The sequence below is a fragment of the Phaethon aethereus genome, assembly GCF_964289735.1.
Source record: "Phaethon aethereus genome assembly, chromosome: W".
In the NCBI taxonomy this organism is placed as follows: Eukaryota; Metazoa; Chordata; class Aves; order Phaethontiformes; family Phaethontidae; genus Phaethon; species Phaethon aethereus.
The window spans coordinates 31,125,641-31,197,729 of record NC_138581.1 but is presented as its reverse complement, the minus strand read 5'-3'; positions in this window follow the sequence as shown (position 1 = coordinate 31,197,729).

The following is a 72,089-nucleotide window of genomic DNA, read 5'->3' as shown; positions in this document are numbered from 1 at the left end:
ATGAGGGGATCGAGTGCTTCCTGAGTAAGCTTTTAGTTGACACCGAATTGGGCGGGAGTGTTGATCTGCTCGAGGGTAGGAAAGCTCTGCAGAGGGCTCTGGACAGGCTGGATTGATGGGCTGAGGTTGACTGTACGGGGTTGTGGAGTAATCGCTGAGGGGTACTTTGGAAATTTACCCTCTAAGAACAGCCTTGAAACCAGGTGGAACGTAGCACTCATGTACAACAGGTCTGTGCCATGGAGACTCCCTGAACAGCCTTGGATGTTGGCAACATCAGGGGCGCCTGGTGTGCTGACTCTGGGAGAGATTACATGGAGGGTGGAGCGGAGTGGAGACCTCGCGGCCACGCTCTGTGAACAGGGGAGTTTAGGGATGCACAGGATGTACATTGATAAGCTGCGCTTACAATGTCCTGGGCCAAAGACCTGTCAACTTTGATGAAGTGCTGTACTTAGAGTGAACTTTGCTAATTATAATATCATTATAATACTAAAACGCACACCCCTCTCAAAAGCTACCACCCCCCCAAGGTGCGACCCCTCCTCAATGAGTGTGCGCACTGAATTTTTCCTAGTCTGTACCTTTAAACACGAAGCGAGAGAATTCTGCACCAATCCTGATAAAGGTATGTATGACTAGAGCCACTCAAGCTCCACCTGCGAAGTAAAACACTATAAAATAATGTTTTAAGAGCTGGATGTTAGGGAAGATACCATCGTCATGTACCACTCTAACTTCTGGGATCAGTCGACGGGCTGAGCCTCTCTTCCCCCCCATCGGGACGCCGTTGGGTAAGATTCGAACCCTTGGTCATACCAAGTGCCTCCCCGGGAAACTTAGAAATCTCTATATAGAGTCACTTTACATCTTTTAACGCGTTTATAGCCAAGTAGTGTCCCTCGTAGTTTTAGCATTTGCACGTGCTTTATAGGTAGTGAATTTATCACCGGCAATCCAAAGAACCTGTATATCTGTTGCTTCAATAAATCGCACTATTGATTGACTCAGCCGTGTGTGGTCCCTGAACGCGACCGTACCTCTGAGTGCGGCCGTGTTAGTTCAGGAGGTGTCCGGCTGAGCAGGTAGTGTGATGTTAGTAGTGCATCCGGACCCGTGATAGTCCAACAAAGGTGTTGGGCGTGACCGGACTACTAACGCTGACTTTGGGCATCACTCAGAACCTAAGCTCAGCCGCCCCCAGTCCCTCTGATATCTGAGGATCGACTGGAAAGCAAGGGGGTTTAGTTTCTGCCAAATTGCTCTGCCTCTTAACGCAACAGAAAAAATTGGCATCATGGACAGGATTGCCATGGATAAATTGCTGCAAAACCACAAATGTGCCCCTTCCCAGGCTGGGAAGGAGTGGGCTCAAAAGTTTTGGAAAGATGAAAAGAAAGTGGTAGAACGTATTGAGCAGTGTCAGGCTGCGCAAAAGACTGGAGCAAAAAAGGGTAAAGATGTGATTTGTGCGGTGTTGGGAGCCTGTTTGTCTTGTGCTCAGCAAGAAGCTAAAGAAACTCCTGCTCCCAAACTAGTTTCCGATGCAGAATATGCTGCCTTAAAATCGGAAAATGAGGTGTTAAAGTCATCATTAGCCTTTGAGAGGGAGAAAGGAAAAAAACTGGGAATCAGAGTTGATAAACTTGTAAGTGAGAACGATCATCTAAAACAAATGCTAGAAATTAAAGAACAATTGCTGGAAAGGGTTAATCGTCTGTTAGATAAAATGCAGCCTTCTGCTCCAGTTAGGCAGGTTCGTAGATTAATGCGTAGTACAAACCCTGAAAATTGGGATGGCGATATTAGGTTTGATAGTGATGATGACGAGGAGGAAGAGACCTCCGATTCTGAATCTCATTTGATTTCTTTGAGACCTTTGGTCAAAACTGAGACTGTTGTTGATGACAATGACGAAGTCCGCACTACTGTGCGAATGATCCCGTGGTCACCAGCAGAACTGATAAAAATACAAGAGAAATTCTCGAGGCGGTCAGGAGACTCAGAAGTCGAGTATGTGTGGCGAGTTTCTCTTGAAGGAGGAGACCGAATTATGTTAAGTGAGGAAGAAGCAGGAGGCTTTTGGGGACCAGGAGTATTTTTAACTGTTAAGCCAGGAGACCATAGTTACTCCTTAACTGCACGAGCTGCATACCGGGCAGGTGGCATAGATCCCCAGGAGAGAGGAGAACCACTGGAAATTAAAACCACCAGCTATTCCGATCTGGCCACAGCAGTACAGAAAGCAGCCTGCATTCAGGCAATATATGAGAGAGATGAATTAAGGAAATCCCCGATGCTAGTCCCTATTGATCCAGCCCGATTAACCTCTCTTATTCGTGGCCTCCCTGATTGTCTCAAGATGTTTGTAGCAAATACCCAGGATCGCATACAAGCTGCTAGTATAAAGGCTAATCACGGTCATGGACGAAATCGGCACACCCCCATACCCACCTGGAGTGAATTTGTACAAGACATAGACAGGTACGGACGCCGAATGGGCTGGGTCGGTTCGTCCAGTACAAAGTCTGAGGACAGATCATGCCCGGCGAGTTCGCCAAGTCCACATTCAAAACCCCAAATACCCTAAATTCAATGAGAGATTTAAATCTAGTAAAGAACGGGGTGAATTGTGGTGTAAAGCCATAGATTTGGGTGTACCCCAACAAATCTTGCGGGGTGCCTGGTTAAGAGGAATAACCCAACAGGGGAGAAATGGCTCGCTGGGAAACCCCCAAACCATAAAGAAAGTGTACCTTCTGCACCAGTATGTAATCCAACTGACAGGGCAGAAGTCCAGCAAAAAAACTTCTATCCCCGGGGAGGGCAGTGAGCCACCCTGCTCGGCGGGTCTTAGCAATTCAATGGCTCTCTAATGAACACTCTGACCCTATAATTGCCATTCCCGTTGGACCCCGGAAAATATTGGTAAACTTTCTCATTGACACCGGGGCCCAAATGTCAGTAATCACCCATGAAACAGCACAAACCCTGGGCATAAAACCTGGACGACGCAGGGTTAAATTCACCGGAATCGATGGTGTGGAAAAGGAGGGCCCCACTGCGAGAATTTCACTCTGGCTGCCAGAGGAACGTAAATTAACTCGGGCAGAAGTACTAGTTGGTGCTGCATACACTAATATTTTAGGATTTGACATATTGCGTGGGCGGATGTGGAAACTCCCAGATGGGACTGTGTGGAGTTTTGCAAGAAATAAAAAGGATCCCGGCACTGTGAAACTGAGCCTGTTACAAACATCTATACCCTTACCCCCCTCTAAAATCACTAATGTTCGGCAATATCCTTTGCCAGCAGCAGCACTTATGGGAATTGACGGGGTGGTAACAGAATTAGAAGAAAGAGGCATTATTAAACAAACTCATTCGCCATACAATTCACCGGTGTGGCCAGTAAAGAAACCGACCGGGCAGTGGTGTTTTACGGTAGATTACCACCAGTTAAATGCTAATACGGCACCTTTGACTGCTGCAGTTCCTAACATGGCAGAAATAGTGACACTGATACAAGGCGCTGCCCATCCTTGGATGGCTGCCTTGGATGTCAAAGATATGTTTTTCATGATCCCTCTCCTTGAACAGGACAAAACACAGTTTGCTTTCACGTGGAAAGGGATCCAATACACTTTTAACAGGCTTCCACAAGGATACAAACATTCCCCCACAATTGCTGATAGGGGGAAAAAGCCAAGAGAGTGTAAGAGACACCATGGAAATCATTCGGAAAACACTGCTTGATTTAGGATTAGAAATTCCAGATGCAAAGTGTCAGGGACCTGCACAGGAAGTTAAATTCCTGGGAGTCTGGTGGGTTAATGGAGCTGCTTCTATTCCTCAGGATACCCTGGAAAAAATAGAGCATGGACAAAGGCCATCTAGCGTAAAGGAATTACAACAAGTTTTGGGAACCCTAAGTTATTGGCGCAAACACATTCCAGGTTTTGCTATTATTGCGCGTCCTTTATATAGTTTGCTCAAAAAAGGAAAATCATGGGAATGGACTGAACAACATACGAGTGCATTAGAGTTGCTAATTAAGGAGCTGAGGTTATTCCAACAACTTGGTCCCATACATCCAACTGACCCTATTTATGTGGAATGGGGGTTCAGTGAACATGGCTCTCATTGTAACCTATGGCAAAAGGGGCCAGAAGGACCGGAAAGGCCACTTAGAATTTACATCTCACTCTTTCAGCGATACTGAAAGGAGATATTCAGATCTTGAGAAGGGTTTACTGTCGCTAGTGCGAGCAGTGAAACAAACAGAACAAATAAGGAGAGAACAAAGCGTGATTATTCGAGGACCCTTCCGCCTCCTGGACATAGTACGTAAAGGGACAATACCACCTGCTGGTATTGCTCAGAAACCCACAGTTCATAAATGGTATGCATACCTAGAGGGCATTAATGAAATTATGCCAATTACTGAAGGTAATATTAAAATATCTAAACTACAAAAAGACATAGATAGTACCCTGTTGTTCCAGGCTCCGCCAAACAAACCATCCCTATGCATGGGAAGCCAAAGATTGCTCAGGAAAAGTACACCGGATTAGCACCCGGTGGATCTCACCCTCTTTCTAACCTTGCCGGTTGAATACAACCGAGCACGTTTATTTCTTTTTGTGTTCACGGGAATCCAGGAAAAGAAGGCTCTGAATTGAGGCAGATGTCTGTGGTTGCAAAGTGAACCACTTTGGTGAAAAATGTGGTGCTTAGTTCTGACTTTAATACAACTTCCTTTGATGTATAGCTGGAAAGATCCAGGATGGCCGTGGTCCCAAGCCTATATCGGACACACTGGAGTCATAGGAACACGTGCCGTCAAAGAAAAATTAAACTTAGCTACTGTGGTTATGCATGGGGCCGAGGTGTTTTCAAGACATGAGTGGAGCTGGGATAACGGATGGCTTCCAATCCTGAAGGGAAAAGCAGGAGAAGGAATCCAGATAGGGTGTAGGATGATTAACGGATCAACCCATGAGAAAGCCACATTAATGGCAATATATGGAAACCCAGTAGCCTCAAAGTTTTGTGTCTCTGACAAATGGGATTGTTGGTATAACTTTACCCTGGTGGAACCCACTATTGTGACTTGTAAGTGGCAACAACACTGTACAGGTTTAGGGCCATCACAACCACATTGTACAGGGTTGTTGTTTCGGTTCAAAATAGACATAATTGAACCTAACCCAGATACACCACCAGGCCTAACTCCATACATCCTATTTGACACCCTGAAATATGGAGCTAGGAACATACCCATTGTCACTATGACATCTCGTAATGACCCTTGGGACCATGCATTGTCACGATATAGTGGAAGTGTTGGAACACCACAAAACAAAAGGAACTTAAATCTCTCTACTCTAGTTATACATGGAGATGAAGTGTTTTTGAAGGATGAATGGAGTTGGAATGACTCTCTTCAGATGGCTGAACTTCAAGCCATTTCAGGACAGGCAATACAAATCAGCTGCCGAGTAACTAACGGACCTAATTGCCATAGGCCAACCGAAATCAAAGCATATCATACCGACTCTACCAGACCAAAGAACTACAACACTGAGTATTACAAAATAACCGAACCAAATTCGGATTGTTGGTACAATTTTACTCTGACCAAACCCATAATTGTATACTGCCTTTGGGGTTCCGAAGGCACGGAATTAATATTTGAATTTATGATTGATACAGCAACATCAAAGGATAAGAAACCTTTACCCCTGCAAACATCTAAAAATGTACCAACTCGGCCTCCCATTGGTCTAACTCCCTTCATCTTCAACACAGGCCCTTACATAATCAAATATACAGGTCAGCAACAAGTGCTGTTTAATCCGTCATACTCCCTCAAACAGGTGGAGATGTTGATGCAAATTAACATCTCTACGATTAAACCAACCTGTTCACCATTCCTAAATATATCCCATGCAGGATGGTTAGCCTGGTTACATGGGCGAACCCTCGTCTCTTCAAGACGGACAAGGAGAGACGCAACCGGTATTATAGGGACAGGATTGGGAGTCTTAAACAGTATAGATGCTGAAGTATTCATAAATAAACTGAGCACAACAACAAGTGATTTAAGCAAATTAGGACACCCATTGCGGTCTTCTCTAGTAGCACTGGGAACTAACCAATGGCTTGTGTCAGATTTGTTACCTCAGTGGGGAGAAACAAACGAAAAGGATCACCAATTGATTGTGGATGCACTTGGTGCAGCCCAAAATAATATTTCTCTAGCTCTCAGTTGCATTCAAGCTCAACTATGGATGCAATCTGTGGTGGCAGCAATTATAAGAGAAGGTGAAGAGGGCATCTTACCCTCTGAAATTCGAAAGGTAGTTTGGGATAATGCAACTACATTTGAGAGAAAATGCCAATCATGGTGGTATTTGGTCAATTTTACCTACAACCCTACTGATGGCAAAGCCACTGCTTTTGTCTTAACAATACGCAATGCTTCGGTATATACCATATACCCAATCATTGCGTTAGGATTAAATCACAACGGAACTATACTCTATCCTATAGAGCATAGAGTATGGGCCCAACGAAATGAAAACAGATGGCAAACTATTGACGTTGCTGCATGTGTGGTACGGGGACAACAGGGATTCATTTGTGAAAGTAACATCATCAAAGGCCAAGACATTTGTCTTGACACTGAACGAAACATTTGTCATTTTGAAATACATCCCAATGAAACCCTTGAAACTGTGCTTGTATATATTGGAAAAGGGTGTGCTTGTATGAGAACCCCTTGTGATTTTGTGTTTGTAGATAATGTTACTGTGGACACTAACAATCGCTCAAATATTTGTGTTTGTAACTTTAATAAAATTGTAGGATGTGACTTTATCTATTCAGCTCCTGTTACATCTTACCAACTAGTACAATCAAATTATATTCTATTTCGAGATCTGCTACCTGTCCCTGTAGGAATGAATCTTACCCTGGTGAGAAAACTATTACAACATGAAGACCTGAAGCGGTTGTTGAAACAAGTTCGGGAAAATGGACAAAAGACTCTGATTACTGTCCATCATGATGTAGAGAGAATACATCAAGTGTTGGAAAGAGTAAGAAGGGATGGAGGACACCACTGGTGGGACACTTTGTTTGGATGGTCACCTACCACAACAGGAATCTTCAACGAGATGCTTCACCCTGTTGTTGTCTTATTAATGCTCACCGCATTTTAGACTTTGGATTATGTTGAAACGTTTGTCCATATCCCCAGAAAATATCTATGCGCTCGATGATCCTCATAGCAAGAGTGTATGTGACACTTCCCATCTATTCTAAAAGAAAAGAATCGTGAAGCTTGAGTGACTATAGTCACGGGGTGGATAATGTGGAGTAATCGCTGAGGGGTACGTTGGAAATTTACCCTCTAAGAACAGCCTTGAAACCAGGTGGAACGTAGCACTCATGTACAACAGGTCTGTGCCATGGAGACTCCCTGAACAGCCTTGGATGTTGGCAACATCAGGGGCGCCTGGTGTGCTGACTCTGGGAGAGATTACATGGAGGGTGGAGCGGAGTGGAGACCTCGCGGCCACGCTCTGTGAACAGGGGAGTTTAGGGATGCACAGGATGTACATTGATAAGCTGCGCTTACAATGTCCTGGGCCAAAGACCTGTCAACTTTGATGAAGTGCTGTACTTAGAGTGAACTTTGCTAATTATAATATCATTATAATACTAAAACGCACACCCCTCTCAAAAGCTACCACCCCCCCAAGGTGCGACCCCTCCTCAATGAGTGTGCGCACTGAATTTTTCCTAGTCTGTACCTTTAAACACGAAGCGAGAGAATTCTGCACCAATCCTGATAAAGGTATGTATGACTAGAGCCACTCAAGCTCCACCTGCGAAGTAAAACACTATAAAATAATGTTTTAAGAGCTGGATGTTAGGGAAGATACCATCGTCATGTACCACTCTAACTTCTGGGATCAGTCGACGGGCTGAGCCTCTCTTCCCCCCCATCGGGACGCCGTTGGGTAAGATTCGAACCCTTGGTCATACCAAGTGCCTCCCCGGGAAACTTAGAAATCTCTATATAGAGTCACTTTACATCTTTTAACGCGTTTATAGCCAAGTAGTGTCCCTCGTAGTTTTAGCATTTGCACGTGCTTTATAGGTAGTGAATTTATCACCGGCAATCCAAAGAACCTGTATATCTGTTGCTTCAATAAATCGCACTATTGATTGACTCAGCCGTGTGTTCAATAAATCGCACTATTGATTGACTCAGCCGTGTGTGGTCCCTGAACGCGACCGTACCTCTGAGTGCGGCCGTGTTAGTTCAGGAGGTGTCCGGCTGAGCAGGTAGTGTGATGTTAGTAGTGCATCCGGACCCGTGATAGTCCAACAAAGGTGTTGGGCGCGACCGGACTACTAACGCTGACTTTGGGCATCACTCAGAACCTAAGCTCAGCTGCCCCCAGTCCCTCTGATATCTGAGGATCGACTGGAAAGCAAGGGGGTTTAGTTTCTGCCAAATTGCTCTGCCTCTTAACGCAACAGGGGTTTAATAAGGCCAAGTGCCGGGTCCTGCACTTGGGTCACAACAACCCCATGCAACGCTACAGTCTTGGGGAGGAGTGGCTGGAGAGCTGCCTGGTGGAAAAGGACCTGGGGGTGCTGGTTGACAGCCAGCTGAACATGAGCCAACAGTGTGCCCAGGTGGCCAAGGTGGCCAACAGCATCCTGGCCTGTATCAGAAAGTGTGGCCAGCAGGAGTAGGGAAGTGATCGTGCCCCTGTACTAGGCACTGGTGAGGCCACACCTCGAATACTGTGTTCACTTTTGGGCCCCTTGCTAAAAGAAGGTCATTGAGTTGCATTTGTTTTTTCCTTCACCTATTGAACTGTCTTTATCTTGACCCATGAGTTTTTTTGCTTTTGCTCTTCCTATTCTCTCCCCATCCCACTGGAGGGGGTGGAGGGAGTGAGTGAGCAGGTGCGTGCTCGACTGCTGGCCATGGTCAACCCACAACAAGCAAATAAAATGGTTCTTAGATTTCCTCAAAACAATCATAGTCTCTTATAATTGCTTTGCATTGTTTGTGGCAGTCTGGAATAGACTACTTGTTTCCCTGAAGACCTGCTGAATCCAGGGCACTCCTATTTATATTATACAATATCATTTGCCAGACAATGTGCCAGCTATTTGTAGGTGTTATGATTCGTGTGGAATTGCCCTGGTGTGATAGCCATTCTCCAGTCACTTCGGCTTTCAAAATTAGCAATAAAAAACTAGCAATAAAGGGAGATTGCACCAGAGATATTGGAAGAGCTCTCCCTGGATTTCCCTGTGGCCGTGAAAGGAACAGGCAGGAGAGGACATATACCTCAAGAACTGGAACAGGGGCGTAAGGCTTGCATTGCTGGGTCAGAGATGCAACAGAAAGTTCTATGTGTATACTCTATGTTGTCGCGGCCCGAAAGGAGTCGTTTAGGATGACCTCCTTCCCCGTGAGACCAACAACCAAGTTCGTGATCCCCCTGGACTGAATTAAGGTGAAACGACACCAGCCAACCAATTTAACAATTTAATAATACAAAATGCAAGGCATGAGGTTACATAAATGATTCAGTGGCAACTATTCTAACTAAATAATTCAACTAAACAAACAAGTCCCCTACAGCACATCTTTTACACTTTGACAAAGAGAGGAGAGAGAGAAAGAGAGAGAGAGAGAGAGCGCGAAGAGAGAGAGAAAGACAGCAAAGAAGATATCACCACCCGTGGATCCAGCGGCGTCCCGTTGGTCCTCTTGGTGCTCCTTGGTGGTGAGGGTCCCCCTTTTTGCTTCTGATGATGTCCTTTTTATACAGTCCGAGTCCCACAATCTCCGTCTGCATGCATATACAACAGGCTGCATGCATATGCAACAGGCTGATTCAATCAGGCAATGGCACCTCTTGGTGTCTCCTCCCAGTCATTGTGCAGGCTGATTCAATCAGGGAACGGCACCTCATCTCGGTCTTTTCTGGGGTCCGCTCCGTATCGAGGCATGTTCAAACTTTTGTACCAAAAAAAAAGGTGTGGGTTCCTCGGAACTGTGAAATGTTTAAGACAGAAACCGCATATTGGTCCGCCACATATGTGTGTCGTTGCAGAAAGGAACAGTGGTGCGCAAAGGCTGGGTTGACTGCAAGGGACTTGGCTCAGGAGGGGGCTGAAGGCACGGCTGGGGTTTAAATGGAGATGTTGAGAAAGGAGCACTGGCTTTGTGACCAGACACAGATTTATTGAGATATAATAAACATGGCAGACAAGCTTCTAGTTACGGAAGACAGTAATGACTATGCATTCCCCTCCTTCCCCCGTGAGTGTATCCAGCCTCAGCTGTCACCATGAAAACAAGTAGCTGATAACAAAATAGGAGCCAGGGCACATCACATGACCATACACAAATGTCCAGTGCCAGGGGCAGATGCTACACTGCTCATGACAGAGATTACAGCTGAAGAGTAGATAAACCTCTGAGCTTGATGGTAGAAGTTGTAAGCAATTCAGGCCAGGGACAGCCTTTTTGTTCTGCATTCAGACAGTGCTTACCACAGTGATATCCATCTTACACTGGTTATGGACACCAACAGCAAGCAAATAAAGCTCTGCAGGAAGCACCAGAGTTTTCTCTCCCATCAGCTTAGAGATATGTATCATTACCTGTCACCCTGAACAAAGTCATAAGGCTTTTCAGCCTTACCTCCTCCTGGTGTCCCAGGCCTGAATAGGTCTTTAGCATTGATATGAAAGAATAATAATGAAGATAGCTGTTGCCAGTGAAGGTGATTCCAGAAATAGGCTTTGGAGCGTGTATTGGGTCAGGACCCCCTTGATCTTGGTCTGGGGGAGTTGGCCAGGGAGGGGCCCATATTGAGTCTGGCTGAGATGGAGTTAATTTTCCCCATAGCAGCCCTCATAGTGTTGTGCTTTGTACTGGTAGCTAGAAAGGTGTTGGTAACACACCAGTGTTTCGGCTACTGCTGAGCAGTACTCCCACAGCATCAAGGCTATCTCTGCAACATTTCCCCCCACCAGGAGGCTGAGGGTGGGCAAGATCTTGGGAGGGGACACAGCCAGGACAGCTGACCCAAACTGACCAAAGGGATATTCCATACCATATGACGTCAGCTCAGCACTAAAAGCTAAGAGAAAGGAGGAGGAGTGGGGGGCATTTGTTTTCCGATGTTTGTCTTCCAGAGCAACCACTAAGCATACTGAAGCCTTGCTTCCAGGGAAGTGGCTGAACATTGCCTGCTTGTAACCAAAGTAATGGGGGAATCAAACGATAATTAGAAAATAGGTTAGTAATAAGTTGTAAAAGACGTAACTATAGGAATAGGTTACACATCAATGTTATGCACCAGCAATGCTGCTCGAGAACCCACCTAACCCTTCCCATCTTGATTTAATTATCAAGGAGTTAAGTGTAACATTGTGATCATGGTACTATGTTTTATTTTAATAGTGAGCAGTCAGAAAGAAGGAACACCTTGGTCAGTTCTACGGTCTGGTGGGTAGGTAATTATTCATTCTATAGTCTTGTCTTAAAACAAAGGACTGTGGGGTGAATGATTGCATATTGGACCGACAGCCCGTGAAGGTCTATTGAGTGTTGCCAAGCTTAAGTGAACTTTGTAGGAAAGGTAATTCCGGCAGGGGGAGATCGCGACCACCGACTCAGAGACCACCCACTCAAGAAACCCTCCGACTCAAAAGATTAAGGAAGTAAAATCTCAAGAAATTATAGTGAGCATGTGTGGTCATTTACATGTTAGGCGAGGAATATTTAACCAATCATTGAATGGAAACTTGATGAATATGTATTAATCTTGTAATCATATGCCTATAAATGTTTGATTTTTGAACTGATCGACGAACACGATTTTGGAGGAACTATCCCCTGTGTTCCCAGCGCTGAAAATAAAGAATGCCTGCTTTTTAACACTACATTGGTGTTACGAGGTTTATTCCCGATTTCGGTGACATGCTGATGGGAAGTAGAGAGCAAATCTTTTGTTTTCTTTTGCTTCTGCACGCAGCCTTTGCTTTCTGCTTATTAAACTGCCTTTATCTTGACCCACGTGTTTGGTTAGTTTTTTTCCATCCTAATTTCTCCCCCCTGTCCTGCTGAGGAGGGGAGTGATAGAGCAGCTTGGTGGCACCTGGCGTCCAGCAGAGTGGTATGGGGTGAATTCCTGTCTCCCTAAAAGCTGCCCAAGGATCCTCTGTTTTTCCAAGCCAGGGATGAGTGTCTTGGCACCAACTGCCTACAGTAGGATTCCCCACTTCTGCAATAGTCTCAGTGCTAGTTTTGCATATGGCATCTACCTGCTGTGCTGCAGAGGCAATAATACAGGCTGCTGTAGCAGAAGTGCAAAGAAGAAGAGCAGTGAAGGAGTTAAGCAAAATGAAAGTGAATTTATAATTTCTGATATTGGCCACTCATACTGCTACAGTCACAAATTATATGAATTGTCAGCAAGATGGTAGCTGATAACACAAAAGGCTCAGAAGTGACAGTTTTAAATTGAAAATGTATTTTCAAGTACAATTCACGGCTTCTCCACAATGGCAAAAGCTTCTTGTCATGTGAACTCTCAGAGCACTGCAGCGACCACAGAAGATATGATTTCTTATGTTATTCTCTAAAATCCTGGGTTCTGTAATAGGGAATAATAAATAAAAATTAATTTTACTGGGGCCAGTAGGTCAAAGCATCAGTTAGTATAAAGTGACTGTGAAATGAAGGTGTCAATGGAGCTATACTGAGTTATAGGGAAGGATCTGGACCATTACTGTCTGACTGCTAATTAGAGGCAGGTTTTAAAGTGCCACTACTAGTTAAATTTGCTTGGTAATTTACACCTTATTTTCCATTTGCTTCTCACTTTGCCTAAAATTAGCTATGTGGGATGAAATCTTCCATGCTTCAGGCTGAATCTATTCAGAATCACAGAGTTATTTTGGCAGATGAGGTTAGGGAAGAGTAATGTCCCTAACTACACAAGGTGTGGCTGTGGATACTAATTCCCTGCCACCTGGTCCTACTTGGAGTGTAGGAACTGAATGTGCAGGCACACAATGCCCACAATGCCCACAATGCAAAACGTTGGATTGTACTGGTGTTTCCCACTAGCTCACCTAGATTTCTGTGATTTACGTTTGGAGCTCCTAATAAAGCTACCAGTGGTGGAAAGTGCAACAGCCCATTTCTTAATGACTTTTCGCTTTCAAGCCTTACAGTGCTACCTCAGAGGCTGCTGAACTCATCCTTCTGCCCTGGTACTGTAGGTGTCCTGCAGACCCTCTTTTGGAATCCACCTCTTCTTATTCCTGTAGACTCAAGTTGCAACACCTTCTAGTGGTGGACAATTACCAGCAGCGTTATGAATGAGCCCAGGTAGAATACTCTGGCTAGGACATCCCCAGACTAGCAGAGACACAAGCAAGCAAGTTCAGAGTAGTGCATCTCTAAGACATCCTTGTTTATGGATAAAAGTGGTCCAAAAGTGGCTTTACCACTTCTTGGTGTTCCCAAACCCATTCCTTTGCTTGTGCCTGCTAATAAGCATATCCAGATTCCCATCAGGTTTGCTAGAATACAATACAGTGATTTTCCAAGCTACTAAGAACAAAGGGAGATCAGGGACTGTCTGAACCTGTGGAGGAGACACCAGTTGCCAATACGTAGTTTATCATTCCAGCAAAATCTGGTTCCAGATGCCAAGCCAATTACTTCTTCAGTCCAGTTATAAATCCAGTATACATTAAAAAAATCAAATGTATGGTTTAATGTTGGTTTGTATCCAGACTGTCCCATTCAAATATCATTACTCATGCTTACAGAATCATACAACTGAGTAAAGTAAAGGGATTTATAAAACAGTATTTGTTGGATTCTGTTTATCTGCCCTCTGATTACTGAGTCTTTCAGGCACACTGGGTTACCAAGCATTTCTCTGTAGCCATGAAGCCTAGAAGTATACTTTTTTAATGAAAGCTGAGATTCTCACGCAGTTTCCTAATATAGGTAGCTATTGTTTTAAGCAAAACACCATATACTGTGAAAAATACAACGAAATTGCAAGACTTGGTACACTGGGAAAAAAATCAGCAGGGAATCACTGCTTCATGCAATTTTTCTAAGTTATGTATTACTAGTGTCACCATCTGGGTTCATCTTTTAGAACACATGCTAGTTCATGAACAAAGTATAAGACAACATATAACACTGAAATAGCACCTTTTAGATATTGGCTATGAGCTAATATTTTATTTGGAAATAAATACATTTTTGTTACTATTGTACTTGGGAAAAGCACAATAGGTCCTAAGGAGCAGATGTATTCAAAGGAGTAGACATATTTCAATGGAAGAAACATCTATTAAATTATAAGACTAATAATTTTTATCAGTTAGAATCCCTTAGGGAAAGGAGCCAGCAGTCTTTATTAATAATATTAGTAGCAGTTGACATTATACCATCTGTCTAGAGACATGGATAATACTTTTGAGCAGAAATGCCAACTGTTTAAAGAAGAACTTTGAGAGGAAGGAAAGGGAGAAAAAGCAAAGATGACGCTTGATATCAGCTGTAATTTATCCAGCATCTACTGATTCAAGCCTCTACCCCTTAAACGTGTTTTTTTTATTAAAACTGTATTTTCCAGTGCTTTTCTTTTATAAATATTATATTATTCAGCTATTCCTTTTGTGTGATTACTTGCAAGCAGTGCTTATTATTTTTTTTGATCTAAGAAACTGATAGCTTTACTTTCTGTCAAGCTCTCAGAAATGGGGGGTGGAACTGCACCCTATGCTTTTACAGTATTATGATTTCAAATGTACCTTCTGGTTCAAACTGTCACAAAACTATCACTGAATATTTGCCAGCATCCCACCGAAAGAGAGTGAGAGAGAGTAGCTATTGAATAAGCTCAACTAGAAATGGCTTCTCATTTTAGTTCCTTTAATTAACATCCTTAGGCATAATCCCTTCTTGTGTTGTTCATATTTATTGAGAAATTTTTTTTGTTTCTTTGACATATGTTAAGACTCATGTGGCACATTTTTTAATGTACAAAATTCTTGTGGAGGAAAGGGAAATGAGAAAGACATTACTGGTGGACAAAAAGCTGGACATGAGCCGGCAATGTGTGTTCGTAGCCCAGAAGGCCAACTGTATCCTGGGCTGCATCAAAAGTGGCGTGGCAAGCAGGTCGAGGGAGGTGATTCTGCCCCCCTACTCCGCTCTGGTGAGACCCCACCTGGAGTACTGCATCCAGCTCTGGAGCCCTCAGCACAAGAAAGACATGGACCTGTTGGAGCGGGGCCAGAGGAGGGCCACAAAAATGGTCAGAGGGATGGAACACCTCTCCTATGAGGACAGGCTGAGAGAGCTGGGGTTGTTCAGCCTGGAGAAGAGAAGGCTCCGGGGAGACCATACTGCAGCCTTCCAGTACTTAAAGGGGTCTTATAAGAAAGATTGGGACAGACTTTTTAGCAGGGCCTGTAAGCAATAGGACAAGGGGTAATGGTTTTAAACTAAAAGAGGGCAGATTTAGACTAGATATAAGGAAGAAATTTTTCACAGTGAGGGGTGGTGAAACACTGGAACAGGTTGCCCAGAGAGGTGGTAGATGCCTCATCCCTGGAAACATTCAAGGTTAGATTGGATGGGGCTCTGAGCAACCCGGTCTAGTTGCAGATGTCCCTGCTCATTGCAGGGGGGTTGGACTAGATGACCTTAAAAGGTCCCTTCCAACATAAAGTTTCTATGACTCTATGGTTCTATAATTATTTGAGTTCTAAAGTAAGCCAGATAGATAGTAGACATTAGAATACTGGAACAAATTTTGAAAGAAAGAATAAATGAAAAAGTATTAGCAAATGGAAAGTGGGCTGAAAATGCAACATGGCTTTCCTAAAAGTAGTCTTTTGCCAAATATATATCTACAGATATCGAAATACAAAATCTGTCTGAATTCAGTTAAGCAGCTGATATACTGGCATAATGGAAATTCTCAACTAAACTGGCAAAATGGGGATTATCTGAAAAAGTGTGCAATGAGCATGGAGTTGAAAGAAAAGATGGACGTGTTTTATGCTGAAACAGGAAGCATCAGGATGGAGGATGGCTAGAATAGACTTCCTTGTGTTTCAGTAGTGACTTATTCATTAGTTACTATGGCATAAAATGCAGTACTCTACTAATGGAAATTTGTGAATGCTCAAGATTAGGAGCAACACAGGAAGCTCAGAGAATAAAAATGGAGAGATGACTCTTGATAGTTGGAGTAATATGAATTAGATGCAATTTAACATTGTCATGGTTTAGCCCCAGCTGGCAACTAAGCACCACGCAGCCACTCACTCACTCCCCCTCCCCCAGTGGGACGCAGGAGAGAATTAGAAAAAAAACCTCATGGGTTGAGATAAACATGGTTTAATAGAACAGCAAGAGAGAAGGAAACAACAATGATAATACCAACAAAGGAATGTACAAGAACAAGTGAGGCCCAATACAGAAATTGCTCACCACCCAGTGATCGATAGCCCGTCCCCGAGCAGCAATTCCCGCCCCCCGGCCAACTCCAGTTTATGTACTGGGCATGACGTCGGATGGTAGGGAATATCTCTTTGGCCAGTCTGGGTCAGCTGTCCCGGCTGTGTCCCCTCCCAGCTCCCCGTGCACCCCCAGCCTGCTTGCTGGCAGGCCAGCACAAGAAGCTGGACTGTCCTTGACTGCTCAGCAACAACCCAAAACACCAGCACATTATCAACAGTTTCTCATCCCAAATCCAAAACACAGTCTCACACTAGCTTCTGTGAAGAAAACCAGCTCTATCCTGGCTGAAACCAGGACAAACATACAAACTGCAGAGTCTTTAATTTAGGGACTACTGATAAGTTTTTTTTCCCCCTAAAATGTGGGACTCGGTAAGTTCTGAAAATGTTGGTCATTGGAAGACTAGAAGCCATCAGTGTTGATATAGCCATTGCAAAAACACAGGTGAGGCATTTCCACTTCATAGAATCATAGAATCATAGAATCATTAAGGTTGGAAAAGACCTCTAAGATCATCAAGTCCAATCATCAACCCAACACCACCATGCCCACTAAACCATGTCCCAAAGTGCCACGTCCAAATGTTTTTTGAACACCTCCAGTGATGGTGACTCCACCACTTGCCTGGGCAGCCTGTTCCAATGCTTGACCACTCTCTCGGTGAAGAAATTTTTCCTAATATCCAATACAAACCTCCCCTGGTGCAACGTGAGGCCATTTCCTCTCGTCCTATCATTAGTTAGTTGGGAGAAGAGACCAACACCCACCTCGCCACAACCCCCTTCCAGGTAGTTGTAGAGAGCAATGAGGTCTCCCCCCTCAGCCTCCTTTTCTCCAGACTAAACAACCCCAGTTCCCTCAGCAAATCCTCATAAGACTTGTGCTCCAGACCCCTCACCAGCTTCGTTGCCCTTCTCTGGACATGCTCCAGCACCTCAACATCCTTCTTGTAGTGAGGGGCCAAAAAGTGAACACAGTATTCAAGGTGTGGCCTCACCAGTGCCGAGTACAGGGGCACGATCACTTCCCTCCTCCTGCTGGCCACACTATTCCTGATACAGGCCAGGATGCTGTTGGCCTTCTTGGCCACCTGGGCACACTGCCGGCTCATGTTCAGCCGTCTGTCAACCAGCACCCCCAGGTCCTGTTCCGCCGGGCAGCTCTCCAGCCACTCCTCCCCAAGCCTGTAGCGTTGCATGGGGTTGTTGTGACCCAAGTGCAGGACCCGGCACTTGGCCTTATTAAACCTCATACAGTTGACCTCTGCCCATCGATCCAGCCTGTCCAGATCCCTCTGCAGAGCCCTCCTACCCTCCAGCATATCAACACTCCCTCCCAACTTGGTGTCATCTGCAAACTTACTGAGGGAGCACTCGATCCCCTCATCCAGATCATCAATAAAGATATTGAACAAGACTGGCCCCAGAACTGAGCCCTGGGGAACACAACTTGTGACCGGCTGCCAGCTGGACTTAACGCCATTCACCATGATTCTCTGAACTCGGCCATCCAGCCAGTTCTTTACCCAGCGAAGAGTACACCTGTCTAAGTCACGAGCCACCAGTTTCTCCAGGAGAATGCTGTGGGAGACAGTGTCAAAGGCTTTACTAAAGTCCAGGTAGACAACATCCACAGTCTTTCCCTCATCCATTAGGCGGGTCACCTTGTCATTGAAGGAGATCAGGTTAGTCAAGCAGGACCTGCCTTTCATGAACCCATGCTGATTGGGCCTGATCACCTGGTTGTCCTGTACGGACCGCATGATGGCACTCAAGATGATCTGCTCCATAACCTTCCTTGGCACTGAGGTCAGACTGACAGGCCTGTAGTTCCCAGGATCCTCCTTCCAGCCCTTCTTGTAGATGGGCCTCACATTTGCTAACCTCCAGTCAACTGGGACCTCCCCGGTTAGCCAGGACTGCTGATAAATGATGGAAAGTGGCTTAGTGAGCACTTCCGCCAGCTCCCGCAGTACCCTTGGGTGGATCCCATCTGGCCCCACAGACCTGTGTGTGTCTAAGTGGTGTAGCAGGTCGCTAACCATTTCCCCTTGGATTATGGGGGCTTCATCCTGTTCCCTGTCCCTGTCTTCTAGCCCAGGGTGCTAGGTACCCAGAGAACAACTGGTCTTACTATTAAAGGCTGAGGCAAAGAAGGCATTAAGTACCTCAGCCTTTTCCTCATCCTTTGTCACTATGTTTCCCCCTGCATCCAGTAAAGGATGGAGATTCTCATTAGTCCTCCTTTTGTTGCTAATGTATTTATAGAAACTTTTTTTATTGTCTTTTACGGCAGTAGCCATATTAAGTTCTAGTTGGGCTTTGGCCCTTCTAATTTTCTCCTTGCATAGTCTCATGACATCCTTGTAGTCCTCCTGAGTTGCCTGCCCCTTCTTCCAAAGGTCATAAACTCTCTTTTTTTTCCTGAGTTCCAGACAAAGCAGTCTGTTCAGCCAGGCCAGTCTTCTTCCCTGCTGGTTCATCTTTTGGCACATGGGGATGGCCTGCTCCTGCGCCTTCAGGATTTCCTTCTTGAAGAATGTCCGGCCTTCTGGGACTCCTTTGCCCTTCAGGACTGCCTCCCAAGGGACTCTGTCAACCAGGCCCCTAAACAGGCCAAAGCCTACCCTCTGGAAGTCCAAGGTAGCATTTCTGCTGACCCCCCTCCTTACTTCTCTGAGAATCAAAAATTCTATCATTTCATGATTGCTATGCCCAAGACAACCTCCAACTACAAGTCCTCTGTTCACAAACAACAGGTCCAGCAGGGCACCTTCCCTAGTTGGCTCACTCACCAGCTGTGTCAGGAAGTTATCTTCCACACACTCCAGGAACCTCCTGGACTGTTTCCTCTCTGCTGTATTGTATTTCCAGCAGACATCTGGTAAGTTGAAGTCCCTCACAAGAACAAGAGCTAGCGATTGTGAGACTTCTCCCAGCTACTTATAGAATATTTCATCTGTATTTAGCATTTATTATTAGGCTAATTTATCCTGACAACACATTCAAAGCTAGCTTAGGTACATGTAGTCTATACGATAAAGATATAGAGTATATAAATCTGAAGACTGACAGCACCTTACTGTTTTTTAGGTTCCTCTTTTTAAGTAAAGCTTAACAAGTTGTGCATCTAAACACCACTAAATATTAATAGTGGTTGTGGTATTAGCAGTGCCTGTCCAGAACCACTGACTAAGTGGACTCCCAAGGGAAGAAGCATAAAAACAGAAGATGGCATTTGACAGGACTACTAAGCCTAACCCTTGTGAGTAAGAAGCCTCCCATGCATTTAAAACTAAGGCATTTAGTTTGCACAGCATGTATTAGGTGTTCCTAGACTGTGTAAGTGAATGTTGATATTCGACCTTTACATTTCTTAATATTTTCTAAATTAAGTATGTATCCAGTCCTACAATCTTTGGGAAACATCACAGTTTGTGCTGTAGGGTTTCCCAAACCTGGACTTCTGCAAGGCCTTTCATACTGTCCCTCTGTGACGGTGAGAAAGAGACTTCACTGTAAGGTTCAAATTAACAATTTATTTGAACTTCACTCACAGGTCCAATACACCACTATTGCAGGTTTTTTTATGGATACAACAGAGGAATGCATTATTGGAATTAAATACACTATTACAACCTACAAGTTACTACTAAGTACAGTGTCCTGGACAAGGGGGGAAGAATCTCCTATAGGCCAGCTGTATCATTGGAAAAAGACTGCCCCATTTTCTACCCAAACCTTACGGGTTTTATTTCCTGATTTGATGGGTGGGCAGGATTATGCCTGAGTGGATTATATTATCTGGAATGTTTATGTCTGGTGCTGTGATGTCCCCTTAGTCTGTATTGCTAATTTTGTGATGTCTAGTACACAAAGTTACTGAGTAGTGGTGGAATGGTACTCAGGGCATTTTGTTTGTTAAGGGATTATTCAAGGCTCCATTCTGGTTTCGGTTCTTATCATGATGCAGTGTTCAGGCAACCCCAGGCTGAGCCGTTTCCACAGCTCCCCCCAAGTCATCTTTGCATAGATAAGGGTCTGTCAAGGTGAGACAAAGCTGAGTCGAATTTCAACTCCCTGTGTTTTGCCTTTGTGCTCTGAAACCAGTTTAGTTGGGTGATCTCATACACCCCCACAACATTCTTGCTGCTAAATTGGAGAGATATGGATTTGACAGATGGACTGTTAGTTGGATAAGGAATTGGCTGCATAGCCGCATCCAAAGACAATAGCTCGATGTCCAAGTGGAAACCAGTAACGAATGCTGTCCCTCAAGGGTCCGTACTGGGACCAATACTATTTAAAAACTTCATCAGTAACATAGACAGTGGGATCAAGTGCACCCTCAGCAAGTTTGCAGGTGACACCAAACTGAGTGGTGCGGTTGGTTCACTTGAAGGATGGGATGCCCTCCAGAAGGATCTTGACGGGCTTGAGGAATGGGCCCATGTGAACCTCAATATCAAGTTCAACAAGGCCAAATGCAAGGTCCTGCACCTGGGTCAGGGCAACCCCTGCTATCAATACAGGCTGGGGGATGAAGGGATTGAGAGCAGCCCTGCCAAGAATGATGTGGGGATAGTGGTGGATGAAAAGCTGGACATGAACTGACAATGTGCGCTTGCTAGCCCAGAGAGCCAATTGTATCCTGGGCTGCATAAAAAGCAGCGTGGCCAGCAGGTCAAGGGAGGTGATTCTCCCTCTCTACCCTGCTCTCAAGAAACCCCAGGTGGAGTACTGCATCCAGCTCTGGGGTCCTCAGTACAAGACATGGATCTGTTAGAGTGGGTCCAGAGGAGGGCCACAAAAATGATCAGAGGGATGGAACACCTCTCCTATGAAGAAAGGCTGAGAGAGTTGGGGTTGTTCTGATATAGAGACTTTTAAAAAAAAATCTGCTTTTAAACACTTAGATATTGATATATGTCAAGGACTGACTTGCTAAACAAAGGAAGTGATAACAGGAACTACAATGATAGTCTTATCACAGAACCTGGTAGAACTTGTTAACAACTGTTGAAATCATCAAGTAAGAAGAGAGCATGTATAAATGACTAAAGCTCATCTAAAAGACAAAAGAGGAAGATAAGACCCCTGAAGAAGTAAACGACCACCAGAGACAGATCATTGATAACATAAACTACTGACGCAAACCTTTGGAACTACTCCGCCTCACTTCATATGTATGTTTTGTATTGCATAATCATATGAATATGTATGCTTTTGTGTAATAAATATTTGCCTGCTCACCGAAATGGTGTGCAAGTTAGGAGGAGCAATCCCCCTTGCACCGGTGCCGTAATAAACATACCTGCGTTATAACTCTTTTGAGTTGTGAAGTTTGTTTCCACACGTCAATTTGGCGACCCAGATGGGACCCTCTCTGCCCGGCTGCGGGACCGGCTGAGAGGGGGACGTCCTTGGCGCGCCCCGAGATTTCTCGGAGGACCTCCCTCGCTCACCCGATCACTGCAGGGACAGACAAGGACCATCAGCGGACCAGGTATGTTAATTTGGGAGGGGAACCTGTGAGTCGTGAGGAGACAACCTACGCGAGGTAAAGAGCATTGGCGCTCCCCCTGGGTGGTTAGGATTCGAATCCAGTAGTGGCGCAGGAATCCCTGACTAGGGAAGTACGCGAACGCGGGAATCCCTGATAAAGGGTAGTATGCGATGGGTGCTCTTCGCTGAAATAGCGGGAGTATGGGATGGGATAGCTATCGTTTGGACCAACTATTGTAACCCATGGGAATTGAAATTTATGTTATTGTGGCTATAATTGGGATTTTGATGATAGCCATTACAATCTGAATACTTAAGAAGTTTTGTGCCCGGTACCGTGTATTCTATGAAAGTGCTTCATTGTACAAGTAAGGTTGTTGCAAGTTGGGTGAGTGTTTGAGTGAGTGAGACGCAGTCGGACTGCGGGGCGAGTGCGGGGTCCTGATCCGCGGTTCCGTGTTCTCCGCGAGGAGAGTGGCCGGACACAGACGAAGCGTATGACAGACTTTGGAACTGTGTTAGTCGAACCAATTGTTAACCCTTATTGTCCTATACATGGACATCAAGATTTTTCATGCAACCCAATATATGTTTTTGAATGCTCTGGTTGCAAACAGAACGTTTGGGTGCGGTTTGGGGATGATTTTTGGTGTGGTGAATGTCGAGGAAACTGGTCTAACTGGGATAGGATTGAGCGTTCAGGCCAGCTTAAGCAGGTATTTTGTGGAGATTTAGAAGGTGTAAGGAATCAGTAAGAATGCCGCTGGTATATGGGGGGGGAAATGTAGAACAGAGTTTGTTCGCGCTAAGTGTTTGGAGTGTCATAAGTACATTATTTCTTTTAACGGGAGACAGGAGTTTCGTCTCGACAATTGTCTTGAATTTAGGTGCATTCGCTGGGGGGTGAGTACGCCCTTACATCTTTTGCCTTGGGTAAGGTATTATCGTTGTCAATTCAATCAGGCTATATTCTTAGGCTGAGGAATAAACCCCTGCAGGCAGGTTGTTCATTATGGGAGGTAAACAAAGTGGCAGAATATTGAAAAGAAGCCCTCTGGGCTGTATTTTAGCTCACTGGAAGGAGATAGGAGAGCCACCAGAAGGAAGCGTGAACAAGAAAACTTTAATTAAGTATTGTAATCAGTGGTGGCCTCTCTATAAGTTAGATGATGAAGAAAAATGGCCCTTTAATGGGGCATGAAGATATAATACATTGTTACAACTACTGCTGTTCCTTCGGAGAGAGGGAAAATGGGATGAAGCGGTTTATGCAGATATGTTTTTCACATTGTGAAATCATCCAGAATGGCAGAAAGATTGTGGAATCAATATAGCCCCTTCAGAGCCCTTTGTCCTGGCTCTGGAGAAGGAAAAAGGGAAAGAACTGGGAAAACTGAAACGATGCTGTTCAGCGTGTAGTATAGGACAAAGATGCCTTAAGTTAAAAGGGAGAGTCAGAAGAAAGACTGGAAGATTATATTACACCACCGCCAGCTTCGGTGCCAGTCTCTTCCTCCCCCTTAAGGAATGCAGATACTTCTGAATCTGCTTCTGCCTCTGGGAGTGCTGCTTCAGGTCCTGTAACCCGAAGCAGAGTCCGACCAAGGGTACAAGCCCCCCCTCAAACAAGCTAATTGTAGGGACGCCCCAATAGGGGTGGCGAAAAGATTTGAATTGATAGTTTAAAAAAAAAAAAAATCAGGATCCTGACTGGGAAGATATCGATTTAATGTTAGATGCAATGATGGAAACAGAGAAACAGCTAGTGGTTAAAACTGCTTGAACACATATAGAAGCCCTTATCACTGCAGGAACATATACTGGTAGAGTAGATAATCACGTGCCTCTCACCGATCCGAACAGGGATCCTAATGATCGTATGGAATATAGACAATTGAAGTCATATTGTCACCGAAATCAGGAATAAACCTCGTAACACCAATGTAGTGTTAAAAGGCAGGCATTCTTTATTCACGGCGTTGGGAACACGGGGAATAGTTTTCCCAAATCGTGTTCGTTCAATCAGTCTAAGAAACATTCTTTTATAGATACACAAATACATATTCATCATCCTCTATACAATGATTGGTTGAAAATTCTTCGCCTAACATGGAAATGACTACGCATGCTCACTATAACTTTCTAAGAATTTACTTCCTTGATCTTTTGGGTCGGAGTGTTTCTTGAGTGGGTGGTCTCTGAGTGGGTGGTCTCTGAGTCGGTGGTCGCGATCTCCCCCTGCTGGAATTACCTTTCCCTCTAAGTTCATTTAAACTTGGCAACACTAAATAGACCTTTACGGGCCGTTGGCATAATAAGCAATTATTCATTCCAAAGTCTTTGTTTCAAGACAGAAAAATTGCCTTCACTATGTTATACTACACTATTCAGACTAGTTACACTGTTCTCTATTTGCTATCAAAGAACAAGACATACTCTTAATTCTGATCTTATACTGACGTGTGGAAAACAGACTCCACAATCTGTAAGGTTGTAAAGTAGGTATGTTTATTCAGCGCTGGGCAGCACGGGGGGGTAGTCCCACCAAAAACCATGCGCACCCCAATGCGGCACTTACCTCAAATATATACAGTAAAGTGTTGCATATACATAAAGTTTCGCAATATGCCTATACATATGCATGATCTGTCTCCGCTTCGTATTGAAATGAGTTCCAAGACGTTATTTCCATGAACTCCTCCCATCTGCGCTTGCGCAGTGCCTTCTGGTAGTGGTCGCTGAGGGTCGTGAGGATGAAGGCCGGTGGCTCCTCTTCGTCACCACTAGTAACCCCTTGTTCTTATGCAGACTCAGTTGCTCTTTGGTTTTCGTCCAAACCACAAGGTCAGTTTCAGCCGGTTCTTGAGGCACTCTCCTGGTTCTTATCAGGGACCATCCTTGTGAGGAGCCACAAGTCTTCTCACTCCTGTCAGTTTATCAGGAACTGTCTTTGTAAGGAACTACAGATCTCCTGCTTTAGTTACTTTACGCAATAGCTAACAAGATTTCAAACCTTATCTACTAATTAACTGCTAAGATTCCCTTAACCCCTTCTCTCAATACAATTACAATGTTACATACTGATTAGATCCTTGATGTTTAAATCAAGATGGAAAGGGTTGGGTGGACTTCTGAGCAGCATTGCTGGTTCATAACGTTCTTATGGTTACATCTATATAACCTTATTATGATTCCCACCACCTCAGTTACAATATCAAAAGTGGATAAAATTTGGACTCGAAAATGGAATTCCAAAATCAGTAAATTGGTCAAAAATTGTATGAGGTAAAACAAAGTCAGGATGAAACCCCTTCAGACTTTTTGGAATGGCTAAGGGAAGCCATGAGTAAAAGTACAACTTTAGATCCTATCTCAGATGTGGGATGACAACAATTAGTTTTGTTGTTTTTAGGACAGTCATCAGAGGATACAAGGAGAAAGCTTCAAAAATTAAAAGTGCAAGGAACAGATGTGAGAAATTTAGAGAAATTGCTGGAGACTGCTTGGCAAGTGTATTGGAATAGAGGTAGTCAGAAAGAGAGAGAGTAATGGGTAAAACAATTGCCAGTGCTACAGTGGCTGCTTTGCGCACCACAGGGGCCAGGTAACCTCTGGGAACCCACCAGGAAACAAAACTAATGGGAGGAGAGGAGCCATGAGAAGTAGCGTTAAGTGCCCCATCTAAGGGAAATCAACCCCTCCCGAAAGATCAGTGTGCCTATTGTAAGCAAAGGGGGCATTGGAAAAAGGAGCGCCCGAGACTGGGCAAGTCGGTGATGATTACTGACATGGAGGATAATTGACAGGGACCAGGGGAATCTTCCCTAATGGAACCCTTGGTAAAAGTTCAGTTAGGGGAAAAAGAGAAACTCGTAGAATTTTTAGTTGATACTGGGGCAACATTTTTTGTTTTAAACCAAGCTTTAATACCTACGGATGATGATTTTGTAACAGTAAAGGGAGCTACTGGCCAAAGTGAAAAGGCATAATTTTTAAAACCTCTTAAATTTAGATTGGGAAAACAATTGGGAATGTAACCAAGGTGGTAGGGAATTACAATAAAATAGGGTTAGAAAATAGGTTTGTGAATTTGTAGCAAGTTGTAACTATAAGAACATTATGCACCAGCAATGCTGCTCGAGAACCCACCTAACCCTTCCCATCTTGATTTAATTATCAAGGAGTTAAGTGTAACATTGTGATCATGGTACTATGTTTTGTTCTAATAACAAGTAGTCAGAAAGAAGGAACACCTTGGTCAGTTCTACGGTCCGGTGGGTAGGTAATTATTCATTCTATAGTCTTGTCTTAAAACAAAGGACTGTGGGGTGAATGATTGCATATTGGACCGACAGCCCGTGAAGATCTATTTAGTGTTGCCAAGCTTAAGTGAACTTTGTAGGAAAGGTAATTCCGGCAGGGGGAGATCGCGACCACCGACTCAGAGACCACCCACTCAAGAAACCCTCCGACTCAAAAGATTAAGGAAGTAAAATCCCAAGAAATTATAGTGAGCATGCGTGGTCATTTACATGGTAGGCGAGGAATACTTAACCAATCATTGTATGGACACTTGATGAATATGTATTAATCTTGCCTATAAATGTTTGATTTTTGAACTGATCGAGCAAACACGATTTAGGAGGAGCTATCCCCCGTGTTCCCGGCGCCGTGAATAAAGAATGCCTGCCTTTTAACACTACATTGGTGTTACGAGGTTTATTCCCGATTTCGGTGACAGTTTTGGCGACCCAGGTGGGACACTGCTTGTGAAACTCAACGGATCCGTGGGATCACAGGACCTCCAGTCGGCACCGAGGGATTCTCGGGGAGAACCTCTGATCCCCGGACCGAAGAATTCTGAGCAAGTCCCCTGGAAAGGTAATAAGGCATTCTTTGAAGGATTGAAGTAACGTGGGTTCGAGTCCCACTATCTCGCTCGTAAGGCGCGGCGAAAGCTACGCAGAGTAGGGCTGAAAGGTACCTCTGGAAAGGGTGAGGGTACGAGACCCTCACAAGGAATGCCTGCCTATAAGACGCGGCGAAAGCCTCGCAAGGTTGGGCTAGGGGCCCAGGTAAGGAGGTTGGGGGTTTTCTAGCAGGGGGCTAGAAGATCCAGAGGGACCCTCGAGGAGAGTAGGGGTCCCTCCGACTAGTGCCTGTGATAGTGCACAATCACACCCACTAGTCTTGGGAAGATGGGAACATTTCCGAGTAAAAGATCTATCCCACAAAAAAAACACCTTTGGGATGTATTTTGAGGCATTGGAAAGATCTGGGAGGTGATCCTCTGACTCGGAAGCAATTAATTGAATATTGCAATCATTGGTGGCCAATGTAAAGGTTGGACAGTGGGGAGAAATGGCCAGAAAATGTGACATTGCAATATAACTCCATCTTGCAATTAATGTTGTTTTGTAAAAAGGAAGGTAAATGGGAAGAAATGGCTTATGTTGATTTATTCTTTACACTACAAAATCATCCAGAATGGCAGAGACAGTGTGGAATACATCCGTATGATCCCATGGTAAAGATTGTGAAAAAGGAAAAATGTGATGAGAACTCGAAAAGGGGTTGTTCTACTTATAATACTAAAGAGAATTGTTGGAAAAATGGAACTGAGGAGGAAGATATTGAATTAATGGTTGCTCCTCACCGAAGGTGGGAAAGGGGAAGAGAGGTCCAAAATTCGGAGGATGGTAGTCCTCCTACTTCTCCCAAGGAAGGGGAAGCAGTGGGATTTAGCCCAATTTCAGGAAGAACACGGGGAAGGAAGGGGGAAGTAAGACTAACTTCCCTCCAAGCCCCTCTGAGAAGTGGTGGGGAATGATGGTCCAGTGGTGGTGAAAGTTCTTTTTTCAGTTAATGATTTAAGATCACAGAATCACAGAATCACTAGGTTGGAAAGGACCTTTAAGATCATCAAGTCCAACCATTAATCCAGCGCCACCATGTCCCCTAAACCATGTCCTGAAGCGCCACATCCACACGTTTTTTGAACACTTCCAGAGATGGCGACTCCACCACCTCCCTGGGCAGCCTGTTCCAATGCCTGACCACCCTCTCGGTAAAGAAATTTTTCCTAATATCCAATCTAAACCTCCCCTGGCACAACTTGAGGCCATTTCCTCTTGTCCTATCGCTAGTTACTTGGGAGAAGAGACCAACACCCTCGTCGCCACAACTCCCTTTCAGGTAGTTGTAGAGAGCGATAAGGTCTCCTCTAAGCCTTCTCTTCTCCAGACTAAACAACCCCAGTTCCCTCAGCCACTCCTCATAAGACTTGTGCTCCAGACCCCTCACCAGCTTCGTTGCCCTTCTCTGGACACGCTCCAGCACCTCAGCATCCTTCTTGTAGTGAGGGGCCCAAAACTGAACACAGGATTCAAGGTGCGGCCTCACCAGTGTCGAGTACAGGGGCACAATCACTTCCCTACTCCTGCTGGCCACACTATTCCTGATACAGGCCAGGACGCTGTTGGCCTTCTTGGCCACCTGGGCACACTGCCGGCTCATGTTCAGCCGGCTGTCAACCAGCACCCCCAGGTCCCTTTCCGCCGGGCTGCTCTCCAGCCACTCCTCCCCAAGCCTGTAGCGTTGCATGGGGTTGTTGTGGCCAAAGTGCAGGACCCTGCACTTGGACTTATTAAACCTCATACAGTTGGCCTCTGCCCATCAATCCAGCCTGTCCAGATCCCTCTGCAGAGCCCTCCTACCCTCCAGCAGATCAGCACTCCCACCCAACTTGGTGTCATCTGCAAACTTACTGAGGGAGCACTCGATTCCCTCATCCAGATCATCAATAAAGATATTGAACAAGACCGGCCCCAGAACCGAGCCCTGGGGAACACCGCTTGTGACCGGCCGCCAGCCGGATTTAACGCCGTTCAACACAACTCTCTGGGCTCGGCCATCCAGCCAGTTCCTCACCCAGCGAAGAGTAAATCCGTCTAAGCCACGAGCCGCCAGTTTCTCCAGGAGAATGCTGTGGGAGACGCTGTCAAAGGCTTTACTAAAGTCCAGGTAGACAACATCCACAGTCTTTCCCTCATCCACTAGGCGGGTCACCTGGTCATAGAAGGAGATCAGGTTGGTCAAGCAGGACCTGCCTTTCATGAACCCATGCTGGCTGGGCCTGATCCCTTGGTTGTCCTGCAGATGCCCTGTGAGCACTCTCAAGACCAACTGCTCCATAATCTTCCCCGGTACAGGGGTCAGGCTGACAGGCCTGTAGTTCCCAGGATCCTCCTTCCGGCCTTTCTTGTAGACGGGCGTCACATTGGCAAGCCTCCAGTCTTCTGGGACCTCCCCTGTTAACCAGGACTGCTGATAAATGATGGAGAGTGGCTTGGCAAGCTCCTCCGCCAGCTCTCTCAGTACTCTCGGGTGGATCTCATCAGGCCCCATAGACTTGTGGGTGTCCAGGTGGTTTAGCATGTCCTTAACTGCTTCCTCCTGGATTATGAGGAGTACATTGTGCTCTCCATCCCCATCTTCCAGCTCAGGGGGCTGAATACCCTGTGGATACCTGGACTGGCTATTAAAGACTGAGGCAAAGAAGGCATTAAGTACCTCAGCCTTGTCCTCGTCCTTGGAGACAATGTTCCCCCCCATATCCAGTAGGGGATGGAGATTCTCCTTGCCTCTCTTTTTGTTGTTAATATATTTGTAAAAACATTTTTTATTATCCTTTACGACTGTAGCCAGACTGAGCTCTAGCTGGGCTTTTGCCTTTCTAATTTTGTCCCTGCTTGACCAAACAAGATCCTTGTACTCTTCGTGAGTTGCCTGCCCCTTCTTCCAGAGGTGATGAACTCTCCTCTTTTCCCTGAGTCCCAGCAAAATCTCCCTGTTCAGCCAGGCCGGTCGCCTTCCCCTCCAGCTCTTCTTACGGCACATGGGGACCGCCTGCTCCTGCGCCTTTAAGATTTCCTTCTTGAAGACTGTCCAACCTTCCTGGACCTTTTGTCCTTCAGGACTGTCTCCCAAGGGACTCTCTCAACCAGTGACCTGAACAGGCCAAAGTCTGCCCTCCGGAAGTCCATGATAGTAGTTTTGCTGACCCCTCTCCTTACTTCCCTCACAACCGAGAATTCTATCATGTCGTGGTCGCTAAGCCCAAGACGGCCTCCAACCACCACATCTCTCACCAGTCCTTCTCTGTTTGTAAACAGCAGGTCCAGTAAGGCACCTCCCCTGGTGGGCTCACTCACCAGCTGTGTCAGGAAGTTATCCTCCACACACTCCAGGAACCTCCCAGATTGTTTCCTCTCTGCCGTGTTATACTTCCAGCAGATGTCCGGTAGATTGAAGACCCCCACAAGAACAAGGGCCAGCGAATGCGAGACCTCCGCCAGTCGCTTATAGAATGTCTCATCTGTCTCTTCGTCCTGGTTGGGTGGTCTGTAACAGACTCCCAGCAAGATATCTGCCTCATTGGCCTTCCCCCTCATCCTTACCCACAAGCACTCTACTTGGTCTTCACAATCATTGATTTCTATGCAATCAAAACACTCCCTAACATACAGAGCCACCCCACCGCCTCTCCTTCCCTGACTATCCCTTCGGAAGAGCTTATAGCCATCCATTGCAGCACTCTAGTCATGAGAAGCATCCCACCATGTTTCTGTGATGGCAACTACGTCATAGCTGTCGCACTGCACAATGGCTTCCAGCTCCTCCTGTTTGGTGCCCCTGCTGCGTGCATTGGTGTAGATGCACCTGAGCTGGGCTATCGATTTCAACTCTGGCACGTTGAACCTACCCCTAGGTTCAACTGTAGTGAGCCCGGTTTTATCCCCTCCCCCCTCCAAATCTAGTTTAAAGCCCTCTCAATGAGGCCTGCCAGCTCATGAGCAAGAATCCTTTTGCCCCTTGGCGTCAGTTGCACTCCATCAGCTGCGAGGAGGCCCGGTGCCGTGTAAACCGCCCCGTGGTCAAAAAACCCAAAATTCTGACGACGGCATCAGCCCCTAAGCCACGTGTTGATCAGGTACCTATCGGGAGGATCCCGAAAGGGTGGCGAGGGTAAAATGCTTGAAATTGCTTGGGCTGTATATAACAATAGAGAAAAAGAAAAAGAGGTGAGGCAAGCCCGAAGGGATGGAAAACTACTAGCAGTTTTGGCAGGGAATAACAGGATAGGCAGAGGGAGAGGACGAGGAATGAATATCGGACAGAGAAGGAAAATAAGCCCCGATTAGCAGAAGACCAATGTGCTGTTTGCAAGAAGTGTGGGCACTGGAAAAGAGAATGTCCTAAGGCAGGAGAATTAGATCTGGCTCTCCAGGCAATTAAATTAATGACTCTGGATGAAGAACTGTGAAGGGGACCAGGGGAATCAACCCTAGCTGAACGTCTGGTTACATTGAAGCTAGGGAATGAAGAAACAGAGTTTCTGGAACTACTTAGTATTGAATACATGTAAAGGGAGATTTAGTCACAAATCAGTAGATGTTGTTGGTGTGACAGGGCAGAAGGAAAATTGGCCATTTTTAGAGCCATTAAAGTTTAAATTGGGAAAATAATGGGTAACTCACCAGTTTCTGTATATGCCTGAATGTCCACTGTCTTTGTTGGGACGAGATCTATTGATTAAATGAGACGCAGAAATAACTTTCAAAGACGGAGAGATTAAATTGTTAATACCAGAATCAAAAGCCATAGAGGCAAGAGTGTTTATGTTACAGGATTCCTACAGGGAAGAACAGATTCCAGAAGAAGTGGAAAATGCAGTAATTCCTTTGGTTTGGGCGAGTGGAATTCTGGGACAATCTAAATTGGCAGAGGCGGTAAAGGTGTTTTTAAAACCTGGAGCCAAACCGGTAAGACAAAAACAATATCCTGTTAAGTGGGAGGCTCGAAAAGGATTAGAGGGGTTGATTACAAAATTTTTAGAATATGGACTATTGGTAGAGTGTGAATCAGAATATAACACTCCCATATTACCAGTAAGGAAATCGGGAGGCAAGGAATACCGATTGGTTCAGGATTTAAGAGTTATAAATCAGATAGTCCAAGATATACACCCAGTAGTGGCTAATCCATATATTTTACTGACTTCTTTGAAAGAGGAACATAAATGGTTTACTGCACTAGATTTAAAGGATGCCGCCTTCTGCATACCTCTAGATATAGGCAGCCAAAACATATTTGCTTTTGAGTGGGAAAGTCCGGCCACAGGGCGAAAGACCCAATTGACATGGAATGTACTTCCACAAGGATTCAAAAATAGCCCTACGATATTTGGGAATCAATTGGCCAAGGAATTAGAGATATGGAAGAGACAGGACCAAAAGGGAAGTGTTCTGCTATCAGTTTACTAAATTTCCTAGGCCAAGGAGGATATAGAGTCTCCAGAAATAAGGCCCAAATAGGAAAAGAAACAGTAATTTATTTGGGATTTGAAATATCCCAAGGACAGAGACAATTGGGAAATGAAAGAAAAGAAGCTATCTGTCAAATTCCTGAACCAAGTAGCCTGAAAGAATTGAGAACTTTTCTGGGAATGATTGGGTGGTGCCGACTTTGAATTTTGGATTATGGATTGTATGTAAAGCCACTGTATGAGGCTTTAAAGGAATCCAAGGATCGGTATCTGACTTGGACACCTCAATGTCAGAAATCATTCAAAGAACTAAAAAAGGCATTAATGATGGCACCTGCTCTAGGATTACCTGCACATGAAAGAAAACATCTGGCTCTTGGAGTGCTGACACAACGGCTGGGATCCTGGAAACAACCAGTGAAGTACTTCCCTAAACAACTTGACAACGTGAGTAAAGGATGGCCAGGATGTTTACATGCTGTAGCGGCAACAGTATTGCTGATCCAAGAAGCTCAAAAATTGACTATGGGCCAAAAGATGGTGGTGTACGTACCACATATGGTAATAACTGTTCTAGAGCAAAAGGGGGGTCACTGGCTATTCCCCAGCAGAATGCTGAAGTATCAGGTTGTCCTATTGGAACAAGATGATGTGGAGTTGAAAACCACACCGATTGTTAATCCAGCAATATTTTTGTCAACAGAGAATCCAACAGGAAATTTAGAATATGATTGCTTGTTAACTATTGAACAAGTTTATTTCAGTAGTCCAGTCCTGAGAGATGAACCTCTGGAAAAGCCTGATCTGGAGTTATACACAGATGGAAGCAGTTTTGTACGAGAAGGAAAACGAATGGCTGGATATGCTGTCATCACCACCTCTGAGGTATTGGAATCAAGGACACTACCTGTAAGTACCTCAGCACAGAAAGTAGAATTGGTTGCATTAAGGCGGGCTCTACAAATAGCAGAAGGAAAAAGGGTAAATATTTGGACTGATTCTAAATATGCATTTGGTGTGATCCATGCTCATGGAGCCCTCTGGCAAGAAAGAGGACTGCTGTCAGCCCAAGGAACATCAATAAAGTATAAAGAAGAAATTCTCCAACTCCTGGAAGATGTGCAGAGACCGAAAGAAGTGCCGGTAATGCATTGTAAAGCTCATCAATTTGGTCATACAGCTGTAAATATAGGTAATCAATTGGCAGACAAAGCTGCAAAAGAGGCCGCAGAACGAGGTATCCTTGCACTAGTACCAGTAAAACAAAAAAACCAGGTGATAGTAACCCCGCAAATTATGACAGAACTCGCAAAGGAAAAACATGAACAAACACACTGGGGAGTAGATGCTATGGTTTCAAGTTTAAAAACATCTGTAGTATGTGTAGGAATGACAGGAATAGTTAAATCAATAATAGCTAGATGTCCAATCTGCCTTAAAAATAACCCCATGAACCAAAAGAGGCAACCTCTAGGAATGATAAAACAAGGAAATTCTCCAGGAGATTATTGGCAAATTGAATTCTCTGAGTTACCCAGACAAAATGGATACAGGTATTTTTTACTACTAATTGATACATTTTCTGGATGGCCGGAGGCCTTCCCTTACCGCACCAACAAAGCTAGAGAGGTAGTTAAAGTGTTGTTGAAGGAAATAATACCAAGATTTGGAGTGCCATTGGGAATGTCTTCTGATAGGGGACCACACTTTGTGGCAGATGTAGTTCAACAGATCAGTAAAATTTTGGGTATAAAATGGGACTTATATACCCCTTGGAGGCCACAATCAAGTGAAAAAATTGAGAGATTGAATCAAATGTTGAAAAGACAAATAAGTAAAATTTGTCAGGAAACATCTTTGAAGTGGCCACAGGCTTTACCACTAGCTCTCTTGAGAATCAGGATCCAACCAAGATCAAGAGACGATGTAAGTCCATATGAAGTCCTGTATGGTAAACCATACCAGACTCCTTTAATCCCAGGGGATATGAAGGTAGCTGGGGAAACTGATTTGAAAGTGTATCTAATTTCTTTAGGAAAAGTCCTTGGAGCACTTCGGAGATATATTGTGCTGACTAGGTCACTTGCCTTGGATACGCCTGTACATCAGTATCAGCCAGGTGATCTTTAAACTTGGAACTCTGAACCACTGCAGGAAAAGTGGAGGGGACCATCCTAGGTACTGTTAACAACTCATACTGCAATCAAGGTTGGAGGAGTGGAACGGGGGATACACTACACCCGAGTGAAGAAAGCCCCATCATGGAAGGTCATCAATAGGGATTCAGAGACTGCAAAGTTGACTTTAAAACATGTTTAAGAAAATATCATTGGAAAATATGGAAAAATGGGTTTTGATTTGGAAACTGATGATGTTGGGAGCATTGTTTGGGATGATAATAGATCAATTGGAAGGGAGAATGAAGCAGAGCAGCTAATATACATTCCAAGGAGAACTCCAGAAGAAAAATTTAATGGTAGGATTGATAAAAGAATTTGCAAATTTACAAAATGTAACCCAAATAACCGCATGTCTTCCAATTCCAAGAGCAGTAGGTGAATCAATTCTATGGGGAATCTTAACAACAAATTTGAGCGCAGTAAGCACAAGGGATGAACAATTATGCAAAGAAATAAGTAGAGGCCTCCCTGTACATGATCCCAAGGAAGCTGGACGTGTAGTCCGTAATTGTGAAAATCAAACTGAGCGAGAGGCAGAGGTTGCATGGGATTCAGTGTGGTCTATTGTTGGGATCACTCTGCACGGCTCGACCTTAAGGAGAAGGAGCTGCAGCATTGAGAAGCTGGTAAACAGCTAGATATCTGCACGGCTCGGCCTTGAGAAGAGGGAGCTGTGGCACTGGGAAGCTGGTAAACAGCTGGACATCTGCAGGGCTCGGCCTTGAGGAGAAGGAGCTGTGGTAAACAGCTAAGAAGAAGCACTGTATAAGAAAAACAGGATGGAACCCGGACCACGTAGCAGTAACGGCAAGTAGGAGGAGTATGATAATGCAATCTTTAGAGCTAAGCCAATGATTGTAAGACAAGTATGCATAAGGTAGAACTTAGTGTATAAATATGTGTAAGGTTTTGCAATAAAGTTGAAGCTTGCTTTATCACTCATATTGAGTCGACTGCATGCCTTCCCTCGCTCGTCGCAAGTGGCGCCCGAACAGGGACCCCCATCCTTGTTTTTCACCGGACAGCGAGATCGGAGAAGCACTGGTAGCAGCGACCAGGGAGCAGAAGATCGGCGGACGCTGCCGCGGCGCGCCTAATCCATGCTTGAACCCAGGATAATTAAGAAGGGGTTCGCCGTCCGAAAGAAGGCTACCCAAGGGAAAAGGCTGCAAAAATAATTGACCGGATAATTAAGAAGGTCAACGTAGTGCGCAATGGAAATAGAGGTAGCATTCGAAATCTTAAAATGCTTTTTAGAAAAGCGGGGAGTAAGCCAATTAAAAGATCTGGCTGGGTTAATTGCGTTAGGGAAAGCGAAAGGGTTTTTTAAAGACCCTGAAAGTATGTTTGAAGTAGACGAGTGGCGTTCTTATGGAGATTGTTTGTGGGATCTAGTAATCGATGATGAAAAATCAGCAAAAAATTAATGAAATCTTGGAGAGATGTTATTCATTGCATGAAAAGATATAAAACTGAAAAGCGAATAGCACAGGCAACAAAGACAGTATAAAATCTACGACGCTCTAGAGGTTGATCCTAGAGACATTAAAAGAACTAAAGGCAGAACGCATCGCCTGAAGAAGGGGCGATGGTCAGACTCCTGCTGCATATGCTCTCTAAGAGAGGACTGAAATATGATGAATATACACTTAGAAGGCTTCTAATTTGGTGCCAAAAAGGGTACCCCCCCAATCTGTCTGTGGCGTTTAAGGCAGAGACGTGGGAGGAGATAGGAAAAATGTTATAGGAACATATTGGGAATGGAGATAAAACCACCGCAGAGTTAGTGACGACATGGAAGTTGATGTTAAACACATTAAAAGCCTTAAAGGCAGAGAGAAAAGCTGCAGCTGATATGGAGGAGGCTGTTAAACCGTCTTCAACCAATCCCTTTTTAACTGAGTCAGAGGGTCCAGGACCTTCAGCGACTCCGACTGCACCTCCTGAGGTGCCAGATGCACCGAGTAAACCGGCTGCATAGATAAGTCAGAGAAACAGATCTACGATGATGTATGTGAGGGCAAGACGGGACAACGTTGCCCAGAACAATGTACTCAATGTTCCCCTGTGTGCCCATGTGAAAGATCAATGGGGTGAGTCTCGAAAGGAGATGGGCAAGCAGCGGAGCTAGCAACAACATGGCAATTGCTATTGGAGACTGTTTTGAAGAGCCAGGGGCTAGCAGCAGACTCTGCAACAGCTTTTGAGTTACCTACCTGGGAGAAAGCAGGGAAATTGGTGTTTGAGGCAGCCTCTAAAGAGGATCATACGGCTGCGAAAGTGTTAACAACCTGGCGATTAGTCAGAGACTCTATAAAGGCGATAAAATCAGAACGGACGGCGGCAGCAGCTGCCGCTGCCACAGCCTTGGGAGAGAAGGGAGGCCGAGCTGGGGATGGTGAGAACGAGCAACCCCCACCCGCCCCCCCCCCACCCCCCCCGCCCCCCCCCCCCCGCTAACGCAACCAACGGAGGTGGCGAGTCCTCCTTGGTCCCCGCGTCCTGACCCGTGCCGCAACAGGAGGGGGCTGCCTGGGATGATCCTTCCCCCAAGTCAAGATACGACCCTGCCCAACATTGGCGAGGCATGAGACAAGAGACTTTGGCAGAGAGGGAGGGGACGGAGTCAAGCAGGTACCGGCCAGGTCGGTACGGCCGACAGTAAGACCTGAAGATCTTGTCACACGTCCCACGGACGCAGTCAACTCCGTCGTACCGCCAGCTGATGCTTTCACTCTTTTGTATGCGGAATGATGTCTCGTTGACTGTCTCAGCGGCTCTCCCCGGACGGTCAAGAGCAGGAACTTCAATATGCCATATTTGTAAAACAGTGTTGTGGGTTTGTTCTATGTCGTTGTAATTATTGTCACAAATGTATCATTTCTTTTGCAGGGAATCGAAGAGTATATTTCAATTGCTTTTTTACCATTCCCTTAGCAGCTGAGGATGCGGAGAAGTTTGCCTTTACGGTACCATCGGTAAATAAAGGAGAGCTAGCAAAAAGTATCATTGGGTAGTGTTACCACAAGGAATGCAAAATTCACCTACGATGTGTCAGACATTTGTGGCATGGGCTCTAGAACCGGTGTGGAAAAAGTATCCAGATTTAATAATGTATCATTATATAGTTGATATATTAATAGCAGGGACACAATTGAATGCAGACCACATTTTACAGCACTTAGAGCACTATTTAGGAAAACGGGGTTTAAAAATAGCACCAAAAAAAAAAAAAAATATAAATTCAAAAGAAGGGACCATGGCAATATTTGAGCTGGATTATTACCAGGGCAGCGGTCCACCCACAAAAAATAAAGATTAAGGCGAAAATAGAAAATCTTTCTGATGTCCAAAAATTAATGGGGGATATACAGTGGGTTCGCAATATTTGCGGAATTACTAATGATGATCTAAGGCCATTGATGCCGCTCCTGGAGTCTTCGGTGGAGGCTCCAGAGCGACGTCAACTGAATGAGGATCAACACCAAGCTTTGCAGAAAATTACTGAGAAGATAGCAACAACCTATGCTCACAGATGTTCACCTACTGAGAGTATCTCGCTTATGATAGTTAATTCAGGAGGGGAACGGCAATATCCACTAGGATTGATTGTACAGTTAGGAAATACAGCAAACAGTTTGAAAGTATTTAGAATGGGTTTTTCTCTCCTATCAACCCAGAAAAATAGTGGTCACCAGATATGAATTATTTGCACAACTCATTATTAAGGGAAGACAAAGAATTGCAGAAATATCTGGATTAGAACCTGTAATAATTTATGTTCCTGTATCTCAAAAGTACTTAGATTGGTTGTTAGCCAGTTCTCTGGAGTTTCAGATCGCAATCTCTGATTTTTTAGAACACGTTACAAATAGCTATCCGTCCGATAGATTATTGTCACTGTTGGCTAATCAACAGTTTGAAGAAATGCCTATGCGATCGGAGACCCCAGTGAATGGGATGACAGTCTTTACCGACGCAGGACGCAAATCCCGTTGTTCATGAGTCTGATAGTCACGTGTTTGATATGCCAGGTTCAGGCGTGGTTTTCCGTTCAACCAAGAAAAAATATCTGGGTTACACTAGCTAATCAAACGGGCCAAGGCCACCTTTGCTTATCTATATCCACTGCTGAGAATCTGTTTACAACATGCTTAGTTGGTCTGCCCTTAGGGGACTATGATTCGACAATGGTGGTAAAGAAGACCACCCCTGATCTAACCTTGTTTTTAAAAAATAACAAACACCTCTGCAGCTATGGATAAGTGGGACGGATGGATGACACACGGACCACAGGAGTTGTTGGAACCGCAGGAGTTGGGTATTTTAGGATGCATTACAGCCCCTACCTGTTTATATTTTAATTATACAGGACAGGACGATACCAGGTCACAGGATGTAAACCCCACGTTAGCCATTTTTCAGAATGCTACCAATTGGTGTAATTATACAACGAGCAACATCTCACGCTCTACTATTGTCCCAATGAGACTCCCTAAAGGAATATTCTTGATTTGTGGTGATCGTGCATGGCAAGGTGTTCCCTCCCGTTTGAGAGGTGGTCCTTACACATTGGGGCACCTAACATTGTTAACTCCCAACACTTCTATGATATTGAACCTTACCCGACGGCATAGAATAAGATGACAGATTTGAAAATATCAGGAAGAGTGCAATGACCAACTGGATTTTTGGACTGCGGACAAAACCATACTAACCTCTTTCCTTGCCCCTGGGGTCGCTGCTGCCCAAGGCTTAACCACTTTAAATAAATTGGGATGTTGGCTAGCGAAACAAACCAATGCTACTTCTGCAACACTCAGTGCTTTGTTAATGGAAACTGACTCAATAAGGCATGCGACATTGCAAAATAGGGCAGCTATCGACTTCCTACTTTTGGCCCAAGGGCACGGGTGTGAGGAGTTTGATGGCATGTGTTGTATGAATTTAACAGATACATCACAGTCGGTAACTCAACAATTACAAAAACTGAAGGACTTAACGGACAGGTTACAGACAAGTTCACTAAACCTCGAATCATAGCTGTCAAGTTTGGGCCTAAGTGGATGGTTACAAGACTTAATAAAAGGGGCAGTTGTTATAGTACTTGTTATCTTAATACTAATGCTTATTGTACCATGTTTATTGCATTCTCTACAAGGAATGGTTCAAAAGGTAGTAAAGAATGCTTGGCTAGCTAATAACTCAAACAAGTATCTTACACACCCAATGAATGAGCTTTGTTAGATACTCACGCTCAAAACAAAAAGGGGGAGAGGCTACCACATTACCCTAAGAACGTTTGAATAAAGCCTTATATGTGTTAAATTATTTGCGGAAGGAGAAAGGACCTTTTCAACTGCTAACCAGGGGACGAGGTTGACGGTGGTGGCTGTTTAAAACCATGGGTAAAACCATGGGTAACCCACTTTGCAGGTGCCTCGAAGTGGGTGAGGCCATGGGTGGGGCAGTCGCCATCGTCATCGTTGGACACATCATGACACTATCAGGTGTCATCGCAATCTGGATGCCACCTCAGTCAAAAGAAAATGTAGGGGTAAATCACACTGAAATTTGCGGTATCATGAGATGAACGTGGAAAGCTTTTGAGGCAAAGCGTTCTATAACTACAAATGCTTTGGTAAGATATAATATTGGTCTTCATAGCCTTATACAAGTACCTTTTTTCTATCACTAGGAGTAGTTTATATCACTAGAAGTAGTACAGCTAGAACTGTTTTGCTTTGTAATGTTCTGCTATTGACTTAAGCATAAGTTGATATGTGACTGCTGAGTTATGAAAAAATGCCGTGTGAACAAAGCCTACGAACCAATAGACGGGATGGCTGTGGCGCGTGCAGCACGTCTGGCCAGCGGGCGCATACGCCATAGGCTTCCTGTGTTAAAAGGTGACAAATGAGGTGAGTTCCGACACTCGCTGGCCACGTGTGTCGAAACTCGTTCCTCTACAAATGTGTAATACCGGGATTTCCTGAAGGGCAGTGGGCTGGTGTACAGCAAGGCCACCGTTGCCTCCGTGGGGACGCCCATGTAAAGCTGGCACCTACCAACTGCTGGGCTGAGTTCGCGGCACAGGACGATACAAGAATGTACAGAGGGTCCATCTTCCTCACAGTCCTTGGGTTGCAAATGATCCATCAGGTTTTGTTTATACAAAAACAAAAAGGGGGAGGTGTTGGGATCACTCTGCACGGCTCGACCTTAAGGAGAAGGAGCTGCAGCATTGAGAAGCTGGTAAACAGCTAGATATCTGCACAGCTCGGCCTTGAGAAGAGGGAGCTGTGGCACTGGGAAGCTGGTAAACAGCTGGACATCTGCAGGGCTCGGCCTTGAGGAGAAGGAGCTGTGGTAAACAGCTAAGAAGAAGCACTGTATAAGAAAAACAGGATGGAACCCGGACCACGTAGCAGTAACGGCAAGTAGGAGGAGTATGATAATGCAATCTTTAGAGCTAAGCCAATGATTGTAAGACAAGTATGCATAAGGTAGAACTTAGTGTATAAATATGTGTAAGGTTTTGCAATAAAGTTGAAGCTTGCTTTATCACTCATATTGAGTCGACTGCATGCCTTCCCTCGCTCGTCGCAGTCTATGGCTATTCTATCTCAATTTCAATATATGGCTTATACTTCATGGTGTTTTGCCTGGGACGGAACAGTCTTTACAGTTTTCCCATCAGTTAATGACAGGGGAACCACATCCAGGGAAAAGGAAGATATAGTACCCTGGTGGAATTGTAGAAAGATATATAATTGCAGCACAGTTGATAGAGCAGTCCAAGATGTTCCTCCCTTAGCAGCTGAATTGAAATATGGGTGTTGGTGCAGAGGACTCAAGAACGATTTAAATTTGACTGGTGTATATAAAATTAGAAGGGGATCAATATTTAGTTGTAGAAGGTCTACAGTTCAGAGCCCAGGACATTTAGTTTGGGCAATGAGTGATGGAACTTGGACCACCCATTTACCAATGGATGGGAAAGTAAAACAAATTACTTTAGGAATGCCGACATTATGTCCAATCTGGAAGAAAGCTCCCTTTAGGGGAGATTCTGAAAATGTAAAGTTAATATGGACAAAAAGATCACAAATTGATGATGATGATTGGAATGAACCCTCGACAGGAGTGAAACTTGGATGAGCCTTAGAATCCTTATTGACTCCCTTGGCAACTTACAGGAATAGGGATTGGTTATATAAGTTGACAGGTCAAGTGGGAAGATTAGCCAAAATAACAAGGAAAGGATTTAAACAACTAAATTTACAGTTACAAGCCACTTCGAAGATGACCCTACAAAATAGGATGGCTCTAGATATGCTCTTACTAAAAGAACATGGAGTTTGTGGATACCTGAGGGATAGGATAGATCATTGTTGCATACATATCCCAAATGTTACCCAGGATGTTGAATATGATTTGGACTTATTGAGAAAAATAGAAAAGGATACTCAGGAAATGCAACAAGACATGCAAGAAAATTGGTTTGATAAAATTTTCAGTGGTTTGGGATGGAACTTGAGTTCTTGGGTGAAGTCCTTAATTGGTACTGTGTTATTATTATTAATAATATCTTTGGGAATATTATTCATTTATCATTGTTTGAAAAAGGAATTTACAAAAAGAGCTACCATTGATCACAGAATTACACTTGCATTGACTACAAAACACCAAAATTTAAATGGACTAACTAATAATGCTCCTACCATCATACAATAAAGTGATTGAATGTTAATAAGGAAATTAATTTGTAATGGAAGTATTGAAAAGAAATTATTTCAAAACTTCCAAAGAGGGGAAATGTAACCAAGGTGGTAGGGAATTACAATAAAATAGGGTTAGAAAATAGGTTTGTGAATTTGTAGCAAGTTGTAACTATAAGAACATTATGCACCAGCAATGCTGCTCGAGAACCCACCTAACCCTTCCCATCTTGATTTAATTATCAAGGAGTTAAGTGTAACATTGTGATCATGGTACTATGTTTTATTTTAATAGTGAGCAGTCAGAAAGAAGGAACACCTTGGTCAGTTCTATGGTCCGGTGGGTAGGTAATTATTCATTCTATAGTCTTGTCTTAAAACAAAGGACTGTGGGGTGAATGATTGCATATTGGACCGACAGCCCGTGAAGGTCTATTTAGTGTTGCCAAGCTTAAGTGAACTTTGTAGGAAAGGTAATTCCGGCAGGGGGAGATCGCGACCACCGACTCAGAGACCACCCACTCAAGAAACCCTCCGACGCAAAAGATTAAGGAAGTAAAATCTCAAGAAATTATAGTGAGCATGCGTGGTCATTTTCATGGTAGGCGAGGAATACTTAACCAATCATTGTATGGACACTGGATGAATATGTATTAATCTTGCCTATAAATGTTTGATTTTTGAACTGATCGAGCGAACACGATTTAGGAGGAGCTATCCCCCGTGTTCCCGACGCCGTGAATAAAGAATGCCTGCCTTTTAACACTACATTAGTGTTACGAGGTTTATTCCCGATTTCGGTGACAGTTTTGGCGACCCAGGTGGGACACTGCTTGTGAAACTCAACGTATCCGCGGGATCACGGGCCCTCCAGCCGTCACCGAGGGATTCTCGGGGAGAAACTCTGATCCTCGGACCAAAGAATTCTGAGCAAATCCCCTGGAAAGGTAATAAGGCATTCTTTAAAGGATTGAAGTAACGTGGGTTCGAGTCCCACTAGCTCGCTCGTAAGGCGCGGCGAAAGCTACGCAGAGTAGGGCTGAAAGGTACCTCTGGAAAGGGTGAGGGTACGAGACCCTCACAAGGAATGCCTGCCTATAAGTCGCGGTGAAAGCCTCGCAAGGTTGGGCTAGGGGCCCAGGTAAGGAGGTTGGGGGATTTCTAGCAGGGGACTAGAAGATCCAGAGGGACCCTCGAGGAGAGTAGGGGTCCCTCCAACTAGTGCCTGTGATAGTGCACAATCACACCCACTAGTCTTGGGAAGATGGGAACATTTCCGAGTAAAAGGTCTATCCCACAAAAGAAACACCTTTGGGATGTATTTTGAGGCATTGGAAAGATCTGGGAGGTGATCCTCTGACTCGGAAGCAATTAATTGAATATTGCAATCATTGGTGGCCAATGTATAGGTTGGACAGTGGGGAGAAATGGCCAGAAAATGGGACATTGCAATATAACACCATCTTGCAATTAATGTTGTTTTGTAAAAAGGAGGGTAAATGGGAAGAAATGGCTTATGTTGATTTGTTCTTTACACTACAAAATCATCCAGAATGGCAGAGACAGTGTGGAATACATCTGTATGATCCCATGGTAAAGATTGTGAAAAAGGGAAAATGTGATGAGAACTCGAAAAGGGGTTGTTCTACTTATAATACTAAAGAGAATTGTTGGAAAAATGGAACTGAGGAGGAAGATATTGAATTAATGGTTGCTCCTCACCGAAGGTGGGAAAGGGGAAGAGAGGTCCAAAATTCGGAGGATGATAGTCCTCCTACACCAGGACCTTCAGCGACTCTGACTGCACCTCCTGAGGTGCCAGATGCACCGAGTAAACCGGCTGCATAGATAAGTCAGAGAAACAGATCTACGATGATGTATGTGAGGGCAAGACAGGACAACGTTGCCCAGAACAACGTACTCAATGTTCCCCTGTGTGCCCATGTGAAAGATCAATGGGGCGGGTTTCGAAAGGAGATGGGCAAGCAGCGGAGCTAGCAACAACGTGTCGATTGCTTGCTATTCGAGACTGTTTTGAAGAGCCAGGGGCTAGCAGCAGACTCTGCAACAGCTTTTGAGTTACCTACCTGGGAGAAAGCAGGGAAATTGGTGTTTGAGGCAGCCTCTAAAGAGGATCATACGGCTGCGAAAGTGTTAACAACCTGGCGATTAGTCAGAGACTCTATAAAGGCGATAAAATCAGAGCAGACGGCGGCGGCAGCAGCTGCCACTGCCACAGCCTTGGGAGAGAAGGGAGGCCGAGCTGGGGATGATGAGAACGAGCGCCCCCCGCCCGCCCCCTCCCCATCCCTGCCCCCCCGCTAACGCAACCAACGGAGGTGGCGAGTCCTCCTTGGCCCCTGCCTCCTGACCCGGAACCTGAGCGCTGGTCGCCTATGCTGCAACAGGAGGGGGCTGCCTGGGATGATCCTTCCCCCAAGTCAAGATACGACCCTGCCCAACATTGGCGAGGCATGAGACAAGAGGCCTTGGCAGAGGGGGAGGGGACAGAGCGAAGTGGGTACCGGCCAGGTCGGTACGGCTGGCAGTAAGACCAGAAGATCCTGTCACACGTCCCACGGACGCAGTCAACTCCGACGTACCGCCAGCTGATGTTTTCGCTCTTTTGTATGCGGAATGATGGCTTGTTGACTGTTTCAGCGGCACTCCCCGGACGGTCAAGAGCAGGAACTTCAATATGCCATATTTGTAAAACGGTGTTGTGGGTTTGTTCTATGTCGTTGTAATTATTGTCACAAATGTATCATTTCTTTTACAGGGAATCGAAGAGTATATTTCAATTGCTTTTTTACCATACCCTTAGCAGCTGAGGATGCAGAGAAGTTTGCCTTTATGGTACCATCGGTAAATAAAGGAGAGCCAGCAAAGAGGTATCATTGGGTAGTATTACCACAAGGAATGAAAAATTCACCTACGATGTGTCAGACATTTGTGGCACAGGCTCTAGAGCCGGTGCGGAGAAAGTATCCAGATTTAATAATGTATCATTATATGGATGATATATTAATAGCAGGGACACAATTGAATGCAGATCACATTTTACAGCACTTAGGGCATGAGTTAGAAAAACGGGGTTTAAAAATAGTGCCGAAAAAATTTAAAAGAAGGGACCATGGCAATATTTGGGCTGGATTATTACCAGTGGAGCGGTCCGCCCACAAAAAATAAAGATTAATTTGAAAATAGAAAATCTTTCTGATGTCCAAAAATTAATGGGGGATATACAGTGGGTTCGAAATATTTGCGGAATTACTAATGATGATCTGAGGCCGTTGATGCCGCTCCTGGGGTCTTCGGTGGAGGCTCCAGAGCGCCGTCAACTGGACGAGGATCAACAGCAAGCATTGCAGAAAATTACTGAGAAGATAGCAACAGCCTATGCTCACAGATGTTCACCTACTGAGAGTATCTCACTTATGATAGTTAATTCAGGAGGGGAACGGAAACATCCACTAGGACTGATTGTGCAGTTAAGAAATACGGCGGACAGTTTGAAAGTGTTGGAATGGGTTTTCCTCTTGTTTTATTATTTGTTATCTTAATAATAATGCTTATTGCACCGTGTTTATTACACTGTCTACAAGGAATGATTCAAAAGGTACTAAGGAATGCCTGGCTAGCTAATAATTCAAACGAGTGTCTTACACACCCAATGAATGAGCTTTGTTAGATAAACACGCTCAAAACAAAAAGGAGGAGAGGCTACCACACCACCCCAAGAACGTTTGAATAAAGCCTTATATGTGTTAAATTATTTGCATCTAGCAGAAGGAGAAACAGTGCCTCCCATAATAAAACATATAAAAGGAATGACAGGAAGCCTATGTGAGTTAACACAAAATGTGCAAGTAAAAGTTAAAAATTTGGAAAAGAATATGTGGGAAGGACCTTTTCAACTGCTAACCTGGGGACGAGGTTATGCTTGTGTCATTACGGATTCTGGAACTCGTTGGGTACCCGCAAAATGGGTAAAACCATGGGTGGAACAGTCACCATCGTCGTCGTCTGACACATCTTGACACTATCAGGTGTCATCGCAACCTGGATGCCACCTCAGCCAAAAGAAAATGTATGGGTAACATTAGCAAATCAAACAGGATGGGACACCATCTGTCTGTCTCTTTCCTCCCCGGGCAATCCCTTTTCAATCTGCCAGAAGGGTTATGGTGGCTGTGTGGAGATCAATGGGCTGGGAAACAGCTGCCCGGGAACTGGTCAGGGGACTGTACCATGGGCGTCCTAGTTCCTAATTTGCAAATAATTAATCACACTGAAATTAGCAGTATCATTAGACAAACATGGAAAGCTTTTAAGGCAAAGTGCTCTATAACTACAAATCCTTTGGTAAGATATAATATTGGTTTTCATAGCTTTATACAAGCACTTTTTCCATCACTAGAAGTAGCTTCTATCGCTGGGAGCAGTACAGCTAGAATTGTTTGCCTTGTAACATTCTGCTATTAATTTAAACATAGTTGATATGTGACTGCTGGATTATGGTAAGATGCCGTGTGAACAAAGCCTACGAACCAATAGATGGGATGGCTGTGGTGCGTGCAGCACGTCTGGCCAGCAGGCGCATACGCCATAGGCTCCCTGTGTTAAAAGGTGACAACTGACGTGAGTTTCGATGCTCGCTGGCCACGTGTGTCAAAACTCGTTCCTCTAAAAATGTGTAATACCGGGATTTCCTGAAGGGCAGTGGGCTGGTGTACAGCAAGGCCACCGTTGCCTCCGTGGGGACACCCACGTAAAGCTGGCACCTACCGACTGCTGGGCTGAGTTCGCGGCACAGGACTATACAAGAATGTACAGATGGTCCATCTTCCTCACAGTCCTCAGGTTGCAAATGATCCATCTGATTTTGTTTATACAGAAACAAAAAGGGGGAGATGTTGGGGTCACTCTGCACGGCTCGGCCTTGAGGAGAAAGAGCTGTGGTAAACAACTAAGAGGAAGCAAAGGAGTGCAGGAACACCTGCAAGCAGCGAATCCTGACTGAGGGGCGCGTGGACAGCGCGTGATATCTTGTATATAGCCAATTGCAATAATGTGTGTAACAAGCTGTAACCAATCATGAGTGTGTGCGCAGTGACTGAGCGAAAATTATGATATATATTGGAGTCAGACAAGACAATAAACGGCATTGACCTGATCATATTGGTCGTACGCGTCGTGTCCGAGACTTCCGCGTCACCCAGATGGGTATACAGTAACAGTAAAACCATATGTAGCTCCGATCCCAATCAATTTGCTAGCAAGGGAGAGATGTTTTGGGACAAATGAGTTGTGTTCTAAGTAGCACTCCTGAACATTTTGTGGAGCGGCCATTGAGGAACGACCAACACTCAAACTGACATGGAAAACTGATACACCGGTTTGGGTGGATCAATGGCCGCTATCTCAAAAGGTCACTAAGCTACAGGAATTGGTAAAAGACCAATTAGAAAAGAAACATATTAAACCCACTACAAGTCCATGGTATACACTTGTATTTGTAATTCCTAAAATAAATAAATAAATACATATTTTTCCACAGAATGTGATGTTGAGAACCGAAATCAGAACATTAAACGATGTTCAAAAATTAGTGGGAGATTTGAATTGGATTTGTAATATTTGTGGAATAAAAAATGTAGAAATGACACCATTGTTGAATCTGTTATCAGAACTTTTGAAGATTTAAATATGTTCATGTTTCAATTGATTGCTATTCTGCAGTAGTTTGGACCACTGCACAAACAGGAGAAACTAGTAGGCATGTACAAAAGCATTTGCGAGCTGCATTTGCAGCCCATGGTATACCCCTACAAATTAAAACTGATCATGGTCCTTGTTACGTAGCCCAGTCAATCCAACGATTTTTTGCTCAATGGGGAGTGACGCATGTTACTGGAATACCGCATTCCCCAACTGCACAAGCTATTGTTGAACGAATGAATCATTCCCTGAAGCATTTATTGCAAAAAGAAAAAGGGGGAGAGGCTACTACACCACCCCAAGAACGTTTGAATAAAGCCTTATATGTGTTAAATTATTTGCATCTAGCAGAAGGAGAAACAGTACCTCCCATAATAAAACATGTAAAAGGAATGACAGGAAGTCTGTTTGAGTTAACACAAAATGTGCAAGTAAAAGCTAAAAATTTGGAAAAGAATATGTGGGAAGGACCTTTTCAACTGCTAACCTGGGGACGAGTTTATGCTTGTGTCATTACAGATTCTGGAACTCGTTGGGTACCCGCAAAATGGGTAAAACCATGGGTGGAACAGTCACCATCGTCGTCGTCGGACACATCTTGACACTATCAGGTGTCATCGCAATCTGGATGCCACCTCAGCCAAAAGAAAATGTATGGATAACATTAGCAAATCAAACAGGACAGGACACCATCTGTCTGTCTCTTTCCTCCCTGGGCAATCCCTTTTCAATCTACCAGCAGGGTTATGGTGGCTGTGTGGAGATCAATTGGCTGGGAAACAGCTGCCCGGGAACTGGTCAGGGGACTGTACCATGGGCATCCTAGTGTTATAAATGATTTAGTCCCAAACAGGGTTCCAATTCAAATTTACAATTTATTAAGCGAATAGAGGCAAGCAAACAGCGCTGGGTGCGCCAGGAGTCTCTGCTCCACCAAGACGCACGCGGTTCAGTTCCTGTTCCTGGTTTATATCCTGTCCGTTAATACATATTCATGAATAGGCGTGTCTTCTAATACATATTAATGAACAGGTGTGTCTTCTTCATCGCATGCCCTCTTCTCCTGCTAGAGTCTTCTCGAATCTTCCTTGGCGTGCCCCCAGGATGACCCCAAACCTTATGCATGCACTTTCTTTACAGAATACTATGCGGTCAGTGGTCAAACTGGTTTGAGCTGATGTCGTGGTTTAGCCCCAGCCAGCAACTAAGCACCACGCAGCCGCTCGCTCACTCCCCCTCCCACAGTAGGGTGGGGGAGAGAATTAGGAAAAAAACCTTGTGGGTTGAGATAAACACGGTTTAATAGGACAGAAAGAAAGAAGGAAACAACAATGATAATACCAACAAAGGAATGTACAAGAACAAGTGATGCCCAATACAGCAATTGCTCACCACCCGGCGATCGACAGCCCGTCCCCGAGCAGCGATTTCCGCCCCCCCGGCCAACTCCAGTTTATGTACTGGGCATGACGTCGGATGGTAGGGAATATCTCTTTGGCCAGTCTGGGTCAGCTGTCCCGGCTGTGTCCCCTCCCAGCTCCCCGTGCACCCCCCAACCTCCTTGCTAGCAGGCCAGCACGAGAAGCTGGACTGTCCTTGACTGCTCAGCAGCAACCCAAAACATCAGCACATTATCAACAGTTTCTCATCCCAAATCCAAAACACAGTCTCACACTGGCTTCTGTGAAGAAAACCAGCTCTATCCTGGCTGAAACCAGGACAGCTGATATACCAGCAAAGTAGTTTAACTTTCTCCTGTAAAATACCCCTTTTTATGGTGCAGGAGAAATCCATGAAAGTACAGAAGGTTACACTTCATCACACGAATCAGATAAACATATTTCACAATCCCCCATCTTTTTCTTTATAGTATTGATTCGTGTTTTCATTTCCAATTGAGTATAACCGAGTAGATTAATCTAGTAACAATCCCCCACATATCCTCAATACAACTATCCCCATTTTAGTAAGCCGATCACCACCCATAAAATCTCCCCAAAATCCTATTCCATTCCAAGTTTGTCTCTCAGGAGGCCATTCGTTCTCCCTAATTTATGGGTAACAGGAAAAAACTAGGTTTTATTGTTCATTACAGGTATGCGCTGTACAATTAGAAAAGGTCCTCACTTTTTCCATTTTTCTGGGGTAAACCCCAGCTGGACTTGTTCCAATATTGACTACAGTTATTTGCCATAGTCAGAGTCCAAGGAACTCACCCCCAAGTAGAACTAGAAGAGGTCCGGTCAGGGCCATAGTGATCGGCGGTCACAGCCCGAAGGGGTTGCAGCCCTTGGCAGACCCTTTTTAAGCCGCAACACCAGTTCCCCTCTGGTCTTGCCCTCTTCTTTCCTTTAAGGGGGTGCTTTCTTAGTACCCAAATTAATTGAGCACTGCTTGTGAAGGCCACAGCTTTGCTAGATCAGTGGTTTGTCCAGACCTGAGCAGTTGCCCGAGCCTGGCAATCCTCTTTATTTGCAAGGCTTTATGGCTACAGAAAACTGCCAGTTAGCATGCAACACTAATCTTACAAATACACACCACCTTCTACACAAAGGACAAATTCTAGTTCCAGCTCCTTTTTCCTGTTCTTCTTTTGCCAACAACTCCTTCCGATTATACTCGTTTGGAGTACCCATTGTTGTTTCCTATTACCCTTTCCCATTGTTTTCCAAACTTGGGGATTACTTATATTTCTCTCCATAGCTTCCCATGGCCATCGTTCACCTTGATTTGTTCCACCACAAACGTAACAATTAGTTATATTCAATGACTTTACAAATAGATTTTTAGCAACTGTGGGAATTTCATGTTTCACTCCTGTTTCTATTACAGGAGTAGCCGCAATAAAATTCCCACAGCAATTTAGTCAGATGTGACCTTCCACTCCTTCACTGGACCTTTCACTCGCGACACGTGTCCATCCTTTTTCAGCAGTTCTCACAGCTGTTTCTGTAGTTAATAAAACAAGGAAAGGTCCTTCCCAGAGGGGAGAGAAGTTTCCTTCTTTCCATGTTTTTATCAGAATTTTATCTCCTGGTTCTAACTGATGAATTGCAAATCCTAAAGGTGGTGTTTGGGCCACCATCCCAATCTCTCTTAATTCTTTTAATCTTTTTCCAATGGTAATTATATATTGTTGGATACTATGATCCTCAATTACATTGTTCCCCAGAGGCATTCCTTGAAAATAAGGCATGCCATATAACATTTCATATGGCGATAATCCAGTCTCACTGTATGGTTTCGTTCTTATGTTTAGAAGTGCCAATGGTAAACATTTCGTCCAGAGCATTTGAAGTAAAATGTGTGCCCTGGTCAGAATCAATGTACTGGATTATCCCATATCTAGGTATCAAATGTTCCAATAAAATTTTTACCACCATCTGTGCCGTAGCTCGTGCTACAGGGTACGCTTCTACCCACTGTGTTAAATGGTCTACTATTACCAATAAATATTTTGTCCTCCCTACCTTAGGCAATTCAGTGAAATCGACTTGTACTTTCTCAAAAGGTCTGTAAGCTGTTTTTCTCCCTCCCGTGGCTGTTTGTCGAAACACTGTCTTATTTACCTTTTGACAGGTTAAGCAACCTTGTGTAATTTGCTTTGCTATTTCAAAAATTCCAATACCACCAAATTGTTTAAGAAAATGATCACTTAACACTTTTGTACCCCAATGTGTTTGCGCATGCAAACGTTCTAATAATCGCCTGGTGTAGGCTTTTGGCAACATTTCTCGCCCATCAGGCAGTGTCCATTTTCCTTGTTCTAATTTAGCTCCTATTTTCTCCAATTTTGTTTGTTCTTCTGGCGTAAACTTCTTCTCTCTTTCCTCTCGTTCTTCTTTGCTGGTGTCCTCCTTTGTTTGTATGACATTAATTTTGGCAACTTTAGTCCTCAAGACTGCTTCCTGGGCCTCTTTATCTGCTAAGTTATTTCCTCTAGTTCGGTAAGCTAATCCCTTTTGGTGTCCCCTCACATGTACCACTGCTATCTCCTTTGGTTCTCTTAACGCCTTCAAAATCTTTACTATTAATTCTTGATGTATTAAATTCCTCCCTTGAGTATTAATCAAACCTCTTTCTTCCCAAATTTTTCCAAAAGTGTGGACCACCCCATATGCGTATTTAGAATCTGTAAATATAGTCCCGCTTCTTCCTTTTAATAATTCCAGGGCCCTACATAGGGCATACAGCTCACAAGCCTGAGCTGACCATGATGGACTCAGAGGTCCTGATTCCACAAGTTCCAAGTCCTTATTAATTACTGCATAACCCGATTTTCTCTTCCCTTCTACCACTCTGGAGGAGCCATCTATAAACAGCGCTTCTCCATTTTCCAACTCAGCATCTCTTAAATCTGGTCTCACCTTAGTCTGGGTCTCAATTACCTCTAAACAGTTATGTTGTAATTCCTCTGATGGTTCTCCAAACAAAAATTGTGCTGGACTCTGAGCAGAAGTCACCCTCAGTTCTAAGTCAGGGGAGTCTATTAGTATTGCTTCATACTTTAGGATCCGGCTGTCCGTTAACCATTTTTCCGCTTTTTGTTGTAAAACATTTCTGACATTGTGTGGGGTATACACTTTTAAAGGAGAACTAAAGGTAATCTTCCTAACTTCTTCTATTAATAATGCTGTAGCAACCAAAGCTTGGAGACAAGCAGGCCATCCTCTGCTTACTGGATCAAGTAACTTAGAACAATACCCCACGGGTTTTTTGATTCCTGCCCAGTCTTGAGTAAGAACTCCATATGCTGTCTGGCTTGATGTCTTCACAAAGAGATAGAAAGGTTTTTCTAGATCTGGGAGGCTCAATACAGGTGCTTGTATTAATGCCTTTTTTACTTCCTCAAATCTCTGATCATCTTCAATAAACCATTTAAGTTGGTTATTAGTTAATTTTTCATATAGGAATTTTACTTTTTCACTATAATTTTCAAGCCATGGTCTACAATATCCTAATAATCCCAGTATTTGCCTAATTTCCTTTTTAGTTTGTGGGGGTCTTAAGGATAGAATCCCAGATACCCTATCAGGATCTAACTTCTTCCTTCCCTTACTCAGCCAATGTCCTAAGTATTTTACTTCTTGTTCTACAAACTGTAGCTTTGATCGGGACACCTTTAATCCCTTTTCCCCTAGAAAATGTAACAATTTAATGGTGGCTTTTTGGATCCCCTCTTCAGTTTCTCCTGCTACTAATAAATCGTCCACATATTGCAATAGTTTTACCTCCTTAGGTATTGTGAAATTTGTAGAATTTTTTCTAAAGTTTGTCCAAATAGATTTGGTGACTCTGTAAACCCTTGTGGTAACACAGTCCATCTTAATTGTTGTTTTCGTCCTGTTTCGGGGTCCTCCCACTCAAAGGCAAAATAATCTCTGGATCCCTCATCCAGAGGACAGGCCCAAAAAGCATCTTTCAAATCTATTACACTATACCAAGTATGTTTGGGAGATATATGACTCAATAAAGTATAAGGATTTGCCACCACAGGGAATTTAGTGATTGTTCGCTGATTTACAGCTCTTAAGTCCTGCACCATCCTGTATGACCCGTCCGTTTTTTTTTTACGGGAAGAATGGGCGTGTTATGAGGTGACATACATGGTTCTAGGGTTCCTTTTTCCAAAAGTCTGTCAACTACAGGTTTTAATCCTTTTCGACCCTCCATAGGTATAGGGTATTGCTTGATTCTAATTGGGCGGTACGGATCTATTATTTGAAGCCTTATGGGGTCCATTTTTATCTTTCCAGTTTCCCCTTCCTTATACCACACTGAGGGGTTAATAGCTTCTTCATCCTCTTGTGTTAAAGTGTATAATTTAATCTGCAATTTGTCCCCTTGACTCTGAATGCTCAAGTTTAACTTCAAAATCAAATCCCTTCCTAATAAATTGTATTCCGCTTCAGGGAGCAAAGTAAATCATTAAGACAAATTTTCTTTTCTGTTTCTCTTTCAATATATTTACTTTAAAAGGCTCTCCTTTTGCTCCTACTACTGACATGTAACTCTTCCCTTTTTCTGTTCCTTTTGGAATTTTTTGAATGGTTGACTTTTCGGCCCCTGTATCCACTAAAAATAAAACTTCCTCTTTATGGGGACCAATTAATAATTTTATCAAGGGCTCTGTTGATGTTGAAGTCCCCAGAAGATAGAGCCCCTGACACCCCTAGTCTTCTTTGAACATCTTCTCATCTTGTTCCCGCTTACGGCAGTTCTTCTGAACATGTCCCCTCTTGTTACAGTAGTAACAAACGGGAATTGTAAATCTTTCTCGATAAGGCTGTCCCCGGGGTGTCTGCTCTATTCTTTTTTCCCTTTTCTCTCCAGGAGTCGTCTTATTTTTCTGACTTTCCCTTACTGCTGCTACAAAAATTTTTGCTTTTGCTTTTTGTTTTTCTTCGTCCCTCCTAACATAGACTTTCTGGGCTTCTCTAAGTAACTCCCCTAATCCTCTTTCTTGCCAATCTTCCAATTTTTCTAATTTCCTTCTTATATCCCCCCAGGATTTAGCTACAAATTGTGTTTTAAGGAGTGCGGTCCCAGCCACTGTATTCGGATCAATTCCAGAATACATTTGTAGGTTTTTCCTCAACCTCTCCAACCATTCTGTTGGAGATTCGTCTTTCCCTTGTTGTTCATTAAATGCTTTAGTAATGTTTTGCCCTCGGGGAACCGCTTCCCTTATTCCCTGTAGGATTAACGTTCTCAAATCCCTCATATTTTGTCTTCCTTGGGGTTGTTGATGATCCCAGTGGGGATCCACATTTGGCCATTTCTGATCTCCCGGGGGTCCTGCCTGATTCTGTCTTTCCCAAATTCTCATTCCAGCTTGTCTAATCATTCCCCTTTCCTCAACAGTGAATAGGATCCCTAAAATGGACTGTATTTCTTCCCAGGTATAAGTATTGGGGCCTAGGAATTGGTCCAATTTTTCAGCTACTCCGAGGGGATCATCTAATAGGGTCCCCATTTCTTTCTTGAAATTTCTTAGGTCTGTGGTATTTAATGGGACTGCCACAAACCCGATGCCTCCCTGATTGCCTCCGAGGGGTACTTCTCGTAAGGGATATAGAGAAGCTCCCTCAGACACAGAAGTCCTACTTCTCGTACATGCAGCCGGAGGTCGATCTAATTCCGGTGCTGTTGGTGGTGGAGATACTACGGCCACCGGAGGGGGAGCCGCCGCCGGAGATGGATTATTAGAATATGGAGGCGGTAGGTTATCCAGTGGCTCCCATTTATCATCTTTTTCCTTTTCACTTTTCTCCTCTTCTTCTTCCTCAAACTTTTTATCTGTTTTTAATGTAAGTATTGAGGCTGGAAAAGGACGTAAAGTTCTGTCCCATAATCCTGCATAATCACTTTCCTCCTGACTAAAAGGTTCCTTTGAATTAACATATATATTTAAGGCCTGGCAGACCCAGTCTTCAAAAGATCCAAAACCAGGCCAAAAGACATGTGGTCTCAAAGGTTCTTTTGGCCATTCTACCATACAATATTGAACTAATTTTAATTTACTTTTTCCTTTTCTGGGGCCCCTATCATTCCAATTTTCAGTCATTATTCCTAATGGACTCTCCGGAGGTATTTCTAGTAATTCGCTCCCTTTCTTCTGGTCCTGGGTTCTCGATTTCGTCTGACCCATCTAGGAATTTTTACTGTGGCAATTCCTACAGCCCTTGGCTACCAGTAAGAGTGTCTTGCAGGGGGTTTAGGACCTATCACCCACCCACGAATCCCATAGGAATCGCTTCGGTCCTTCACCGGCCAAGTCCCTCGCGGGAGATTGGAACTGCGGTTAGACCTCCACAATCGCTTCGGAACTAGGTTCCGTCTCAGTCACACTCTTACACACACAGGCAATCGAATCCCACCCAACCAAACGGTATACATCTTAAATACTTACGACTCCGTCGTCTTCGTTCGGATCTTCGCGCGCAGAATTACGGGCAAAATAAACTGCTGCAGCCGGCAAGGGAGCTCACAAAAAAATCAAATTCTTTGCTTGCCCCTATTCAGGTTCAGGATGGCGTTAGTCCCGACCCGACCCAATCAGGAGCCACCAAAAGGTGGGGCGCCCCTCCTAGATCAAGTCAGAATTCAGGAACCAAGACCATCCCGGACGAGCCCCAATTGTGATAAATGATTTAGTCCCAAACAGGATTCCAATTCAAATTTACAATTTATTAAGCGAATAGAGGCAAGCAAACAGCGCTGGGTGCGCCGGGAGTCTCTGCTCCACCAAGACGCACGCGGTTCAGTTCCTGTTCCTGGTTTATATCCTGTCCGTTAATACATATTCATGAATAGGCGTGTCTTCTTCGGCGCATGCCCTCTTCTCCTGCTAGAGTCTTCTCGAATCTTCCTCGGCATGCCCCCAGGATGACCCCAAACCTTATGCATGCACTTTCTTTACACAATACTATGCGGTCAGTGGTCAAACTGGTTTGAGCTGATATACCAGCAAAGTAGTTTAACTTTCTCCTGTAAAATACCCCTTTTTATGGTGCAGGAGAAATCCATGAAAGTACAGAAGATTACACTTCATCACACGAATCAGATAAACATATTTCACACTAGTTCCTAATATACAAATAATTCATCACACTGAAATTAGTGGTATCATTAGAGGAACATGGAAAGCTTTTAGGGCAAAGCGCTCTATAACTACAAATCCTTTGGTAAGACATAATATTGGTTTTCATAGCTTTGTGCAGGCGCTTTTTCCATCGCTAGGAGTAGCTTCCATCACTAGGAGTAGTACAGCTAGAATTGTTTGCCTTGTAACATTCTGCTATTGGCTTAAGCATAGTTGATATGTGACTGCTGGATTATGGTAATATGTCATGTAAACAAAGCCTACGAACCAATAGATGGGATGGCTGTGGCGCTTGCAGCACGTCTGGCCAGCGGGCGCATACGCCATAGGCTCCCTGTGTTAAAAGGTGGCAACCGAGGCGTGTTCCGACACTCGCTGGCCACGTGTGTCGAAACTTGTTCCTCTGCAAATGTATAAATACCGGGATTTCCTGAAGGGCAATGGGACGGTGTACGGCAAGGCCACCGTTGCCTCCGTGGGGACGCCCACGTAAAGCTGGCACCTACCGACTGCTGGGCTGAGTTCGCGGCACAGGATGATACAAGAATGTACAGATGGTCCATCTTCCTCACAGTCCTCAGGTTGCAAATGATCCATCAGGTTTTGTTTATAGATAAACAAAAAGGGAGAGATGTTGGGATCACCCTGCAAGGGCTCGACCTTAAGGAGAAGGAGCTGTGGCATTGAGAAGCTGGTAAACAGCTGGATATCTGCATGGCTCGGCCTTGAGGAGAAGGAGCTGTGGTAAACAACTAAGAGGAAGCAAAGGAGTGCAGGAACACCTGCAAGCTGCAAATCCTGACTGTGTGAGAGGCGCGTGGACAGCGTGTGATATTTTGTATATAGCCAATTGCAATAATGTGTGTAACAAGCTGTAACGTGAGTTACAGTTACAGTTAATCGTGAGTGTGTGCGCAGTGGCTAAGCAAAAATTATGATATATATTGGAGTCAGACAAGACAATAAACGGCTTCGGAATATAACTCTCATAGAGTTGTTAAGTCCATCCTTCTCCCGCAACATATCTCATATAGGCCACAAGCAAGTGGTCAAGTGGAAAAGATGAACCACTTAATTAAGTTACAGATTGTAAAATTGGGGCAAGAGGCTGGATTATCTTGGCCACAATCATTATCTTTGGCACTCCTGAGGATTAGAACTAAGCCCAGAAATAAAGAGGGGTTGAGCCCTTTTGAAATATTGTACGGGAGACCCTATATTGTACAGGCGGGAATATCAGCTCAGATTGGAGATGAAACGTTATCTGATTATGTGATAAGCCTGCAAAAACAACTTCAGGAGATAGAGAAACTGTTCTCTAGGAACCAGAGCCCGAGGTCTTCATGGGCCGGTGCATGATATTAAGCCTGGTGATTATGTGTATGTAAAGTCCTTTACAGATCCACCTCTGGAACCGAAGTGGGAAGGCCCCTTCCAGGTGTTGCTGACATCCCATAGAGTGATCAAGATTAAAGAACAGACCTCATGGGTGCATCACACCAGAGTGAAGAAAGCCCCTAAGCCACGATGGGAATCGACACCTATGGGACCATTGAAGTTTCGCATACAAAAGTGATGATATGGATTCTTATGACTCTGCTAAACTGTAACTTAATAAGTGCTTGGGATTGGCCTTGGACAGATGCTTATTTTGGGTATACGTGAAGCTTGGGAAATGGTCTAAAAGGGTTGAATTTGGTAACTGTGATAATATATAACAACAACATTAACAATAGTATATCTTATCCTTTGGTGTAAACTAAAGGAACTTACCGGACAAATATGGGCCCTAAAAATAATGATGAAACATAACAAACCACTTTTTAAAGCAAAAGAATTTGCTTAGGGGAAAGAAAAGGGGGAAATAGTTATGTCTCTATATCAATCTGCTTTTAAACACTTAGATATTGATATATGTCAAGGACTGACTTGCTAAACAAAGGAAGTGATAACAGGAACTACAATGATAGTCTTATCACAGAATCTGGTAGAATTTGTTAACAACTGTTGAAATCATCAAGTAAGAAGAGAGCATGTGTAAATGACTAAAGCTCATCTAAACGACAAAAGAGGAAGATAAGACCCCTGAAGAAGTAAACGACCACCAGAGACAGATCATTGATAACATAAGCTACTGACACAAACCTTTGGAACTACTCCGCCTCCCTTCCTATGTATGTTTTGTATTGCATAATCATATGAATATGCATGCTTTTGTGTAATAAATATTTGCCTGCTCGCCAAAACAGTGTGCAAGTTAGGAGAAGTGATCCCCCTTGCACCCGGCGCCATAATAAACATACCTGCTTTATAACTCTTTTGTTTGAGTTGTGAAGTTTGTTTCCGCACGTCAGTTCTGCCTGGAGAAGAGAAGTCTCCAGGGAGACCTTATTGTGGCCTTTCAATACTTAAAGGGGGCTTATAAGAAAGACGGAGAAAGACTTTTTAGTAGGGCCCGTAGTGGCAGGACAAGGGGCAACGGTTTCAAACTGAAGGAAGGTAGAACTAGATTAGATATACGGAAGAATATTTTTATGATGAGTTTGGTGAGACACTGAAACATGTTGCCCAGAGAAGTTGTGGATGCTCCATCCCTGGAAGTGTTCAGGTTGGATGGGGCTCTGAGCAACCTGATCTAGTGAAAGATCACAGAATCACAGAATCACTAGGTTGGAAAGGACCTTCAAGATCATCAAGTCCAACCATTAATCCAGCGCCACCATGTCCCCTAAACCATGTCTTGAAGCGCCACATCCACACGTTTTTTGAATGCTTCCAGAGATGGCGACTCCACCACCTCCCTGGGCAGCCTGTTCCAATGCCTGACCACCCTCTCAGTGAAGAAATTTTTCCTAATATCCAATCTACACCTCCCCTGGCGCAACTTGACGCCATTTCCTCTTGTCCTATCACTGGTTACTTGGGAGAAGAGACCAACACCCACCTCACTACAACCTCCTTTCAGGTAGTTCTAGAGAGTGATAAGGTCTCCCCTCAGTCTCCTCTTCTCGAGACTAAACAACCCCAGTTCCCTCAGCCGCTCCTCATAAGACTTGTGCTCCAGACCCCTCACCAGCTTTGTTGCCCTTCTCTGGACATGCTCCAGCACCTCAGCATCCTTCTTGCAGTGAGGGGCCCAAAACTGAACACAGGATTCAAGGTGCGGCCTCACCAGTGCCGAGTACAGGGGCACAATCACTTCCCTACTCCTGCTGGCCACACTATTCCTGATACAGGCCAGGACGCCGTTGGCCTTCTTGGCCACCTGGGCACACTGCCGGCTCATGTTCAGCCGGCTGTCAACCAGCACCCCTAGGTCCCTTTCCACTGGGCAGCTCTCCAGCCACTCCTCCCCAAGCCTGTAGTGTTGCATGGGGTTGTTGTGGCCAAAGTGCAGGACCCTGCACTTGGCCTTATTAAACCTCATACAGTTGACCTCTGCCCATCAATCCGGCCTGTCCAGATCCCTCTGCAGAGCCCTCCTACCCTCCAGCAAATCAACACTCCCTCCCAACTTGGTGTCATCTGCAAACTTACTGAGGGAGCACTCGATCCCCTCATCCAGATCATCTATAAAGATACTGAACAAGACCGGCCCCAGAACGGAGCCCTGGGGAACACCGCTTGTGACCGGCCGCCAGCCGGATTTAACTGCATTCACCACAACTCTCTGGGCTTGGCCATCCAGCCAGTTCCTCACCTAGCGAAGAGTACACCTGTCTAAGCCACGAGCTGCCAGTTTCTCCACGAGAATGCTGTGGGAGACGCTGTCAAAGGCTTTACTAAAGTCCAGGTAGACAATATCCACAGCCTTTCCTTCATCCACTAGGCAGGTCACCTGGTCATAGAAGGAGATCAGGTTGGTCAAGCAGGACCTGCCTTTCATGAACCCATGCTGGCTGGGCCTGATCCCTTGGTTGTCCTGCAGATGCCCTGTGAGCACTCTCAAGACCAACCGCTCCATAATCTTCCTCGGTACTGAGGGCAGGCTGACAGGCCTCTAGTTCCCAGGATCCTCCTTCCGGCCTTTCTTGTAGACAGGCGTCACATTGGAAAGCCTGCAGTCTTCTGGGACCTCCCCTGTTAACCAGGACTGCTGATAAATGATGGAGAGTGGCTTGGCAAGCTCCTTCGCCAGCTCTCTCAGTACTCTCGGGTGGATCCCATCAGGCCCCATAGACTTGTGGGTGTCCAGGTGGCTTAACAGGTCCTTAACTGCTTCCTCCTGGATTATGGGGGGGTTCTTGTGCTCTCCATCCCTGTCTTCCAGCTCAGGGGGCTGAATACCCCGTGGATACCTGGACTGGCTATTAAAGACTGAGGCAAAGAAGGCATTAAGTACCTCAGCCTTGTCCTCGTCCTTGGAGACAATGTTCCCCGCCATATCCAGTAGGGGATGGAGATTCTCCTTGCCTCTCTTTTTGTTGTTAATATATTTGTAAAAACATTTTTTGTTATTCTTTACGACTGTGGCCAGACTGAGCTCTAGCTGGGCTTTTGCCTTCCTAATTTTGTCCCTGCTTGACCTAACGAGATCCTTGTACTATTCGTGAGTTGCCTGCCCCTTCTTCCAGAGGTGATGAACTCTCCTCTTTTCCCTGAGTCCCAGCAAAATCTCCCTGTTCAGCCAGGCCGGTCGCCTTCCCCGCCAGCTCTTCTTACGGCACATGGGGACTGCCTGCTCCTGTGCCTTTAAGACTTCCTTCTTGAAGACTGTCCAGCCTTCCGGGACCCTTTTGCCCTTCAGGACTGTCTCCCAAGCGACTCTCTCGACCAGTGACCTGAACAGGCCAAAGTCTGCCCTCCGGAAGTCCATGGTAGCAGTTTTGCTGACCCCTCTCCTTACTTTGCTCACAACTGAGAATTCTATCATGTCATGGTCGCTAAGCCCAAGACGGCCTCCAACCACCACATCTCCCACCAGTCCTTCCCTGATTGTAAACAGCAGGTCCAGCAAGGCATCTCCCCTGGTGGGCTCACTCACCAGCTGTGTCAGGAAGTTATCTTCCACACACTCCAGGAACCTCCCAGATTGTTTCCTCTCTGCCGTGTTATACTTCCAACAGATATTCGGTAGATTTAAGTCCCCCACAAGAACAAGGGCCAGCGAATGCGAGACTTCTGCCAGTCGCTTATAGAATGTCTCATCTGTCTCTTCGTCCTGGTTGGGTGGTCTGTAACAGACTCCCAGCAGGATATCTGCCTCATTGGCCTTCCCCCTCATCCTTACCCATAAGCACTCTACGTGGTCTTCACAATCATTGATTTCTATGCAATCAAAACACTCCCTAACATACAGAGCCACCTCACCACCTCTCCTTCCCTGCCTATCCCTTCGGAAGAGCTTATAGCCATCCATTGCGGCACTCCAGTCATGAGAAGCATCCCACCATGTTTCTGTGATGGCAACTACATCATAGCTGTCCCGCTGCACAATGGCTTCCAGCTCCTCCTCTTTGGTGCCCATGCTGCGTGCATTGGTGTAGATGCACTTGAGCTGGGCTATCGATTTCAACTCTGGCACACTACCCCTAGGCTCAACTCTAGTGAGCCTGGTTTTATCCCCTCCCCCCTCCAAATCTAGTTTAAAGCCCTCTCAATGAGGCCTGCCAGTTCATAAGCAAGAATCCTTTTGCCCCTTGGAGTCAGTTGCACTCCATCTGCTGCCAGGAGGCCTGGTGCCGTGTAAACCACCCTGTGGTCAAAAAACCCACAATTCTGACGATGGCACCAGCCCCTGAGCCATGTGTTGATCAGGTGTGCTTTCCTGTTCCTTTCAGTGTTCTTCCCTGTCACTGAAGGGATTGACGAAAACACTACCTGTGCTCCCCCTCCATCGACCAGTCGCCCCAGTGCTCTCAAGTCCTTTTTGACTGCCTTTGGGCTTCTTAGTGCAACCTCATCGTTGCCAACCTGCATGACCAACAGTGGGTAGTAATCAGTGGGCCGAACCAGACCAGGGAGTTTCCTGGTGACGTCTCTCACCCAGGCCCCAGGGAGGCAGCAGACTTCCCTGTCAGTTGGGTCTGGTCGACATATTGGGCCCTCTGTACCCCTCAGAAGGGAGTCGCCTACGACAATTACCCTCCTTTTTTTTCTTAACAGAGGACGTCTTGATGCGTGGGGCTGGTTGACTCACTCTAGGCACCCCCTTGGATGGACCTTCGTCAGGGTCCTCATGTTCCTGTCCCTCAAGTTCCAGAGCCCCATACCTGTTGTGTAAGGGCAGCTGGGATGGTGAGGGAGGCCGGGAGGGGATTTGCCAGCCTCTCCGAGGAGGGACCTGCTTCCATTTCCCCTCATCTCTTAGGTCCCCTCCTTCTGCCCAGCAGCAAGAGGACAGGGGATCCCCTGCTGCTTGTGGAGCCTCCACCAGCTGCCCCTGCTTCAGGGATGGCAGGGTGCGGCTCCACCAATCTCTCTCCCTCTCACACTCCCTAATGCTCCTCAGCCTCTCCACTTCCTCTTTCAGCTCTGCCACCAGGCTGAGCAGGTCGCTCACCTGGTCGCACCGCACACAGGTAGTGTCTCCGTTGGTCTCTGGTACAACCGACAGGCTCAGGCACTCTTTGCAGCCGGATACTTGGACAGCCGCGTGCCTGAGCAGGAGCTCTGTCTGTGTCGCCACATTCTTTCTGTCCCCGGTTTTCAGCCGAGTGGCAACCATGGCTGAGCCTCCTCTGGGAGGACGATGGCCACTTGTCAGAGAACCTCTAGTGCCGGGGGGAACTGCGCCCCGCCCGCACGCCTTCCCTGCACGCCCTGCCTGCACCAACTGACACGCAAACTGACGCGCTACGCCCTGTTCAGTACGCTCTCTGGGATTGCTCTTGTAGGCGAGGGGCTTTAGCTGCCGCCGCTCTAGTCCCCGCCCACGCTGAGTCAGAGCTGCCGCTCGTCAGGAACCCGCTCCGCCGGCCTGGGGGGGGAGCTGGGGCACTCTCTCTCTCCCTGTGCTGCCGCCTTCGCGGTTTGGCCGCTTCGGGAAGGGTCCCCCGGCGCGATCCTTCACTCCATAGCCCTTCGCCTCGGCAGGGGGGTTCGACTAGATGATCTTTAAAGGTCCCTTCCAACCCAAATCATTCTATGACTCTATGATTCTTTGACTCATGCACACTGGCCACCTTATCCGGACAGTAATTCAGTATTTTCTGGAAGACACATTTTCTCCATCTGCTTCTAGAAGCTATAGCTGTAATGATGTTAGCAATATATACTTATAGCATTGTTCATTAATAGAAACATATCAAGACCATATCAGAGGAACTGTGGATTGTCTATTATTCACAGATATCCTTCGATCTCTTATAAATTTTAGTGTTCAATTAGCCATAGGTTTTCATCTGCATAAGTGCTTACTCATTTCTGATTCATGGATGACACTACTGTGAAGCTGTTTGTCTAGTCTCTAAGTGTAAGACATTCTCTCAAAAAGTCAGTGTCAGACTTCTGTCAGGTCTCAGACTCTGATGAACACAGAATTGCAGCTTACTAATGCTCATCTTCAGAGAAATCCCTACTGTAAACAAATAAAGCAGCAAAAGATTTTGTATTCCCACCACATGCGATTAGCTTTCTGTTGGGTTTGTGCAGCAAGGGAAATTACAGGGGGGGTGGGCTGCAGGGATGACTTCTGTCAGAAGATACCAGAAGCTGCCCCTGTATTGGACACAGTTCCAGCTGGCTCCAAGATGGTCCCGTCGCTGGTCAAAGATGAGTCGATCAGCGACATTGGTAGCACCTCTGTGGTAACGTATTTAAGAAAGGATAAAAAACACTGCACAACAGCTGTGAGAGAGGAGAGTGAGTATATGTGAGAGAAATAACCCTGCAAACACTGAGGTCAGAGAAGAAGGAGGGGGAGGAAGTGCTCCAGACACCAGAGCAGAGATTCCCCTGCAGCTCGTGGTGAAGACCATGGTAAAGCAGGTTGTCCCCCTGCAGCCCATGGAGGTCCACGATGGAGGAGATATCCACCCTGCAGCCCATGGAGGACCCCACACAGGAGCAGGTGGATGTGCCCTGAAGGAAGCTGTGACTCCGTGGGAGACCCCTTGCTGGGGCAGGCTCCTGGCAGGACCTGTGGAGAGAGGAGTCCACATTGGAGCAGGTTTGCTGGCAGGACTTGTGACCCCATGGGGGACCCACACTGGAGCAGTCTGTTCCCGAAGGACTGCAGCCCATGGAAGGGACTCACGTTGGAGAAGTTTGTGGAGAACTGTCTCCCGTGGGAGGGACCCCACGCTGGAGCAGGGGAAGAGTGTGAGGAGTCTTCCCCCTGAGGAGGAAGGGGCAGCAGAAACAACATGTGATGAACTGACCACAAACCTCATTCCCCGTCCACCTGTGCCACTCGGGGGGAGGAGGTAGAAGAGTCAGGAGTGAAGATGAGCCTGGGAAGAAGGGAGGGGTGGGGAGAAGTTGTTTTTAGTCTTGCTTTCATTCCTCACTATCCCACTCTTTTATTAATTGGTAATAAATTAAATTAATTTCCTTGACTCAAGTGTGTTTTGCCTGTGACAGTAGTTGATGAGTGATCTCCCTGTCCTTATCTCGACCCATGAGTTTTTTCCTTGTATTTTCTGTCCCTGTCCTGTTGAGAAGGGGGAGTAATAGAGTGGCTTTGTCGGCACCTGGCGGCCAACCAAGAAAAACCTACCACAGCTTTTCAGTCAGTTGCTTCTCCATTGATTAGGTAAACAGATCAATGAATGTCAAGCAACCATTGACACTTGTGATATTTTTTCAGAGTAAATGGAATACGTGTACAATCACTTTGCGTTAGATACGCAATCCGTGAAAAATTTAATTTATCCCCTCTGAAAGCATGGATACCTCTTAGGTAATGGATATCTGTTGGGATCACTCTGCATGGCTCGACCTTAAGGAGAAGGAGCTGCAGCATTGAGAACCTGGTAAACAGCTGGATATCTGCACGGCTCGGCCTTGAGAAGAGGGAGCTGTGGCATTGGGAAGCTGGTAAACAGCTGGACATCTGCAGGGCTCGGCCTTGAGGAGAAGGAGCTGTGGTAAACAGCTAAGAAGCAGCAAGGAAAACAGGGACACCTGCAAGCAGCAATCCTGACTGTGTGAGGGGCGCGTGGACAGCGCGTGATATCTTGTATATAGCCAATTACAATAATGTGTATAACAAGCTGTAACCAATCATGAGTGTGTGCGCAGTGACTAAGCAAAAATTATGATATATATTGGAGTCAGACAAGACAATAAACGGCATTGACCTGATCATATTGGTCGTACGCGTCGTGTCCGAGACTTCCGCATCAGATATCTCATGATCTATGGAAACTCAAGCATATTCTTCAATTAGCCCCCCTTAACTTTATACCTCAGTTGTGAAGTAATTTCGGTTCAGTATTGCATACTCACCCCTGAGTAGTACTACTTCTCACAGTATACCTCTGTTAAAAATCCCTCTACTTCTGTCTTTGTGGCGGCTCTTCAAAATCTTTCTATACTAAAACTTTAAACTACCGTTATAAAAATTTATTTCCATCTCACTGCTTCTAGCCAGGGAAGTATTCAAATGACATCCATTTCAATATATAATTATCTTTGAGACTTTTTCATAATTAATAAAAGCTGAACCTCACTTGTCCTCCTTTTTAAATTCTTCTGGTGGTTAAAAATTCCCATGAGAATTTTGAATTTATAAAATTCCCACTTGAATTTCTAAAGATTTAATTCACTGTACCTTTCTGGGGCACAAGTCCCTCTATAAGCTCTCTCCATCCTCTCATATCAAATTTAAGTACACTTGCAGGTTAATGTGATTGATTGTAACTTTTCACATGCTATAAGTCTACATGCTTGTGCAAGCTGGATAGCTGAAAATACCTGGATCTTCCTTTTTTCAAACCAAAATGAATAATATTAGAAAATCATGCATTTTTCAACTGTGATCACATCATTGCTTGGGGTGCATAAGACTTAAGTCTTCTTTTTCCAGCTTCTTTTTAAAATATAATTTCCCTGTCATGGCAATATAGCAACTAGGTAAGAAGCATCACAGATTGGGACCAGTGATGAAACATAATTTCATTTCTAAAATGATTTGTTAAGATGGCAGTAATACTATGCAAAAGCTTCAAATGGGTGTTTGTTTTAAATATTATAGGATACTTTTTATATGCTAATTTTTATTAGCACTAAATGTCTCTAAGAAGGAAGAATATCTTTGAGGTTTAAAAAATAAATGAGAAAAATCTTTAGTCTCCATAATACTAAGATCCACTTCACTGTAAGTGTATATACTGTTCATTTCCTAGCAAACCTTTGGTAGGGGGGAATGAGAGGGGTGATTTTCACAGTCTACTCGAATGTGCTGTAATTAGGGCAGAGGCTTGCTCACACTCTTTATTTGGAAGGTGCATTTTTACATCCCCATTCTTTTAGAACAATATCAGTTATTAAGATACAGGGATAAGGGCAACCTGTTATTTTAACACTAGGACTTTGACTTGCTGGCACTCAGGATCTAGAATTTAGGAGAATGATTACTTAGAGCTGTCGCACAGTTGTAACGTGTCATGGTTTAGCCCCAGCCGGCAACTAAGCACCACGCAGCCGCTCGTTCACTCCCCCACGGTGGGACGGGGGAGAGAATCAGAAGAGTAAAAGTGAGGAAACTCATGGTTTGAGATAAAGACAGTTTAATAGGTAAAGCAAAAGCCGTGCACGCAAGCAAAGCAAAACAAGGAATTCATTCACTGCTTCCCATGGGCAGGCAGGTGTTCAGCCATCTCCAGGGAAGCAGGGCTCCATCACGCGTAATGGTTTCTTGGGAAGACAGACGTCATAACTCCGAATGTCCCTCCACACCTTCCTTCTTCTTTGTCCCAGCTTTATATACCAAGCATGATGTCATATGGTATGGAATATCTCTTTGGCCAGCCTGGGTCAGCTGTCCTGGCTGTGTCCTCTCCCAGCTTCCCGTGCACCCCCAGCCTTCTTGCTAGCAGGCCAGCACGAGAAGCTGGACTGTCCTTGACTACTTAGCAACAACTCAAAACATCAGCACGTTATCAACATTTTCTCATCCCAAATCCAAAACAAAGCCTCACATTAGCTTATATGAAGAAAATTAACTCTATCCTGGCTGAAACCAGGATATAACATTTGTACTTTACTGTTCTGAGAGAGACCTGATGCATAGTATTGCACCTCTTTGAATTAGCACCACTGTCAATCTCTTGCCTAGTGAGAAGTGCTTGAGCATAAGAATCGTTCATGGACCTCCCTATAGTATGTTACTGGATCTGAAAAGATTTGAAACATACTCCCTAATTAGGGTCTGATCCAAACCTACTGATTTCAGCCAAAACATTCTCACAGGTTTTAAAAGACCTTGAATCAGACTATTAATTTGTAGTCTTTGAATTCTCATGGAGAATGTAAAAATGGTATAGGTCTGTCTCCCAGCTTGAGCTTTAAATAATCATTATAAAATCTTCTTATTTTGACCAAGAAAATGATGCAGGTAATATACTAGATTAATACCTAAATACTATTTAAAATTGGCCTTTCTTGCTACCCATATCCCAAAGGCTGAACTTTAAAGATCGGTCATTACGTTATGGAAAAATGATTGCTTAGACAATAAACTATAAATTTGCTAGTGACAGGATAGAAGCTATTTCTGAAAAGTAAATATCACACCTCTTGAATTGAGATGCCAGTTATCATCTATATTTTAGAAATATATTGCAACTTTATGATGTAATCTGCTGTTTATTCTTGTTGGGGTTAAGTTAAATAAATTGTTTTCATTATTTTCTCAATGCCAGCACAAAAATTTACAAATGTTTTATTAAAAAAAATATTTTTCTACTGTATAGTCACAAATCCAAGGACTGGGTAGAAAGATTAGGCTTTTCCATCTGAGAAAGAGATTATGGTGATCACATCAGGATAATTTCTCCTCTTAAAAAATCATTGTATTAGACTATTCTGATGAACTCAAAATAGACATGTTATATAAATTATGATTAATGTATCTATAAATGGGTGGAGCATAAGAAAAAGGGGGTGCAGTTTATTTGCCAGGAGGACTCATGGATTGATCCATACTGACTGTTATGCTTGTGAAGGCTGTCTTTCCTCATAATGCAAGTCAAAGACTATGTATGTTTTCTACATCCAGACCGTTAATTTATAGCTGAACTGAAAGATGGCTGTTGGAAAGACATCCATTTTTTACCTAGAGACCAAAAGAAAACTATGTTCCTCAGGCATCTTCCTTCTTCCTTTTTATCATCCTTATTGTGGTTTCCTTTTTTATTACATTGAAGTTCTAGAAAAAGTCCTACAACAAACTTTAATGTTAAGGCATGAGAATATGTAAGCATAAAATATGTACTCTGTCTTTGATGTGAGCTGGAATATTGCATTGCTGTGCTTTGAAATCATGACTGTATTACAAAACTGACAGTCTTAAAGGAAAAAATTATATTTTCCATGATATTTAAAAAATCATGGCAGTCAAGTGAAGTCCCTGGTGACTGGAAAAAGGGAAACATTGCACCCATCTTTTAGAAAGGTCGCAAGGAGGATCCTGGAAACTACTGACCTGTCAGCCTCGCCTCTGTGCCTGGGAAGATCATGGAGCAGATCCTCCTAGAAGCTATGCTAAGGCACATGGAGGACAAGGAGGTGATTCGAGACAGTCAGCATGGCTTCACCAAGGGCAAGTCCGGCCTGACCAACCTAGCGGCCTTCTATAATGGAGTGATTGCATCAGTGGACAAGGGAAGAGCTACCGATGTCATCTATCTGGACTTCTGTAAGGCCTTTGACACGGTCCCCCACAACATCCTTCTCTCTAAATTGGAGAGATATGGATTTGATGGGTGGACTGTTCAGTGGATGAGGAATTGGTTGGATGGTCTCATCCAGAGGGTAGTGGTCAATGGCTCAATGTCCAGATGAGAGACATCAGTGGTTGTCCCTCAGGGGTCCATATTGGGACCAGTACTCTTTAATATCTTCATCAATGACATGGGATCGAGTGCACCCTCAGCAAGTTTGCAGGTGACACCAAGCTGAGTGGTACAGTTGATTCACTTGAGGGTTGGGATGCCATCCAGAGGGACCTGTACAAGCTTGAGGAATGGGGCCCATGCGAACCACATGAAGTTCAACAAGGCCAAGTGCAGGGTCCTCTGCCTGTGTCAGGGCAACCCTCAGTATCAATACAGGCTGGGGGGATGAAGGGATTGAAAGCAGCCCTGCCGAGAAGGACTTGGGGGTACTGGTGGATGAAAAGCTGGACATGAGCCGGCAATGTGCACTCACAGCCCAGAAAGCCAACGGTATCCTGGGCTGCATAAAAAGAAGTGTAGCCAGTGATTCTGCCCCTCTACTCCACTCTGGTGAGACCCCAGGTGGAGTACTGCATCCAGCTCTGGAGCCCTCAGCACAGGGGAGGTTTAGACTAAATATCAGGAAAAATTTCTTTACTGAGAGAGTGGTCAAGCATTGGATCAGGCTGCCCAGGGAAGTGGTGGAGTCACCATCTCTGGAAGTATTCAAAAAATGTATGGATGTGGCGCTTCGGGACATGGTTTAGGGGGCGTGGTGGCGTTGGGTTAACGGTTGGACTTGATGATCTTGAACGTCCTTTCCAACCTTAATGATTCTGTGATTCTGTGAACTAAACCAGTGGAGACACGTGCTCTTCAATTACACATGAAGATGGACACTGAACAGCTCTCGGGTTTTTTCAGCAGACCCCTACACCAGAAGAACATTTATTGGTGTTTTCCTGAGCAACTGGCTCCCTAGGGCCCATGTTGCTCCAAGACCAGCAAGTGTAGTTGTGAATACACATCCACATAGCCAGCCTGGAGAGCACTGGCTAGCAATTTTCCTGGCAGATCAGAACTGTGCAGAGTTTTTTGACCTGTACGGCTACCCTGCAAACAGCACTCTCTTTCCTGAAAGTATCATGTCCTTTTAAAGCGCAACACTACAGATATTGCTTTCCAGAGGAAGCAACTGCAGCATCCCATCTCCATGGCCTGCAGATACCACTGCATCTTTTCCCTACATCACTGTAACAAGGGACTACCTTTAGAACAACTTTTAAAACTATAGTCTAACAATTTAGTTCAAAATGACCAGATGGTGATACATTTTGTAAAATATGAATATGGAGCTTTCCCTGTGACAAGGGGTACTTCAAAATATGTTTCGGAAGACCCATACCTGTACCTCTTGAAATGCTGTTCATAAATGTATTATGTAAATAAAGCTTACAACCCAACTGAAGGGTTGTGCGTTTGTGTTCTTTAACTATTCTCATATTTTGTTTAAAAAGACACTACAGACAACAAAGTTGAAAGGTTTTAGGAATGTTTATTTTCAACAGTAAACTTTACAGGGTGAACCATTGGACTTTAGGTATCTTTCTTGTCTTCAGAGAGGGTGTGTGGTTGTCCAGGCTTTGCTGGGATAGAATCATAAAATCAGTTTTCTGTTCAGGAAAGCTGCATTTCTAAGAAGACTGCAGCACCCGTAACTGTGAGAACAAAGTTGATAAGACACTTTGTTTTAGTTCATGGCCAGCCATGGTATGCAGGTTTCCATAGTGATCAAGGTCTCTAGCAGTCTTGAGATAGTCAGGTGCTAAAGCTAGGAGGAATGGAGGCCAAGGCAGCTGACCCAGGCTGGCCAACAGGAGTATTCAATACCATAAACGTCACGCTCACCATAAATTGGGGAGTCTGCTGGGAACAGCTCTCTCTCTCCCTCAGTCGCTGCCATCCCTGGAGGGTCTCGCCTGTTGCTCTGCTCTTGAGGCCTACTCCCTTCACTGGAGCTGTGCCCCTCACAGTGTTCTCCAACCAGCATTCGCTGCTGGGAGTGTGCAGCTCGCGACTACTATCTCACCTGAATATAACTCTGTGTACTTTATATTGCTTAGCATTAATACTAGTTTTATTGTTTTATTAAATCTGCTTCTATTTCAACCCATTTGAACCCATGAGCTTCCGTTTTTTTCCCCAATTTCCCTTTCTCAGCTGAGAGGGGGTTTTCAGGGGATAGAGCAATTGCTAGCATTTAGCCCAGAGGTGGGCTAAACTGAGACAGTGGTGCTTCTCAGTCTTCCTCAGTCACTTTTAGTTGTTCCAGGAGATGCCAGTTTGCTTTATTACCCATGATAGAAGAAGGGACATGGTATCACCGTAGCCATGGCTTTCATAAAAACATTCCAGCCTTTAGATGTTCTCAGGCTAAAAGGAGCACAAGTCTGAAGGATGCATCGGACTAAATCAAGCAGACTGGATCCTTTGATGACATCTCCTTTGTATACAAAACTTGCCTGCTTGTCCCAAGAAAAAACATGCTTGTGTTGCCCTAGGAGCACTTGTGCATTCTTCTGATACCATGGATGC